At 47.5% G+C, this 60,948-nt stretch overlaps 3 protein-coding genes and 2 long non-coding RNA genes across 5 annotated transcripts; 2 read left to right on the top strand and 3 right to left on the bottom strand.

The window, feature by feature from the left end:
* Window positions 1-13,766: 13,766 nt before the first annotated feature.
* LOC120703362 (leucine-rich repeat receptor-like serine/threonine/tyrosine-protein kinase SOBIR1) lies at window positions 13,767-15,672 on the bottom strand. Its single transcript, XM_039987409.1, has one exon. It carries the CDS (start codon window positions 15,611-15,613, stop codon window positions 14,177-14,179), a length of 1,437 nt encoding a protein of 478 aa, XP_039843343.1. The 5' UTR covers window positions 15,614-15,672; the 3' UTR covers window positions 13,767-14,176.
* Window positions 15,673-18,874: 3,202 nt separating this feature from the next.
* LOC120703363 lies at window positions 18,875-20,729 on the bottom strand. Its single transcript, XR_005686915.1, has 4 exons — window positions 20,514-20,729; window positions 19,548-19,638; window positions 19,236-19,325; window positions 18,875-19,114 (listed from the first exon to the last, which is right to left on the bottom strand). It is a non-coding gene; the product is annotated as an uncharacterized LOC120703363 (long non-coding RNA).
* A 1,534-nt stretch (window positions 20,730-22,263) lies between these two features.
* LOC120703364 lies at window positions 22,264-22,947 on the top strand. The gene is made up of 2 exons (XR_005686916.1): window positions 22,264-22,460; window positions 22,574-22,947. It is a non-coding gene; the product is annotated as an uncharacterized LOC120703364 (long non-coding RNA).
* Window positions 22,948-25,504: 2,557 nt separating this feature from the next.
* On the bottom strand, window positions 25,505-27,623 carry LOC120701985 (leucine-rich repeat receptor-like serine/threonine/tyrosine-protein kinase SOBIR1). The gene is made up of 2 exons (XM_039985770.1): window positions 27,564-27,623; window positions 25,505-27,259 (listed from the first exon to the last, which is right to left on the bottom strand). Exons 1-2 carry the CDS (start codon window positions 27,621-27,623, stop codon window positions 25,781-25,783), a joined length of 1,539 nt encoding a protein of 512 aa, XP_039841704.1. The 3' UTR covers window positions 25,505-25,780.
* Window positions 27,624-57,671: 30,048 nt separating this feature from the next.
* LOC120703361 (UDP-glycosyltransferase CGT-like) lies at window positions 57,672-59,387 on the top strand. The gene has a single exon (XM_039987408.1). It carries the CDS (start codon window positions 57,802-57,804, stop codon window positions 59,278-59,280), a length of 1,479 nt encoding a protein of 492 aa, XP_039843342.1. The 5' UTR covers window positions 57,672-57,801; the 3' UTR covers window positions 59,281-59,387.
* Window positions 59,388-60,948: the final 1,561 nt, after the last annotated feature.

The following is a 60,948-nucleotide window of genomic DNA, read 5'->3' as shown; positions in this document are numbered from 1 at the left end:
ACTTAAGGAACAAAATTGAATTAAATGCCAGTCTAACACAATAAACCTTAGAAATTTAAATAAAGCCAATTAAATTTATTAATAAATGCTGAAATTTAAATTAGGGTGTTACAAATCCTACCCCCTTACAGGAATCTCGTCCCGAGATTCTGGGCTGGCTAGCATAGAGATTAGGATATGTCTTTATCAACTCCTCTTCCTTCTTGTAGCAAGTCCCCCTGGAGAGACATCCGGGAATTCAGACACCACGCGAATACCATCCGTGGGTCTAGCCTCCATCTGATGAAGAAAACCAGAAGGCTCTGTAGCACTGACTGTCATCTCTTGGCCATCAGATGCTGACAAGTGAACTGTCTGCTGAGCACAATCAATACGGACTCCCCATCTGGTAAGGGTCTCCATGCCCAGAATCACATCTATCCCCGAGGAATCAATGACGACCAAACCAGTGCGAAATTCCGCCCCCCTTAGGACAATACTGACTCTGGAGCATATAGAGCATGTGTGTATCTGGCCCCCAGGTGAGGTAACTACCATAGCTGTCTTCATACACGAAACTGGTATACGATGCTGCTCGGCAAATGACTTGGAAATGAAAGAATGAGTAGCACCGGTATCGAAAAGCACTGTAGCTGGATAAGAGTTGACCATGAATGTACCAATAACCACGTTAGAAGCCTCGGCTGCTGACTCGGCCGTCACGTGGTTCACCTTCCCCTGTCGTGGCGCCCTGGGTTGGGCTGGGCGCCCCTGCTGTCCTGCCTGCCGTGGAGCCTGAGGTGCTGGACAACTTTTAGCATAATGACCTTTCTGCCCGCATTTGTAGCACATGCGGTGGCGGTGAATGGCGCTTCTTCGTCGACCTCCCTGTGAACTTATCTTCACATCTTGCATTATTTCTGCTGCTTGCTCTTTGGACTCCTTGCGACCGCGTGGCTGGATCACATTCATAGTGATAGTCAACCCATCAACATAATCATGGAGAGCTTGATTCTCGACCTGTGTATCTCTAGAGCACTTAGGATCCTTTCTCTTTGGCATGGTCTGTAGCTCTCCGACCGATGGACCGTCAAGGAAAAGGGAATCCCTGCGGCGCGCGCGGGCTGAGAGGGCGGTGAAGTGGGCTGAGCCACGCGCGCGCGAGCGGAACGGGCCGAACGCGGAGAAAGCGGGTCCAGGGAAAAGAGAGAGAGCGCGGGCTGAGGGAAGGATAGGGAGTGGGCTGGGCCGAAGCGGGGTGAGGAAGTGGGCCGCGCGGGTTTGGGGCTGTTGGGCTGGGGTTTTTCCTTTGGGCTGGTTTGGGTTTCTAGGTTTGGGCTTTATTTCCTTTTCTATTTCTACTCCTCTCTCTCTATTTCTAATTCAAACAAAGTTTGAATTCAAATACAAATTTGAATTCAAACCACACTCAAATAAATAAAATAATGCACCAGCATGAATGCAACACCAAAATTTAAACCTATGATAAAATTTTAAATTACTTAAGGAACAAAATTGAATTAAATGCCAGTCTAACACAATAAACCTTAGAAATTTAAATAAAGCCAATTAAATTTATTAATAAATGCTGAAATTTAAATTAGGGTGTTACATCCACCGCGGAAGCGGAATATATAGCGGCCGGTGCATGTTGTGCCCAAATCCTATATATGAAGCAAACCCTTTTGGACTTTGGTGTGAAACTAGATAGGATACCACTCCTTTGTGACAATGAAAGCGCCGTAAAAATTGCCAAAAATCTGGTTCAATACTCTCGCACAAAGCACATTGATATTCACCATCACTTCTTGCGTGATCACGTAGCTAAAGGAGACATATCTCTTCAAGGTGTGAGATCCGAGGAGCAATTGGCGGATATTTTCACAAAACCTTTAGACGAGAGTACTTTTGTTAGGCTAAGGAATGAGCTTAATGTACTAGATGTGGCAAACGTCATGTAAGTTGCCATGTCATATAGAAGAATGCATACATATAGGACACTTGTCTAACCATGGTAAGATAGTGATGAGCATGGGGTTAGCTAGAGGTGGTGGTCCACTTGTTTTCCTCTAGGCTTGTAGAAAGGCTCATCATGAAGAAGCTTCCCGTGGGTTCAAACTTGACAAGTAGAACTTAAATTCTTGTTATGCATTTCTTGTCATATAGATGTGCACTTCATGTTTATTTTTCTTTCGCATGTGGTTATAGCTTGCACCATCATTGCATGCGTAAGGGTCACAAAGGAGATCACTTGATGAAAATGAGACTTGTTTCATATGCAAGATCTTAATTCATGAAAAGTGAAAAGAGCAAAGTGTTAGGTGCGTTATTGCCTAGTGAATCATGTCTTGATGAGTTTGAAGCTCTCTATCTTCAATATTCCTATGACATGGCTCATACATTTTATTTGACGCTTTGTCTCGCTTTGCGGCTTTTCCTTGTGTTTGAAAAGAAAATCTATTAAGCTAGTGTGCTATCCTAAGTATTTTGAGGGGTAAAGTCGCCTATTCAAGTCCATTAACTTGAGTTTAGTTGAATTTTATAAGTTTATTGGACTTAGCATAGAAGAGTGAGCTGAGTGAAGGTTTTTTGGGTTCACCGGTTAAACCGACGCTTAATGGATCTATACCCATCGGTTTAACCGGCATTACTAAGTTGTGTCTCAGCTCAGTCAAATTCAGACGTTCAACCGACGTATGCAAATGTCAGAACATCGGATCAACCGGTAAACGTAATGCAGTTCTAACCTAACAATCAACCGGTGTTAGCAGTGTTCAACCGGCGAGTTCAAAATACATATCGTCGGATCAACCGGCGTTCAGATAAATTTCTGCTAGAGTCTCGGGTGAACTGAACCGATGCAATTCACCGGCGTTCTAAACCTAAGCATCGGTTTAACCGGCGTTAAGAAAAATCGTGGGGCCCACTTGTCATATATGTTTCTTGCCCGCACCGTTGGCCTCTGTTTTCTCTTTGTCTCTTCATGCCGCCGCGCCCCCGCTCGCCCACGCTCACGCCGCCGCTTGCTCCACGCGGCACCTGCACGCCGCCGGACCAAGCCGCCCCCACCGCGCACCATCCACGCCACCACGCGCCATCTATGCTCCGCCCGCACGTGCCCGCGCCGCTCTCCTTGCACGCCGCTCGCCTGCGCCGCCCGCGTACGCCAACGCCTGCGCGTCGCCGACGTTGTGTGCCAACGCACCACTGCCTCGCTCTCAGAGCCGCCCACGCAGTAGCATCTTGCACGCCGTCTACTCGCCCGCTTAGTCCACACACTCAGTGCTCGCGGGGTGCTCGAGATATTGCCTGGCCGAGATGGGTCGCGAGAAAAGGAAGGGGAAGGAGGTCGTGGTCGAGAAGCCGGTCCGAAAGCGGACCCGTGTAGAGAGGGAGGCCGAGAAGGTGGCCAAGGCCGCCGAGGAGCAGGCGTCAGGCCGTGCTCGTCCATTTGCGATTCAGGAGCAGCCAGCCAGAGGCAGAGGCAGAGGCAGGGGTATGGGCAGGGTCCGAGGTGCCAGGGCCACCAGGGCCACTACACAGCAGACAGAGGGCGATTCATCTGAGGGGGAGCCAGCAGCTGCAGAGTCATATGCAGATTCAGATGCAGCGTAGTCAGAACAGTCTCAGGGAGAGAGTACTCAGGGGTCACCGACTCTACGACGGTCTGGCCGCACTCGGCAGACGTCCCCAGGAGCAGGTTCTTCGCCAGCAACCGAGTGTCGCACTGGACTGAGGACGCGAGGAGGTCACCAGCCACAAGAGCCTCGCAGGTCCACAGCTGCAGCAGCAGCAGCTCGCAGAGCCGAGGCCCTAGAGGCCGAGCGCGCAGTGTTTCGTATGGACACTGTTGTGCATCTGGAGCTAGGTGTGCTGCTCCAGAACTTGACCAAGGCCAATGCGGCAAAGGTCAAGAGGCTCAGGTGGAGTGTAGAAGAGGAGGACTAGTTCCCCGTGACCCGTGACAGCAGGGTCGACCGTAGGTTCTGGACACTTCTTCAGGCTAGCTTCTACGAGACCTACTAGAGGCGAGGGCACAGGATCTTCCCACACAGAGTGCTAGACTAGGTCTCTCTGAGGACAGCCACAGGGGGAGCAGACGTCAGAGAGCACTTTGCACACTTCATAGGTCTGCCCAGGCTACTTCAGATGGAGCAGAATAGATATATCGAGGACTGGGTCAGAGTGTTCTATGCCACAGCCTGGATAGCTCCCGACTGCAGAGCCGTGCACTTCGTGTTTGGAGGCCAGGTCTTTGGTTTGTCAAGGGCGACCATTGCAGGGATCTTTGGAGTCGACTTGGTCGACGTCACCCTGCACGAGAGGGTATACGGAGACGCAGATCCACCTCACAGGGCGATGATTGGCGGGATTGGACCTTCTCACGAGGCGATCTCTCAGTGCTTCCGCCAGCCGTTTCCAGCCTCATATGCCAGAGTCCCCAGCCTGCTGACCCCAGAGGCATACGTAGTTCACATGGCACTTCGGAGGACTTTGTTGCCGAGGAGTGGCTACCCATAGGGGTTCACAGGTCTGCAGCGGCTGCTGCTACTACACATCCTTACTCACGAGCCATTTGACTTAGTGGATTTTATTCTGGCTGAGATAGAGGATGTGATCACTGATGGGATGGGTGTTGTACGTCAGTTTCCTTATGCTCACTGTATCAGTTACATCTGTTCTATGATCGTGCCAGCTGAGTGACCCATCAGTGCACTTTACCGTCAGGATGAGGCCCCCAGATTTCTAGTCTACCATCACACAGCACCACAGGACAGGAGGAGGGGCAGACAGGCAGACAGAGCCGCTATGGCATGGCTATCACCTGAGGTGCAGGCCCGAGTGGCACAGGAGGACGAGGCACTACTAGCAGCCGAGGCACAGCTTCCCGGAGGAGATGATAAGATTCACTGGTCTTAGCTTGAGTCAGACTCCTCCGAGGATGACGAGTACTTTCCTGCAGCCCCAGCTAGTCATGACCACGAGGCAGGAGGGTCCAGAAAGCCAGCTCCTTCGTCACCAGCAGCTGCTACTGTCTCAGAGTCCCAGGTCACTCAGCCGTCCGAGCTCACCTCTCTCCTTCAACAGCTTGTCACTCAGCAGAGAGAGGATCGGATAGCACAGGAGGAGGCCAGGAGAGCCCATGAGGCTGAGCTTGCAGCTATTCAGAGGGAGGCTGCCCGAGAGCATGCTGCAGCCAAGGAGCGTTTTGTCGGGCTTATTGACCGATTTTCACAGAGGACAGACGCTCAGTTCCTGCAGATGCAGCAGGGCATCATGGCGATGTTCGGGATGATCACACAACTTTACACTCACACCGAACTCGCCCCGCAGCAGCCAAGACTTCAGGGTGTTGGAGCACCTCAGCTTGCAGTCACTCCAGCTCCAGCCCCTACTGCAGCCCCAGCTACTTCGGCGACACCGGAGACCACGTTCTCGATGTCCGCACTCTTTGGGTCTGCCGGTCATCCGCTCTTCTCGCCACTGCCAGCGACTACGCTCTTTCAGGACTCACCGTCAGCGGTTCAATCAGTCGCCCTCCCCATCATACCACAGGCACCAATTTCAGGGGGAGGAGGAGGAGAGGAGTCTATAGTTCCGCAGTCGATGCAGCCGGCAGCTTCAGCAGTCACGACTTTAGATATTGACACTTCTTCTGCTGACCCGGTTACCACTTCTACGGACCCTCTTCTAGGTAGTGCCAGCACGAGAGCCTCCACGATAGCTACACCTCCAGTCAGCTCAGACCCTCAGCTCCCATTCGTCACTGAGGGCTCTCCGTCCGACGACGACGACGTTGACTTGGACTGCTTCCTCGCCGCGCCACGACAGCCGGATCAGTAGCTCGCCTTTTTTGGTACTTTGATGCCAAAGGAGGAGAGAGTTAGGGGGGAGTTGGAGTCGGGGGGGTAGAGCTAGAGAGAGCTCGGAGTTACAGGACTTTGATGTTTTATATCTCATTTGATGTTAGTTCATGGATATGTACATTTGACTCTTGAGTATGCTGTGCTTTGAGACATATCTATGGATTCCGTTTGAGCCGTTGAGCTCTTTGGTTCTTTTTCGAGTTTGCTTGAGTTTATCCTGCTTACCTTTCTCGCTCTCTCGTTATATTTATATTTGTGTTGTCATCAATCACCAAAAAGGGGGAGATTGTAAGCATCTAGGCCCTCTAGGTATGTTTCGGTGATTAATGACAACCATTATTGTGACTAATGAGTTTGTGCAGCTTAATGAAACATTATCGCTCATTTGGTCATAAGTCAAAGAGGCCCCTAAATTTCATTATTCAAAAAGGCGATCTCGGTATTCAACTCAAATATTTAACAAGACTAAGGATCTTTCTAGTCCTAAGTGTCGTAAGGTTGTGAAGGACACTTAGGTTAGTATAGGTTTTATAGTTTTGTAGAGGTCGCACTATTAAGAGGGGTTAAGGCTAAAGTAACTTGAGCATGGACATGGTCAATCAAAATGGATGCACACTTTGGTCACTCAGGTTCCTAGAAGTTCAAATAAGTGGTTTTCAACTTATATCTCAAGAATATTTGGATTTCATTCAAGACTCAAATCAGAAAAGGCAAAATCAGAAAAAGTCTATACACCGGTTTAACCGACGACTCCATTTTTCTATACGTCGGTTAAACGCAGTTAGCAGAGTCTGGACAAGTACATACACCGGTTAAACCGACGATACTTGAAATTAACGTCGGTGCAGTTGTCCAGAACGTTGGTTTTTCAGGGTGTTTTCAAGATATATACACCGGTTAAACCGACGATGTTTGAAATTAACGTCGGTGCATTAGTCCAAAGAGTTGGTTTTTCCAGGGATTTCAGAAGTTATACTCACCGGTTAAACCGACGATGGATTTGAGTTAGCGTCGGTGCAGTTGTCCAGAGAGTTGGTTTTTCAGTTGATTAGTGGACAACTACACTCACCGGTTAAACCGATGATACGTCGGTTAATCTGCCCGAGTTGTAATGGCTAGTTTTCCAAATGGGCAGTTTACATTCATCGGTTAAACCGACGATGACTTATGGAGGACCGTCAGATTAACCGGCGTTGCGTACTTTTCTGGCAGCTTTTCTCCAACGGCTTTATTCGTGTGAGCTGCCTATATATACCCCTCCAATGGGTCATTTTGCTCTCTCTTGACACCAGGCAGCATTCATACACTCATACTATTGTTGAGAGCCACCTTGAGCTTCATCTTCCACACATTTGTTCATTCAATCATTCAAGAAGTAAGACTAAGGACTTGAGTAGAGAGAAGCTTGTGTGCATCCGTTCTTGGTGATCGGTTCTTGCTCAAGTGAAGGCCCTAGCTTGTTACTCTTGGTGATTGGCAGCACCTAGGCGATCTTGGTGATTGAGGTGTTTCTTCCGGAGCTTGCCAAGGATTGTGGGAGCCCGAAGAAGTTTGTACGTGGCTTGAGCTCCACCACGCCGGGATGGTGAACGGAGACTCTTAGTGAGCGCCCTCGTCTCGGTGATATGGGAGGTGACAAGACTCTTAGTGAGTGTCAGAACGTGGATTAGGGGTGTGTGCCAACACATCGACATCACGGAAAAAAAATCCGGTTGTCTCTTGCCCACTCTTTTCTTTCAAGCACTTACTTTTATGCAATTATTCATGTGCTTGACCTTAGAGATCATAACTTAGCTCTACCTTGCTTAGTTTCTTATCTTATTGTTTTATTTATAGCTTGTGTAGTTTGCTTAGTTAGCCGGTTGGTGAATTGAGCCTTACTAGCTTTTCATAGGTTAAGGTTGCTTTAATTTGTTTTAGAAATTTGAAAAAGGCACAATTCACCCCCCCCCCCCCGCTTGGTCCATCAATCCTTACAGCGATGCCACCAACCCCGCACACGGCCGCACCCAGTTCCGTCCCTGGACGCGAGCCCCGGCCTCGCCCCTCCCTCCACTCGCTTGTCTCCCTCCTCCCTCACCTTGAGCCGCCTATAAAAGGAACCTCGGAGCCCCTTGCGCGCGCGCCAGAGCTCACCGCGGCCTGCCATTAGCGCCGCCGCTCCTTCTCCCCGGCGTTCCCCTCCTCCACCCCACCTCGGCCCAAATAGACACCCCAGCCACCTTCCCCACCGCCCACTGAAGCTCCCCGGCCCGCTTGCCTCCGCCCAGGGCTGCCGGAGTATCGCCGGTGACCACCTCCACCTCGCCGCCACCTTTGCCGCTACCGGCGAACTCGAATCCGGTTGCCCCAACCCCGTCCAAGCCCACCAACGGGTATTGCTCAGTCTCCTATAGCTTTTCCCCCACTTCACCGTCGCCTCCGGCGACCGGAGCCACCGGATTTCAGCCGGCCATGTCCGCCCCCTCCCCTAAACTCTGGCTAGGGACCAATTTGCAATCACCCAAATCTTTCCAGGGGCCTAGATGCAAGATCTCGTTTTCTTTTCTTTTTGCTTTCCAAAAACAGAAAACTTGTAAAATCGATATAAATTCGTAGAAAAATCAGAAAAATTCAAACTCAACTGTTCTTTGTTTCTAGTAAATAGATCTACAACTTTTGTTACATGCACTTTTTCTTTTGCACAATATTTTTTGCTCTATTTAAAATACAACATTTTTATTGTATCGCAAGTTGTATCCGCTGCATGTCTACCATTTTTGTCAGTATGTTTAATTCTATGGGAGTAGACTTGTGTGAAAATTTGGTGGCCAGTTGACAATCCTAGCTATAGGTTTTATTTAGGACTTGATGTATGCCTAGGATAAATAGTTTTATTTATCCAAGTTGTTCTGTTACGATTCATGATCTAAAACTTTTACAGTTGCTCTATGGTGATGCATGTATTCTTCAGAAAAAGTTTAGAAATTTGTAGTTAAGTCAAACTGGTCCAAATAATTTATGGTAGGAAGAAATATACTAAATAAAAAAATAAAAATCTCATATTTTTACTAGAGCTTCTTTTTGAGCACCCAGTCATGCTGGTAAAGTTTGAGCCTCTAGAACTTGCTGTAACAGTCTGTGGAAATTAGTTTTGATCCATACAGTTATGTGTTTCTCTATTTTTCATGCCTGGTATATTGGTCTTTTAAATCTGAAACTTTTACAGTAGCTTCATAATAGAATCATAAACACTCAGTTAAATTTTCAGTACTAGTACTTGCATAGTTTGACTTGTACAAATTACTTTTGTTTCTAGCAGTAGCTGCCTATTTTATTTTTCATTATTAATCTGCTGCATGGAATTAGCTGAAATTTTTAACATAGATCACGGATTAAGTATTACATATTGTGTAAAAATTTCATGACCAGAGGAGTTGAGCAACTTTTCTTTATTATATAATTGATTAACTAGTACATGTTATATGGTGATGAACGAATTGGGAGAGTGTGAAAACTACCCCTAGTTCTTTATGAACTAATCAGGTTAAATAATACTCTATGAACGATTGCCCAATGTTTCTTCATAACTTAACTTGGGTTATGTTGGACTACAATTTTATAGTGAATTAATATAACTTAACTTGGGTCGTAGCTCTCCGCGGTGGAGACGAAGACGAGGAGCAGCGTGACGAGGGAGATGAGGACGAGAAGAGGCTTTCCCGGCGCGCCCGTCATCAGCTCGGTGGCGGCTCGAACGGAGGAGGCTTCCGTGGTGTGAGGGACCTGTGGGTCGGTGGGGGCGGAGCTATTTAATAGGGGCCGCTGGTTGTGGAATGCTGCGTGGAACGGATCGGACGGCTGCCAAGCGCTTCCTTGACCGGATGGACGGGTAAGATTCGTGAGAGGGACATGGGCGTCGGGTGGCCTCGCCCCCACCCACCCTCCCGGGTCCCGCACTCCAAGAGACGACTCATGGAAGTCAAGATGCCGCCTGTATATGTATAGCCCTTTACGGAAGCCCTCGGACAGCACGTTTGCTGGAGCGATGGGAACAAAAGGGCACTGGGAGATTTTTCCTTTTCTTTTTTACCTGTTACCTCGATATTAATGAAGAGGATTTGGATTTGTTTCCACTGTCGAATATCTTACACTACTGGAAAAAGAACGGTACCCACCACCTCTAGTTCGCGCCAGGCGCAGGTCATGTTAGGGGCCACCCCCTACAAATCCATGTTCAAAAAAAAAGTAAAAAAAATAAAAAACAGCAAAATAAAAAGGAAAAATAATTCTAGCCAACAAGCCACCACCACTAGTCCTCTAGGGTCGAGCTACAATTTGTTGGACGAAATATACACATTTGCATCACCTGTCATTCAAACCACCAACCTCAAGCCTGGCGTACCTTTAATTTCTTACCACCATACTATATAGTCACTTATGACTCTTTGGAGTATGCTATTCTTTTATATTAACTCGAAAACTGATTTTCTATTTGATCCAAAATTTCACTTAATTATTTACATATAGCAAAACAAATCAAAAAAGCAAAACTTCTACATTATGGTTATTGGGAACTATAGAAACAAAAAAATTATGCCAAGTATATTTCAGTGTATATAAAGATTAAGAGTGTGAAAATCTCAAAATATGACTTGAGTTATATGAGATAATATATAGTTATGCTATCAGAGAATATATATATATATATAATACTTTTTTGGACTATTAAATGACCTCAAATGAAAAAGTTATCAACTACAAAGTTTTAGATCTTGTCACTCTACAATTGTGATATAAAGTTTGAATTTATTCGAGATCATATAAAAAATTATGATTTTTTTTTGTATGCAATCATTTGTAGAGGTGGATCATGCCATCACCCGCCCTTAACATGCATTTTAGAGATAGGTGAGGCCATCACCCTGCCCTAGGATGAAAGCATCACCCGCCCCTAGAAATACTCTTTTTAGATGTGGGTGACGCCATCATCCACCCTTGAAAATGACACTAATTTTTAGGGGCGGTGATGTGGTAACCCACTACTAAAAATGCTTTTCTAGGGATGGGCCGGGTGCTATAATAACCCCACTCCATTTGTAGCAATGAGTAAAATTTTGATCCGCCGTAAATAAATCGAGATGTTCCTGCAAACCGTGCAAACCGTTTTTGTGTAGTGTTAGGTACTGTATCTTTTTTTTTTTGAAGTTGTACACCAAGAAATCTTCTGCCAATCTGCACAGTCCTTTTCTGCAACCTAACGAAGAAGCGGTGTGTGATCTACTAATAAATAGAATCAAGCTAGTCATACCGAGTACAAGAAATTGATTCCGCGAGCGAGGGTGGATGCAGTCTACATCTATGCCGAGAAATATGGTAATCGGTAAGCCTAAGTATCTGATTGGATCGGAGAGTGGACTTTTCCCTCACCCTCTTTGAACTTGTTCTCATGCACGCACATGCGGGTACAGAGTCTGCATACTCTGTAGTCGAGGATGGCGACCCTGATCCACGAGCCGGAAAGAAAGGGAAAATGTTGCGTGGGGACTCGGTTCCCATGCGTGTGTTTAGGTCTGTCTGGCTAGGTTAACAAATTCAATTCGAATCGTCCGTTTCTCGCGGTTATTGAGACTGCTTAACCCTTTTGCCACATAGAGTAAGAAGTGGAACAATGATGATGATGAATATGGTTGAATGATGAAAATAATTATTTTCCACCATGTATGCTAAAGGATAGATGCTCACTTAGAAGGGTTAATTAAACTAGAATTTTGAAGATAAAATTAGAAATTAAAGATTTATTTTTAGTTGCTTTTCGGCGAAACAAACCCCTCCAGCCAAAAGCCTTGCATGTCTAGGTAGTGGACTAAGTATACCCATAGTCGGGTAAGCCTCACTGAGTATTAGTATACTCAGCCTTGCTTGTGGCTCAACTTTATTTTCAGGTGATATGTTTGAAGATCAGATAGTTAGCTTGACTTGGCCGTGTACTTTATCTCTTGGTTGGTCGGTGGAGTGGGATCCGACTCCGACCAACGATGACAATGCCGAGTGATGTCATGTACATGCTTCATCATGACATCGTATTTCGTCGTTTAGAACTTGCTTTATTTCCGCTGTAGTTGAACTCTGAACTACTTTCAATTTGAATTTCAAGTACCTTTCTGAGACTTCAAATTTGGTTTGTAATATTTAAGTTAAGACTCTGTGATGTAAGAATTTGTGAAATGTTGTACTCTCTGGACTCACCTTCGTGTGAGTTGCATGTAAAACTTTGGGTTTCGATCGCAGCTCAGGTGGTTTCATCTGGACTTTACCCGACTGGACTGTCGGATTACTCCGTTTTAAGTGCGTGTTAGCCGGAATTACCTTTAGAGTGATGGTTAGCGCACTTGAGCCGGATTAATTCGGACGGTTCTGCCATAAGAAATTTGCAAAAAAAAAAAGCTCCACATTGGATGCTACGTCACTCAAATACGTATGGCAACAAAGGTAATGACCATTTCGATAGAGTCAAGCAACTTTAGTGGCCACCATTTGCAATTTTGAAAATACGATGCCCAAATTGAAACATGCTAACAAGTATAATGACTATTCATGCATTTTGCTCTTATTCGAGTGAGCGTGGACGTTCTAGTCATTCATCTTTTTGTCTGTAATTGTGCCACCTGTTCCCTACTGTTCGATGAGACACAAAGCCTCATTATTCAATATGTAACATGACATAAAGTGCTTCGAGTCCTCAGCAGTTGTACCCACTACCCATGTAGTTCTTGAAAGGATTTTTGGTCTTGGTGATGCTGAAAGAGGATGAATAGGTGAACCTGTAAATTCTGAAAAAAATCTTCACAACAGTTAAATAGGTCGGAACTTCTGACACTATGTAGGAAGTTCTGATTGATCGGAAATCCCGACACCGAGTGGGAACTTTCGAGAAGAGTAAGAATTTCAAGACAAACACAAAGTTTGAGTTGAATATGCATAATCTATATATTTGAATCAAAAGTTTAGCAATGAGTTCTAGAAGAACTTGCAAGTGAACTTTTATAAAGAAACAACACACAAGAGTAAATCGGGACAAAACAAGCTAAATCTCGAAATGAGGGTTACAAATATAAGAAAGAAGCTCTAAAATGAAAGAAGAAAGCCAGAAGACTACACTTTATTATCTTCTTTTTTGTTCACGTTTCGGTCTTGCAAACAAATCTTTACGCAGCATTAATTCAACACCTCATTTGCTTAGAAACTTAATTTCTGAATTGTCTATTGCTTTCTAAATCCTTTCATGTAGAAACCACGTAAATAAACTGCACTCAGACAATGAATTTAGGTGCACAGAATCTCCAGGGCGACCCACATGAAAAGTACTGGTACCGTGTGTGTCTATATATATATATATATATATATATATATATATATATATATATACACACACATATGTATATACATATATACATATGTATATATACATATATATATATATCCATTCGATTTTCAAAAAGTTGTAACTCGCAGTCATCACGATACAATGATAGATAGGACTAGGTGTGCCCCCATGAAAAGTACTGGTATGGTATATATATCCATTAAATTTTGAAAAGATCGTAACTCGCAAGCATCACGGCACACTGATAGATTGGGCTAGGTGCGCGTGTGCAGATTCCTTTCCATTTCTTTTCCAGATCTTTCATGCTAGGCTTGGGTTGCAGGCTAAGGATGGAGGGTAACTGAAGTAGAATCGTTCTTGTTGTTTCTGGAGTGCTTGTAACATTTGATTACGGATTGAGTTTAGATTTTACATTCTCCAAAATATTGTAACAAATTCGAATAAATTCAAGAAAATGCTCAAGTTAATTCATCATCTGTTTTACACAAACTTCAAAAGTGGAGGAATGTTTGAGAGAAAGCTTTAATGCTCATATTAATTGCTAAAATTCAAAAGAAAATCAAGAATTTTGTCGTGCTATATATTATATGATAGATTGTTGGAACATATGATACAAAGATACACGGGACCACGTGAGAATATTGAAGTATGTTTATCCATTCTAAAGCTCTAGTCTCCTCGAGCTTTCACACTACTGGTGCTAAGAGAAAGAAAAGCAAAATATACCCGGTTCCTGTCCAGCGCGTGCGCTGCCTTCCCTTTCAGAATTTTCTTTGTCCCGATTATATTCCAGAACTATCAGCGTGCTTTAAATGCCCAAGAAAACTACGTATCGTGCTTTAAACGGCCGGTCCTAGTCTGCCGGCCCCACCTGAAAGTTGACGCGACGACTTTGACCCAGCACTTCAATGTTCCACGCACAGGCACAGATGCACTGAATTATTGCTGGTCCTAATAATTTGGACTAGTTCTTGATCTGCGACAGCATGCAGCGGACGTCCTTGGCGGTGGGCCGGTCGTTGGGGTGGTCGTTGGTGCAGAAGACGGAGATGCGCAGCACCAGCACGATCTGCTCGTCGTGCCCGGCGCCGGCGATGGCCGGGTCGATAGCCTCGGCGTGGTCGCCCGACTGCATCACGCGGCGGAGCCACTTGACGATGCCCACCTCGTCCGTCTGCTTGAAGAAGTCGTCCGACGGCTCCTTCCCCGTCGCCAGCACCGCCAGGATCACCCCGAAGCTGTACACGTCGCACTTGGCCGTGAACTTGAGCGTCTGGTGGTACTCCGGCGCGATGTACCCCCACGTGCCGGCGAGGTTCGACGCCGTCACGTGCGTGTGCGCGTCGGGCATCGCCTTGGCCAGCCCGAAGTCGGCGATGCGCGGCTCCAGGTCGTCGTCGAGGAGGATGTTGGCCGGCTTCAGGTCGCGGTGGATGATCTGCGGCCGGTGCGAGACGTGGAGGTACTCGAGGCCCTCGGCGACGCCCACCGCCACGCGGAGACGAGCAGGCCACGACAGCCCCGCGGCGACGCCACCGCTGCTGCTGCTGGTGCCGTCGTCCCCGCCCTGGAGCGCGTGGTGCAGGCTGCCGTTCTTCATGTACTCGTACACCAGGTAGTGGCAGTCGGGGCGGGGGACGTGCGCCGCCAGCGGCAGGAGGTTGCGGTGCCGGATGTGGCCCACCGTCCTGATCTCCGACTGGATCTGCCGCGACCACTTGTCCAGCTGCCGGCTCTCCTCGTCGCTCAGGTTGTTGGGCGTGTCGCCGCCGTGCTTCTTGATCTTCTTGATGGCGATGAACCGGGGCTCCTCCCCCTCCCGCTCCACGGGGAGCTGCGCCTTGTACACCTCGCCGCACCCGCCGCGCCCGATCACGGCCAGCGACGCCAGCCCGTCGTCCTTCTCCAGGAACGCCAGGTGCTCGGCGCGCCTGATCAGCTTCGGGGTGAAGATCACCGTGCCGGACCGCGTCCTGTACCGCCCCCTGAAGTAGTTGAGCGCGAGGCGGAACAGTATCGACAGCACCAGCCCCGAGATGACGCCGGCGACGGACCCGACGACGAAGCCGATGATCCAGTTGCGGACGCGGTGCTTGTGGCTGCGGTGGTGCTTGCTCGGTCCGGCCGGGGGCGCCGGCGTCGGAGAGGTCGCCGGCGCGCTGCGGTTCCTGGGGCCGGCGCCCGTCGTGTTGCTCTTCTCCGCGAGGACGTACCGGTGCGGCGTCGCGGTCCGTCGGTGATGCACGTGCCGGGTCATCCCCAGGCTGGAGCGGCGCGCCGCCACATGGCGGCCGTCGTAGGTCTCCGCGGTGGAGACGAAGACGAGGAGCAGCGTGACGAGGGAGATGAGGACGAGAAGAGGCTTCCCCGGCGCGCTCGTCGTTGACGCCATGGCCGTCATCAGCTCGGTGGCGGCTCGAACGGAGGAGGCTTCCGTGGTATGAGGGACCTGTGGGTCGGTGGGGGCGGAGCTATTTAATAGGGGCCGCTGGTTGTGGAATGCTGCGTGGAACGGATCGGACGGCTGCCAAGCGCTTCCTTGACCGGATGGACGGGTAAGATTCGTGAGAGGGACATGGGCGTCGGGTAGCCTCGCCCCCACCCACCCTCCCGGGTCCCGCACTCCGAGAGACGACTGATGGAAGTCAAGATCCGGGGGCGTCTATGTATCGCGTTATGCCATTAGAAACAACTAGGTTGACGCGCGATGTGCGTCTATTTGAAAGATATTAACTTGAAAAGAATGATGAAACATAAATTTATATATTTTGTTGTACTCAATCCAATATTAAATTTAGATATTTTATGCTATCATAATGGTCATCTAAGCACAGTATAACTTTTTTTTAGAAATCCGTTGACTTTTAGGTGTGAGTAAAAATAGCTGACAGAGTAACATATAAAATTAGTGATGAAAGAATAATTGATCCTATTTTTTGAATTTATGTACGGGAAACAAACTATAAAAAGTATTAGAGCTATCGTAGATGAACGTGGTGTACAAAGTTATTATTTTCATATATATATGAAAAGTTAAATTTATTTTATATTTTGTATATGAAATCATCATCGATGTTTTTTTCAAATGATAGAGGCACCTAATAGTACCGTGAGTCCATTAAGTGGGCCACACTAAATGTGCATGGGTCGCAAATGGTGTGGGCCCCCACTTTGTAGTATACAAACAGTAGAGCTACTACATGTGAACGCAGTATACAAAATCATATTATTTTTATATAAAAAATAATTAAATATATTTTATACGCGGCCCACTTGAATAGTATGCGGGCCCCACTTAAGCAGTACATGTGGGCCCAACGAAGAGTACCGGGGCCCACGCGGGCCCACTTAAACAGTACACGTGGGCCATGAACAGTACCCGGACCCCATATGAACAGTACCCCCGGCCCCCACGTGGGGCCAGAACGACGGGAGCGCTCCAAATCTTGGAGCCTTAGTATAGTACTCAATCAATTGCATTGCAGAAACGCGGCGCGGACGGGCGCACGCGCGCGGGCAGGCGGGCGTGACACGCGCGCCGGCGCGCTGGAACGGACGCTGAAGCTGGTCCATTAAGGTTATTGGCTTAAATGTTCCCTTGCGCTATATGCAAAAGGTGAAGTCGTGATCTACAGGTTCTTTCTTACTTCTTCGTGTTTCTCTGCAAATATTCTAAAGAAAAAACTTTGCACTTTTTAGAATGTTAACCAAACATTCCAGGAATTATTTGTGAACATTTGAGGATTGTTTGGAAACATTTTAGAGTGTTCTGTAAAATTGTTTAACCCAAAAAATATTCGTCAAACATTACAAATTATTTCAAAAACGAATTCCAAATTTGTTCGAGAACAAGTCACAGTGTTCCAAATAAAATGCCAAAATGTTCCAAAAAAAGTTTGTCAAACATTTAAAATTCTCTTCAAAAAGTTTGTTTTGAAACAATTTGTTTTCGGAACAATTTCACAAATGTTCTGGAGAAATTTTCAAGATTGTTCTGAAAAACGGTTTGGTTTGTTCCGAAACTATTAATTTATTCCGAAAACATCCAGATTGTTCTGAAATATTATGATATTTTCAAAAGTGTTCCGAAACATTCTGACTTGTTTTAGTAGATTGTCCTGTATTGAGAATGTTCCGGAACATTCATTTTGTCCCTAAACATTTCACAAATTTGTTCGAGGGAACATTTCACAAATGTTCTAGCCAAATTTTCAAGATTGTTCTGAAAACATTCAAATTTGTTTCGAAACATTTAGATTATTCTAAATTATTAAAATTTATTTCGAAAACATTTCAAAAGTGTTATGGAACATTAAAGACGTTTTCATAAGTATTCTGGAACTTTAAGATTTGTTCTGGGAACATTTATTCCGAAAATATTAAGATTTATTCAGGGAACATTTCAAAAGTTTTCCGAAAACATTAAGGCCCTGTTTAGTTCCAAATTTTTTTTGGATTTTGATATTGTAGCACTTTCGTTGTTATTTGACAATTATTGTCCAATCATGAATTAATTATGCTTAAAAGATTCATCATGTGCTAATCAGTTAAACTGTGTAATTAGTTATTTTTTCAACTACATTTAATGCTCCATGCATATATCCAAAGATTCGATGTGATGGGTACTGTAGAAAAAATTTTGGGAACTAAACAGGGCCTGAGATTTGTTCTAGGGGGCATTTAAAATGTTTTCAGAAGTGTTCGGGAACTTCAAGATTTGTTTTGGGAACATTTGAAAAATGTTCTGAAACATTCTAACTTGTGCTATTTTGAGAATGTTCCGGAATTTTTATTTTGTTCCGAAAACGTTTTTAGAAGTGTTCGAGAACTTCAAGATTTGTTCTGGGAACATTTGAAAAGTGTTCCGAAACATTCTAATTTGTGCTGTTTTGAGAATGTTCTAGAACTTTTATTTTGTTCCAAAAACATTTTCAGAAGTGTTCGAGAACTTCAAGATTTGTTCTAGGAACATTTGAAAAGTGTTCCGAAACATTCTAACTTGTGCTATTTTGAGAATGTTCCGGAACTTTTATTTTGCCCCAAAACATTTCACAAATTTGTTCCGGGAACATTTCACAAATGTTCTAGCCAAATTTTCAAGATTTGTTTCGAAACATTTTGTTTATTCTAAAATATTAAGATTTATTTCTTGAAACATTTCAAAAGTGTTCTGGAACATTAAAGATGTTTTTAGAAGTGTTCTAGAACTTTAAAATTTCTTCTGGGAACATTTCAAAAGTGTTCCGAAAACATTTAGATTTGTTCTGGGGGGATTTAAAAAATTTTCAGAAGTGTTCTGGGGGCATTTAAAATGTTTTTAGAAGTGCTATGGAACATTTTCAAATGGACTGACAACACTTTTTAAAATGTTCTCCGAAGTAATTTCTGGAACTTCTTTTTTGGAACAATTTCAAATGGACTTACAGAACTTTTTCAAATGTTCCTCAGAAGTAATTCGTGAAACCTTTTTTTGGAACATTTGAAATCGAATGATAGAACTTTTTCAAATGTTCTCAAAAACAATTCCTGGAACCTTTTTGGAAAATTTTCAAATGTTCTCAGAAGTAATTCTTGAAACTTTATCTGGAACATTTCAAATGGAGTTACAGAACATTTCAAATGTTCTAAAGTAATTACTGGAACATTTTTTGAAATATTTACAAATGGAGTGACAGAACACTTTCAAATGTTCTCAGAATTCTGGTCCAGATGTTAAGAAAGATGGAACAAGAGAACAAGTTCTGTAACCAAATAGAGTAATAAACAGTACGCTTAGTTTTTCAGAGCTGCAGACATGTAAACTACTTGAACTGCAAAAAGTATCATCTCATAGAACCCAGTTACTTTGACATTCTTGAGGTGCCACAACATAAAAGCTTGGCTTCAGAATTCATGGTAGACCCTGCAACCAAAAAAAACCTGATGAATTAGACCACCCAAAATTGTAAAAATTAAGAAAATGATAATGCATGTACCCACATGTTTTGGCATCATGCATTATCATCATCAAATGTGATACCTACTCTCTTGAATGGATTATTCCTTTTCTTCTTGTCAATCGTACTAGAACCCATTCTTGCCTTCCTTTTGGAATTAACTGTAGATTGAATATTCTGAACAAGCAACAAGATGATCGTACTAATAAACTATGAGGCAGTACTTTATGAACTGAATAAGAGAAACAAACAAAGTATGAAAAACTATAAGAACAGGATAAAACCAAAATTTGGCTTTTATCTTGGCGAGCAATATCAACTGAATAAGCATATAGAACTAAGCAAAACGATGATAAACAAAACTTGAATAAAAAAGAAGCAAAATGAATTGATATATACCTCTGCAATCAATTTCTGTTGGGTCAATATTGGCTTCAGTATCATATCCCATTGCAATAGTTATTCCAGGAGTTATATTATCTTCCCAAATCTGATGAACCTAAAAAGATTGAATTAGATTGAACTCCTTGATCACATGATTTGATGGAACTATTGCGAAGATTAATTGGAATGTCTCCAGAAGGAATGCCTAGGATTTGTTGAACCATAAATCTGGTGAACCTGAAAGTCTATGCATAATAAACTGAGAAGGCTCGATGACAAGCAGACCCATTACCCATTCAAGAAAAGGCACCAGAATACTGAACTTGCGAATAGCCAAAAGAGTTTGAAACCATTCTTTACAACAAAACCTTTTTAATCTTCTAATAGAAAATCAATATTTTTTAACCATTTAGTGGAAAAGCAATTCTTCAAGCGATCCATAATTGTTAGCACAGTGCAAAGACAACTAATAAAAAAAACAAGAGCAATAAGTTAGAAACAACTTGAGGAGCAGGCTGGGGGATGGAAAAAAAATGAATGTGCTCGATAAAGCTATTCCACGGAGAGAATTTGCGGTACAGGTAGAACCATGTACCCTAGGAAGTAGGAACCGTGCAAGAAAAAATGAACGTACAAAGCTAAAGAATTTTGGAACAAATTCATGCGTCCAGGGAGCATAATAAAGAGATACATCTCTCAAACATAACAAAAAAGAATTTCACCCAAATAAGTAGATAGCTAACCACTAATTTAACTTGTATACAATTCAGAAATAAAAAAATAATGGTTCCAGATGAGTGTCTAGCTAACTGCACACTTGAATTGAGATAAATTTCGTACACAAAAAAGACCTGGATGCGTACACTAAAAGGAATTGGATCGAGAACAAAATCTAGATAAACGCTAAATACGAAACAGATGCAAAACAAAAAGGCGATGAAGTAGCACAAGGTAATAACAATGGAGGAACGAAAATCAAACCTTCACAGATGCTGGGACGGAGAATCGCCTCGGCGGCGCAAACCCTAACTGAGAAGCCGAAAATGAAGGAAATCCAGGAAAAAGGAAGGGCGAATCGGGAGATTAATATGGGCCGCCAGGCTGAATGGGCCTCTGAAAGCCAGACGGACCGACAATGAGCTCCGCGAAGAGCTTCTGCGACGAAATCGCGTGCAGTAGCGCGCGCGATAAATAGAATCGCCCTCAAGATCCGGCCTGTATATGCATAGCCCTTTACGGAAGCCCTCGGACAGCACGTTTGCTGGAGCGATGGGAACAAAAGGGCACTGGGAGATTTTTCCTTTTCTTTATTACCTGTTACCTCGATATTAATGAAGAGGATTTGGATTTGTTTCCACTGTCGAATATCTTACACTACTGGAAAAAGAACGGTACCCACCTCTAGTTTGCGCCAGGGGCAGGTCATGTTAGGGACCACCCCCTACAAATCCATGTTCAAAAAAAAGTAAAAACAGCAAAAACAGCAAAATAAAAAGGAAAAATAATTCTAGCCAACAAGCCGCCACCACTAGCCCTCTAGGGTCGAGCTACAATTTTTTGGACGAAATATACACATTTGCATCACCTGTTATTCAAACCACCAACCTCAATCCTGGCGTACCTTTAATTTCTTACCACCATACTATATAGTCACTTATGACTCTTTGGAGTATGCTATTCTTTTATATTAACTCGAAAACTGATTTTCTATTTGATTGAAAATTTCACTTAATTATTTACATATAGCAAAACAAATAAAAAAAGCAAAACTTCTACATTATGGTTATTGAGAACTATAGAAACAAAAAAATTATGCTAAGTATATTTCAGTGTATATAAAGATTAAGGGTGTGAAAATCTCAAAGTATGACTTGAGTTATATGAGATAATATATAGTTATGCTATCAGAGAATATATATATAATACTTTTTTGGACTATTAAATGACCTCAAATGAAAAAGTTATCAACTACAAAGTTTTAGATCTTGTCACTCTACAATTGTGATATAAAGTTTGACTTTATCCGAGATCATATAAAAAAAATTATGATTTTTTTTATATGCAATCATTTGTAGAGGTGGATCATGCCATCACCCGCCCCTAACATGCATTTTAGAGATGGGTGAGGCCATCACCCTGCCCTAGGATGATAGCATCACCCGCCCCTAGAAATACTCTTTTTAGATGTGGGTGACGCCATCATCCACCCTTGAAAATGACGCTAATTTTTTAGGGGCGGGTGAGGTGGTAACCCACTACTAAAAATGCTTTTCTTGGGATGGGTCGGGTGCTATAATAACCCCACTCTATTTGTAGCAATGAGTAAAATTTTGATCCGCCAGAAATAAATCGAGATGTTTCTGCAAACCGTTTTTGTGTAGTGTTAGGTACTGTATCTTTTTTTGAAGTTGTACACCAAGAAATCTTCTGCCAATCTGCACAGTCCTTTTCTGCAACCTAACGAAGAAGCGGTGTGTGATCTACTAATAAATAGAATCAAGCTAGTCATACCGAGTACAAGATATTGATTCCGCGAGCGAGGGTGGATGCAGCCTACATCTATGCCGATTCCATTTCCTCAAAGGGGGTATGGACCAGTCTGATCCTGTGGCAGCCGTAGTGTCATAACTCTGAAAGTACTAGTTATTAAGATCAGACACCAAACGGCTTAACTGCTGGACTGAATTGTTAAGACTCTCCCCTGTATATAAATCACAGCCTCACAGGCTCATACAACCAGAGAGCACATAAACTTTCTCAGCAGACAATTTGCGAGCAAAGGAAGAGTTGAGGAAAAAAGTATGGGTGCCTACAAGGTTATCCTTGCTTTGGCACTGACCGCTCTCCTCGCCGGGCATGTCTTTACCGGAGCTGTCGTTCGAGGTGACGAGCCCCAGAGCACACCCATCCTTGAGAGTGGAAGAAAGGGTAATCCTCCCGACCACGGTAGTAATATGAGTACACTTGTTTCTTTATGCAACCAAAATTTCTGGGACCAAAGTTTGACTTGGATTTTTGTTTTTGCATTCCCCCGTGAAAAGCATCGTCTGAAGCCCGTGCTGGCGGCATCATCGACGAGAAGGCTTTCAACGCTCCACAGGGTTATTTTCATCCACCACGCCTTGCGCCTTGCCGCGGCAAGATCTGTTGACGACCTCGTCGTTGAGATCTGCTGCTGCGTTTGGTTCCAATCAAGAATTTCATGGCCTTATACGGAGTATATCTACCCCTACTCGTGTTATATTCTTCGTCCCACACACATTGTAATAAGTTTAGCGTACTTCCACTGATGCTTGAGATGATCAATTAAGGTAGTACCCGCGATGTCTTAGATAATTTAAGATGGGAAAATATGTGATGCAAACTCAATGGTACGTGAAAATATGGAAACTTGCCTCTTGAAGCATCTGGTTAAGACACCATGCATAGAGCCAGAGCCCTGTGATAGTTCGGTTCCACGCCTGATTCGCTTCCTCCAATTTGCAAGTTTCAGCGACTTTAATTTGACGGGGCTAGTAGTTTCTGATAGATTTCTTGGCTGTGATTAGATTGGTTAGGCATAGCTGTCACAATACTAATCCTTTCATAATTAATTAAGAAATACCCGCAGCCACCAGCCCACCAACAAACACCTGCGGCACGGAGTCGCCCAGTCCCGTCTCCTAGGGTCGCGAAAGAAAGGAGCCGAGGGTCGACGCCGCCGCCGCCACCGTTTGCGGCCCCGTTCCCTCGCCTCCGGCCTCGCTGCCGTTAGAGCCACCGTTGTACCCGAGACTAAAGGGCCCTCCATTGGTTAGTTTAAAAGGAAGACATCCCATCCAAAGTTATACATATCGTGTAGGTGGGGTTGTAAGGAAGCTGCGCATAAGACACGAGGTCTTAGGTTTGATTCACATGGGGCACATAATTTTTTTTAGCGTCACGGACCTTTTAGTCCCAATTTGAAGCAAACAGGACTACGAATCTGGGACTAAAGGGTCCGTGACGCTAAGATCTCGAGTTTTAGTCCTGGTTGCTTCAATTGGGACTAAGGGGGGTTGGGGACCGTGACAAAATTGTGTTTCTGTAGTAGTCATCTAGTCACTGACATATATCTAAAAAAACTATAAAGCAGCTAGAAAAACTAAAACGGCTAGTAATTTGGGATGGAGTAGGTAACATGTTTATGTCACGGTACTGATGTTTCGATCAATGAGGCGTGCCGAAGTCCTGGCTGCCGGGGCCTTGCTCCCACACTAATATAAGGCCTCCAACAGCCAACGATACGGGCGGCTTCGACTGAGATGGAGGAAAAACCTGCGAATCTTGCTGCACGCACTAACGAACTTTTGTTTCCACACTAGCGCATGACGCGCACCGGAGAGCACGTTTGCTGGAGCGGTGGGCATCGGAGAGATTTTTCAATTTATTTACTACCTGTTATTACCTCCCATGTAGGCTGACGATTTCGAAAGCGTTCGAGTGTTCCAAGAGGCACGAGCAGAGACGGAGCCTCAGATTCTTAGTTCACATGCATGATCTCATCATTTTTTCACTAAATCTTGCATCTTTATATTTAATCTATTTAAGTCTTAAGTATTTTACAATTATGGACACTCGATCTCTACTTCTCTAGTGCCCTTATCGAGAATCAATGGCCTCTTTATACATTTCTTCTATCTCCCACAAGTCAAAAAATCATGTTCCTTTCGATGCATTGCTCGACAGCGGCCACTATGCTTTCCCCACCATATTTCGATTCTTTCGTCTCCCTCATCTCTTTTCCAATTGTTGCATAACTTCTTGCAAGTAATCCCAGCGAACTGTGCCAAAAGCTTTAGCTATGTTGTTTTAGGAACAGTGATGGCCTTTTTTTGCTTTGTGTAGCTCTCTGATCAGGTTCTGCGTGTAGAGAAAGTTGTCATGAATACTTTTTTTTTTAATAAACACACTCCGTGCTCTTGAGACCAATTTGTCAAGGTCACTCGACAATGTAACTGCCAACAGCTTGAAGCTGAGTTTTGTGATACTGTGTGCCAAGCTTATCGGCCTAAAGTCACCCACTTTCAAAGCATCTTCCTTTTTTGGCAGCAACACTATATGTGCACTATTGGAGCCTCAGATTCTTAGGACACATGCATGATCTCATCATTTTTTTCATTAAATCTTGCATCTTTATATTTATCTATTTAAGTCTTAAGTATTTCGCAGTTATAGAGTCTTGATCTCTAGTACCCTTATGGAGAATCATTGGCATCTATATTTCTTGTACCTCTCGCAAGTCAAAAAATCATGCTCCTTTCGATACATTGCTTGACGGCGATGCCTATGCTTTGCCCACCATCTTTCGATTCTTTCGTCTCCCTCATCTCTTTTCCACCACTGCACTCTATTCCAACTTCATCGCCCAATGTTGTGACACCATCCTACCAGTGTTCCCTCCACCTATGACATGGGGTGGCATTACTACCACCTCGCCAGGCCACCACTGCCAGGTCTCCTTCCACAGTGGTCTCGCCAGGCCACCACGACAATACCACAACACCAAATTATTAGCAGCACACATCAATCGGTAAAAGCTTCTCGACATGCGGTTAGTCGATGATTATTCTTATATTGCTGAGCAATCACCGATTTGTAAGATATTTATATTTACTAATGAACAATTATTCAGTGATTTTATATACTAAATCGAATCGTCTGTAGATGCATAATCTAGTATTTCTTAGTCACTTCATAGTTTCTCAAATTTAAGAATAGCAAAACTGAACTGTGATTTAGTATGCTTGTTTATAAAAATAATTAATTTTAGTTTTGGTGCAACAATATATCTTTTGGAGAATTTGGATGTATTTCACCTATTTACCAGAATTACTTCGTGCTTGAGCTAATGTTTGAGCTTGAGCCGGTCACAGAACACAGATCGGAAGCTGAAAATTTGTGTTGGGGGAGCACCGAACCCGAGCGCGTCGGGCTAAATTTTTCCACAAAACTTTGGAATCTCGGGAGCAAAGATTGAAATGACCACGTGAAAAATTACAGGTATATATCCATCCTAAAGCTCGCAACTCGCAAGCATCACGGCACACTGAAAGGTCTATCCTGATATCATACCCCGTCCTAGTCTGCCGGGCCCACCTGACAGTGTAGCACACTGACTTGACCCAGCACTAGCTAGCATAGTACCATCTACTACCAATATTCCACGATAACGTACGATACTTTCCACAAACAGCCTTATTGCTAGGTTTGCATTAGTACTAATTAATTCACACTAGCTCCTGATGAATCCTGATCTGCGACAGCATGCAGCGGACCTCATTGGCGCTGGGCCGCTCCTTGGGGTCGTCGGCGGTGCAGAACACGGCGATGCGCAGCACCAGCACGATCTGCTCCTCGTTCTCGGCGCCGGCGATGGCCGGGTCGATGGCCTTGGCGTGGCTCCCGGCCAGCATCACGCGGCGGAGCCACTTGACCAGCCCGACCACCTCGTCCATCTGCTTGAAGAAGTCGTCCGACGGCTCCTTCCCCGTCGCCAGCACCGCCAGGATCACCCCGAAGCTGTACACGTCGCACTTGGCCGTGAACTTGAGCGTCTGGTGGTACTCCGGCGCGATGTACCCCCACGTGCCGGCGAGGTTCGACGCCGTCACGTGCGTGTGCGCGTCGGGCATCGCCTTGGCCAGCCCGAAGTCGGCGATGCGCGGCTCCAGGTCGTCGTCGAGGAGGATGTTGGCCGGCTTCAGGTCGCGGTGGATGATCTGCGGCCGGTGCGAGACGTGGAGGTACTCGAGGCCCTCGGCGACGCCCACCGCCACGCGGAGACGAGCAGGCCACGACAGCCCCGCGGCGGCGCCACCGCTGCTGCTGCTGGTGCCGTCGTCCCCGCCGCCGCCGCCGCCCTGGAGCGCGTGGTGCAGGCTGCCGTTCTTCATGTACTCGTACACCAGGTAGTGGCAGTCGGGGCGGGGGACGTGCGCCGCCAGCGGCAGGAGGTTGCGGTGCCGGATGTGGCCCACCGTCCTGATCTCCGACTGGATCTGCCGCGACCACTTGTCCAGCTGCCGGCTCTCCTCGTCGCTCAGGTTGTTGGGCGTGTCGCCGCCGTGCTTCTTGATCTTCTTGATGGCGATGAACCGGGGCTCCTCCCCCTCCCGCTCCACGGGGAGCTGCGCCTTGTACACCTCGCCGCACCCGCCGCGCCCGATCACGGCCAGCGACGCCAGCCCGTCGTCCTTCTCCAGGAACGCCAGGTGCTCGGCGCGCCTGATCAGCTTCGGGGTGAAGATCGTGACGCCGGACCGCGTCCTGTACCGCCCGCGGACGTAGTTGAGGAACAGACGGAACAGCACGGACAGGACCAGCCCGGAGATGACGCCGGCGAGGGAGCCCACCACGAAGCCGATGATCCAGTTGCGGACGCGGTGCCTGTGGCTGCGGTGGCGCTTGCTCGGCTCAGCCGGAGGCGCCGGCGCCGGCGAGGTGGCGTTGTTTGACGCCGCCGGAGAGCTGCGGTTCTTGGCGCCGCCGCCGCCGGTCGCGTTGCTCTTCTCCGCGAGGACGTACCGGTGCGGCGTCGCGGTGTGGCGGTGGCGCACGCGCCGCGTTCCCATCCCAAGGCGGGCGCGGCGCGCCACCGCCGAGCGCGTTGCTGCAGCATGGCGGCCGTCGTAGCACTCCGCGGCGGAGACGAGGACGATGTCACGGTATCTTGCAGACTGGGCCAAGCGAAGGATGAGTGGGCTGGACTACTAATTCTGTATCGGCCCATGGAAGTCTATGAGGGGTGCAGTGTATACAAATACAGAATGGAGAAGCAACAAGAGGGTTGTCGATTGACCAGAAGCAGAACCGGGCAACCGGCGGCGGCGAGCTCACGCTCGAGGCGAGCACCTGCTCGAGGCTAGCTTAGGCTAGATTCCCATCCCTACCCTTCTTCCTCCTCCAATCTGTTACCCGGTTGTATCTAGAACCTTCTAGAAGCATCCAGAACCTAAATTCGCCTTCCTGTACTTCCATTTTCTGTATAAAGCAAGTGGGTTCGTGACAGACGAGGACCACCGTGACGACGGAGACGAGGACGAGGAGGGACCTGCCCGGCGTTGACGCCATGGCCGTCAACTGTCAGTACAGAGTGCGGCCGGTTCGATTGGTGGCTTGGCTTCTGTGAGGTGTAAGGGCACCCGCAGTGGGGTAAAAAAGTAGGCAATAGGCAATAAATGCAGTTTTATGATCAGATAGTAAATATTTTGAAAGCAGATAGTAACTGTTATCGTGTTGTAAGCTTGTGGCCTGGTAGTAAGAATAGAAAATGATTAAATTTTTCTCACTCCTCCATTTCTCTCTCCAAGACACGACAAGAGCAACTATTGTTGGCGCGATCAACATAAGGGAAGAAAGTAATTTTTTATTCGTCATATGTCCAGCTTCACAAAAACCTATTGCCTAAATCTGCTCCTTATTACCTGCTCGGTGAAGATACATTGCGCTTGCCGGACGACACACGCGGGATGGGTGGGAGCGGAGAGGTTTAATAATGGCGGGGATGGTGGAACGCCGCGTGGAACGCATCGACGGCTCCGGTGCGTTTGGTGACCGGATGGACGGGTTAGATTCGTGAGTGGGACAGCCGCGGGGGGGGGGGGGGGGGGGGGGGGGGGTTTGTGATTGGGACAGGCGTGGGGTTAGCCTCCCTGTCCCTGCTGGCTGCCCTGGTCCGTCCGGCGGGAGACGACTTGACTCTGACTGGATGGCAAGTCAGGAGCCGGCGTGCACGGCGAGTGTGGAAAAAATGGAGGGGACGGCGATGCATTGGAGACTCTGCATCGACGGCTTGCTTCCACAAAAATTTTCCCGCAAAATCAGTGTCACGCTATAAAATATAATTAAGTTAATATTCAATCTATCTTAAATTGTAGATGGTTTGAGATTTTATAGGGACACATAGATTTTACTATTCATCTTTAATATATAGTAAAAACTATATCTAAAAAACTAAAACTAATCTATAATTTGGAACAAAAAAAGTACACAACTTTTGAGATCCTTACATTCACGTGTTTGCCGGTTGCGCGTTGGTTCTAGTAGGAGTGCCATTACTCTTGACAATGTATGCACAGGTCTTCTCAATAATTTGGAACAGAAAAAGTACGCAACTTTTGGGATTCTTGCCGGTTGGCGGCTGCGCGTTGGTTATAGTAGGAACTAGGAAGTCGAAGTGCCGTCGAGCACTGGCACCCGTGCGCCATTATTCTGAGCAATGCAAAAAAAAAATGCACAGGTCTAATCAACAATGCAAATATAAGAAATGAGGCAGGAGAGGCTACACTATGTTAGAAATCAAGATAGGAGACATATCAATAGTGACACAAAAACTTCACACATCACTAATTTAAGATTAGTGACGGCTTTTTATCGCAAATGTCACCAATACACAACAATATCATTTGTCTTATCCTGGTGCGCACATATTAGTGACGGTAATGTTTACACGCATTACTAATTAATTAATGGTGACTAACATTGATATGTGTAACTAATGATGAAACAATATGATGTGTAGTTAGATCCGCGTCTTCAATATACTAGTAGGTGACACGTAATTGTACCACCGTTGTTAATTATTTGCTGTCAGCCCCCCACACTTATTAGCTTATCCATGTTAGGATTAATTAGATTAATTAGTTAATGATCAATTAGGATAATCATGTCATTAGCAACTGTAATGACTTGACACCCCTTCAGGAGTTACGTTAGACACAAGACACCCTTTGGGGCAATAGGCACCCCTTCGGTCATGGCAACTGCCCTCTGGCTTGTATATATACTATTTACTGTACACAATCAATTCATTCGATCATTCATTCGACAACCCACTTTCAACACGTTATCAGCACGCTCTCCACTGAGTTCAACACCGACTGGGGAAAAGAAAAAGCCGTGGATGCCGGGGACTGGAACGGATTGGTCTCGCCGGCCTCTACAAGGACGCTCGCCGGAGACGCTTGCCGGTGATCTCGTCGGTGAACTGCAAGGTAAAAGAACATGGCTAACCCCGTACCTTCAATGAACGCCATGGTGGATTCCATCACCGACGCCGTCGAGTCTGCACTCCATCGTGGCCAAACCGCCGGAGGTCTCCGCCGCCACATGCTGCAGAGCGCGATTCGTCGCATTCTTCGGGACATCCACGCTCAGCGCATCCCTCCTCGCCGTTTCAACGGCATCCGAACTGAGGGGAGTGGCGGTCGGCGGCCATCAACGCCGCCACAGCCACCACGCTGGACGCCGCACACCCCGTCCACACTGCCGCCGCCCACGGCACCGGCACTGCTTCCGCTGCCGCCTCCTCCACCATTGCCGTCCTCCAGGCTTACACGCCCTCGGAACGGAGGTGGCGGCCCTATGGCTACACGCCATGGCACCCCATCCATTCCCAACGTCGGGGTTGCTACGTGGCCACTCGGCTTCGCCTATGACTTCGACGCCGTCCTTCCACCCCCTACCCCACCGCCGGGACGCCCTTCCTACGCCGATGCGGCGGCCAATCGGCCGCGCAGGGGCGTCCTCCCGCCGGGAAGTTACATTAGACACAAGACACCCTTTGGGGGCAATAGGCACCCCTTTGGCCATGGCAACTGCCCTCTGGCTTGTATATATACTATTTACTGTACACAATCAATTCATTCGATCATTCATTCGACAACCCACTTTCAACAATCCACACACAGACACGCTCCGGCCGGGCAGCCACGCGCCGCCAGCCCCACTCCCTCCCCCCCCCCCCCCCCCCGCTCTCCGGCCTGACCGGAGTTCATTCTTGTCAAACATGAAAAAAAAAATGGCTCGTTCCTATCAGGTCTTATGTAATTTTGTTGCATATTGTCATTTCTTATTTGTTGATCAGTGTTCATATAATTGTTTATTTAATTTATTTATTCAGTTTTGACCACACATTTTTGAGAGTATTATTTGCCTTGGTCAGCTTACTACATATTTGAGCATTAATAAGCTGAGTCTGAATCAGTATATAGTACTCTCTCCGTTTCAAATTATAAGACGTTCTAAGAATCTTGGAAAGTCAAAGCAATCTCAAGTTTGACCAAGATTATAGAAAAAATATAAGAATTATGATATCAAATTGATGTACTATGAAAATATAACTAATAAAGAATCTAATGATACTTAGTTTATATAATAAATATTATTATTCTATTCTATAAATTTGGTCAAACATAAAAATTTTTGACTCTCTAAAATTGTTGAAATATCTTATAATTTGGAACGGAGGGAGTATGCAGTAAGGATGACGACTCGGATCCCTTTTGTGATTGTGAGATTCACATGTGGTAGTGTAGTACGTAGGCACGGAGCTTTATTTTTGCAGCATGCAACTGCAACTTCGCAGTAGAGAGTTGCATTAAAACTTCAGAAGAATGCATGGTCCATCTTCTTGGCGAGAGTGAGCTATCGAGCATTCGGAAATGACTTGTCGCCTTTTTATTATCCAAAGTCATCAACAAAAAGGGAGAGTTACATTGTGTAAATCCATCTTCTTTAAACTAATCAAGCTGCTATGTGAATCTGTCTATTTGTGAAACTGTGATATGACTTGTTTATCTAGCTATGTGAATTTATCCAAAGCCACAAATTAATTAAAGAACCTGGTGGCTAGGCAGGAGGCACGGCATACTATAGCAATCGGCCCCGCCTGATTGACTGCTAGCTCCCCCACTTGCGTATGCCTATCCTGTCAGTCCTGAAATTTTACCCGCAAAAAATAAAAATTACCATTGAAATTTGTTAATAAGCTGATCTGTTTCAGTACTTTTGGTACTGCGTATGCCTATCCTGTCAGTCCTGAAATCAGGTTCTGCCGTGAATAATTCCCATTAAAAATTTAAAATAAGCTGATTTGTTTCTTTATGTTTATCTGGTATAAGTCACACCGCTCCCTCATTGGAAATAAGCAGCAAGTTTGGTTTAAATCACACCACTCCTACGCTCACTTCCACGGGTCCTCAGTGTCCAACTCGGGATGCCGACAGGCCTTTGCCTTCCCTAGTGGGCTTTGCTTTGCTGCTCGGCCCCATGCTACAGTCAGGAAGCTTTTATTATATCCTTTTGTTAGCACGGACTTGGAATTTTTACATCTAAGCCAAGTTGATGGAGAGCGCTGATCCTCTGCTTTGATTAGGAGGTTAACTGCAGACAGGCAGTTCGACTCCATAATAGCCGGCATAGGTGACCATTCAGCATGTTCAAAGCATAACCTTTTTTTACAGAATTGGTTCAAGTGTGCTCGTGAAGTACTTTATGCATGGGTTAGATGATTTTATTTCCCATTTAAAAGTATTTTTAGATTACGAAGTACAACTCAGACACTCATAATGCACGCACACTCATATCTCTATAAACACATATATACAAACACTACCCTTATGAGTAGGGGTGCAAGTAGATAACCTTTAGGTGCACCTCCAACTCTCTTTAGTTTAAAATATTATATATTTTAGAAAATTAGTACAATATTTTGAACTAAAGAGAGTTGGAGGTGCCCCTTGTTAGATATTTTATGGTTTTGGACCATAATTTGTTTAATTAAATCTAATTAATCTAGGCTCATAATAAATGCTATGGTTATGAAATAGTTTAATCCTGTACGGCCAATTCAACTTAATGGGTGAACGTTGCGTATCTATTAGAGAAGTCGAGAGGGCTGCCACCGAGGCGTGGCGAGCGTGCTGTGCCGTGCATGCGTGAAGGGAAAGGTTGGAAGAAATTGATTGGCGTCAATTACTGGTCTCTCCATCAGGATTGATGGGCGTCAGTTTTTGTCTCCATGATGGGATTGATTCCGTTCATCAGTTACTAAAAACGATATAGCAGTTACCATTCGGAAAGTTAAAAATCTTTCTTCCCTGACGATCACGCGAGGGTGATAACACACAGAACCTTCCTGCTCTCTTTTAAGTTGCTTCTAAGTTCTTCCCGTTCCGTCTTCTGCGCGTGCACGAGATAAAAGAGTAGCCCTCCGGAACGTCTTCGTCCACTGGGTTCACCTGCTTCGGTGAGGACGACAATCACGTTTTTGGGGAGTGTCCGCGGCGGCACGACTACTCGCTGCTGTTCCCCGGCGACGGCGCGGCACGACTCCTTTCTGTTCCCGGCAACAAATTTGTCTTCTTCCCGGTGTGGCGTTGGCGCTAGGCGAACGAGCGTGGTCTTCACTGCAACATTTCTGCACCGCATCGAGCGGGATGACTATATCAACAAAGCCCCATGTCGCTTTCGGGTGCTTTCGGCTCTGCCACTGGGTATGCTAATCTTATTCTCAAAGTTGCAATCTTTATGATTAGCGAAAATAGTATGATCGGCATGTTTTATTTGAGAAATTCCACATGTCATGCTTTAGTATTAGTTTTATATTCATGATGACTTTGATATCGTATTCCTTTGATAAGCACATATATGATATCATGTTCATGCATTTCTTGCTTGCGTCATTTTTATGGAATAAATTAAATATGAATTTGTCTAAATTTCTAACACCCCTAAGGGTCACCCATTGGCAGTCCTACTAATGAGTATCTTCGAAGTGATCAGGTAAATTCTCGAGATTGATGAAGTCACCACAGACACCTTGCTGTCGAAGGAAACGCCTCCTACCATTGAACGCACATTGCCGTTAAAATTTATAATATTCGTTTTCACGGGAAGTCGAACCCAGAAGTTGTGGTGTTACTAAGACTCTTGTAAAAACATCTTCAAAAGACTAGCTGAACTTCACTTTTTATATTACCATCACTCCCCATATGTCTGTATTATGCAACAGACTCGTCATCACACTTTTCTTTTCCCGAACCCACAGCCCAACCCGCTGCCCATGTTCGTCGTGCTCAGCGTCGTTGGCGAGCTCCGCGCTTTCGGATTCTTCACTGGAGATCCCAGAGGCCCAGCTCACTCATCGTGCCGAGCTCCTTGTCCCCACCTGCTCGCCCCGGCGCCATGGAACCACATGCACGCTTGTGCGCCGCTTTCCGCGCGCTGCAGCACCGTGCGCACGCTCGCTCGCATGCTGCGGCGCACGCGCCGCACCACCGCGTGCGCTCCCAGCACGGACGCGGCGTGAGACAGTGGCATGAGACTCGGAAGTTTTTTTTAAGATTATACAGGACAACTAAAACACTTATAACGCACGCACACTCACAACTCTATGAATACACGTACACAAATTCTATTTCTATGAGCATCTTCAAAAATTGAGCCGACAAATTCTCAAAATTGACGAAGTCACCACAGATGTCTCGCCGTTGACGGGAACGACGTCTACCACTGAATGCAAAACGCAATTAAATCCCAGACTCCAGGTGAGAGGTGCAGATCTGCAACGGGAGGCGTGGACCATGGTAGAAGCAGGCCGGGCGCATGCTGGCGACTGGAATTGGAGGCACGAGGCCACGTGGAGGGAGGTGCGAGCTGGCGATGCGAGGCTAGGGGCAGGAGGCACGGGCCGCGGCAAACGCAGGCCGGGCGCGTGCTAGCGGCAAGAATAGGCGACGCGTCTATCGAAGCCGGCTCCAAAATTAGAACGAGCCACAACATCATCAGGGACCTCACGTCCTCATCTCATCAGGTAGCAGACTGACGTGTGTGAAAGACAAGCTGTAGCAAACCAACAATCTTTTTGGGCGAACATGCATACTAGTTAGCTTTGAACAACTACGTACATCATCAGTTGGAAGATCCTGAGGTACGATGGCTTGGTCATCATCTCTGAAGGTACCAGCGACTGGCTAATGGTGGGGTCCGAAATGATCCTGGCGATGAAACGCAATAAAATGAAATAGCAGCAGTAATGATGGATGCAACCACAGCGATGGTGTCAGCCTGGTCGGCCGTGGGAGTTGAGATGGCAGAAGGATACGGATCATGCTCCCCTCTGATCCTATTATCTGCATTTGCTCGGCGATAAAATCCTCCATTGATGAAAGCTGCGGACATAATATATATAGAAAACTAGAGCAATATGATTTTGTGCGATGGAGATTAAGGCGGCTCGATTTTACGGATCAGAGCGAGCCTCCAATCAACGGAAAGTCCAAAGAATTGGCCGGCTTAATCGCCGGGCTCGGCTCGGGCGATCGATCGGGGAAACAGCCTGCGGTGGCTGGGCTCCCTGAGCTGCAGCAAAGAGATGAGATCGTAGTGCCACGCGGCAGGAATCTAGGTGGTGTCGCACAGCAGGCGCGGTGCGGCCAGGGTTCACCAAACCATCGTTAACCGATCCGGTTTGACCGGTTACCGGTCAAACCGGTCCGGACCGGTTCCAGTTTGGTCCGGTATGAAATCGGTCCAAATTCAAAATTTAAATTTGAATTCAAAAAAATGAAAAATTCTCAAAAAATTCCTAAAAATACTTCAAGATGCGACTAATCTAATGGTATCAAATTTTCTCAAAAATTCGTTCATTTAGTATAGTTTGCGAGGATTTGAAGTTAAACAAAAAAAACGTGCATACAAATACAATGTAAAAGTAGTACAAAAGAGGGTTGGAGGGTTCATTTAGACTAAAATATGTTATACAAACATTTATTTAGTATACTTTGCGGGCATTTGAATTTAAACAAAAAAAGAAAAAATTGAATTTGACCGGTTACCAGTCAAACCAGCCGGTATACCGGTACGAGCCGGTTGAACTGGGAAGTTTGAATTTAAATTTGAATTTGTCCGGTTCCGACCGGTAACCGGCCAAACCGGACCGGTATACCGGAACCGGAGGCCGGCGGTTACCGGTCACCGGTCGGATTTTAAAACCCTGGGTGCGGCACCGCCGCAGAGAATTTTCATCCTGGGAAATAGGGGCGTGCGTGCATGCGAAGGAAGATGGCGAGGGGAGGGGGCTCAGAAAAAAATCTAGCGGAAAACCTAAGATGCCGAGCGGAATAGCGATGAGAGGAAGAAAGAGAGGCTATTGGATTAGATTTTTAGAGCATCTCTCCAAGCTCTTGTATATTTGGTGAGTTTTTTTAAAAAAAGAAAAAGAAGACAAAAAATCCATATCTAATAGAAACTCTATCTACCTCGTCTTCTATCCTCATTTTCTATCCAGGGGGTGTCGCTAGGCATCTTTGCCTAGCGCTGAGCGCTAGCCATTTCTTTTTGGATTTTGGAGAAACTGTTGGATTTCATCCTTTTCCGCTAGCTATTTCGTTTTACATAATAGCTATATTAGGATTTTAGCTATTCATAGATATAAAAGCTCTTGGAGATGCTCTTACCCTTGCTTTTCTAAATTTACCCAGTCAAATGGACTTATAGATACCGTTGGAGTTGCCCTTTTTGCATTTGAAGGCTCTTCCAGATCCACCGTTTTCTAGATTGACCATGAAAATCATGTACTGTTCGTTCTTTTGTCTGACTCTTCTCATCCGTAGATTTGACAAAAGCAGAAACCAAGATCAGATATGGGCACCTATACCAAGCTACAAGCTGACCAAGTCAATCGCCAAGTATCTGATGGCGCGCAAGTAGGAAGCACAAACTAATGAAGCGACAAATTCAAATATAGTTTTTGTTCCCCTGAAGCCCTAATTGGTAGCATGGATTTAGCATCAAAACTAGTGTAAATATATACCAGCCCCAAAATTCTTCTGACATGGACCGGAAATGGCTATACTCGGATGGGCTCTAAGCCCCTAACTCGCATTATAACAAGATCGGGCTAATCGGCCTGTAAAAAACACAAAGATTGTCTGTCTCGGAGCGCCTCACAACTTTCTAAGTGGTTTTAGAGGATGTTTGGTTGGTAGCCGTAATTTGCCACCAGAATGTGGCGCCCGCCACAGTTCCGTGGCGAAGGATTTGGCTGCCACAACCGTGGCAAGAAAATGAACTAGACAAACATGTGGGCGCCATCTTTTGCATGCAAATCAAACACTAACCCACCATCCGTGGCAGCCGCATGTGTGGCGTGGCGAACTTTGGCGTGCAACTGTGAGGAACCGCCCAAGTTAAACCCATTTAATCGGGTCATCATCCATTGATCCACCCAATTAAAAGAGAATAACTCTGGTAGTCCTTGAGATGCGTCCTGAACATGCCCAGGATGACACACCTCACTAAGCACAACTTGAGAATACCATCACATACAAGCATATACATACATAGAAGTCTCTTACATAAATAGATTCAAGTGACTACATTACAAGTTCAGAGTTTTGCAGCGAAATTATTTAATTATGTCTCTACGGATACAACCCAGAAGAGAACACTATATGGAGATAGTGCTCTACTTCAACCACCAGCCTTCAGCTCTCATCCGCTCCACCGTCCACGGGGTAGAAGTACCCAAAGACGGGCTCTTGCTGAGGCTCACCTGCATCAACTTAACGGCCGCACCGTGAGTACAAAGGGTACTCCGCAGGACTTATCCAACAAGGGTCTAAAACCCGACTCTCAAGGAGGATGCATTTGGCTAGTAGCAAGGAAATTGGCAAAGTAATTAATTTTGTATAAAAGCATTTGATAAAGTTATGATAAACAAAAAACTTCTATCCTATTAGCAATACACCAATCAAATTGCATAAAGTAAAGATGATCATCATGTGAGCAAGTCCAATCTTCCATGAACTTCAGTCGGTAACTCTACACCCGAAGTCAAAGTGCAAGAGCTTGCTCCTTAACCATGGAGCCCGGCTATTGCAATAGATGAAAATCCCTGCAGGGGGTACAACTTTTCCCACACGAGGCGCAAGCCCAACGCCCATACCCTTGGCCTAGGATAAGGGTTGAATCATGTCCTCAACTTTTCGCATAACCACACTCGACTATGAACGAACGGTCGGAATGGTTAGATGCACCGCACAACGGCCGATCACACCTCAACCAACCCCGCACCAAATCCGGTCGAGGCAAAGTGTGACTTATGGTAATTGGCTTACCATTCCCATAATTTGGTATGTGGTCTGTACGCATAAGTGCTCAAGTATCAAAGCGATGGGGTCACGGGCCTTAATCAACCCAAGCAAACACTAAGCCAAATGAGCTCCATCTCACTTGACCCTACCATTCATGCTCAAGTCCGTATAATATTACAAGTGGTTCAACTTTTAAGAATTAAGCAAGCAACCTATTGACCGCGGGTGGTGGTGACCTTGCCACCTCCCGACTTCTACAGGAACTAAGCATGAATAAGCAATTAAATCGGGATGCCTACACAAGCATACTCACCTAAAAGGATTTATTCTAAATCAAGGAAGGTAATGCATAAGATATGAGCTAAGCAAATATTTATACCATAAACTTATGCACAAATAAGACTCAAATATTTTAATTGATCCAAAACAGAGTAAAAAGATGCTTGGGTGCCTGCCTTGGTTCACCAAAGAAGTGTCGTCGACGACGGACTCCGGCTCGGTCTCAACCTCCACTTGAGTTGGCGCTTCGGTCTCTACACGAGTGCAATGATACTTGATAAATAAATATGCCATGAATGAGTTGCAAAAGACATGAGATGACACATTAATTATTTAGATAATTAATTTAATGTTCTTGGGGTAAAACATAATTTTAGTTGATTCTTGACATCATAGTGAAGCTAACAAAATTTATTTCACATTATTCTGAGCTATATGCAATTTTATATGAATTATACAAGATGAGGCATGCAAATGCATCAAAACAGAAAAGCTGGTTGGGCTGTTACTCTGCGTAGTGCTACAGTAACCGCGGACTGTCCGCCGGTGAAATTCGAGACAGGTTCCAGAAAAGGTTTGGTTCTGTGTAATTGTCAAAAAATGTACCACGGACCGTCCGGTACTGTACCGCGGACCGTCCGCCGTACAAAGGTAGATTGGGCTCCAGAAACGCACCGTTTCTGTGTGGGATTTGGAAATGAACTGCGGACCGTCCGCGGGTGAATGGCGGACCATCCGCCGTTCAACGGACTGGAAAACAACTTTCTGCGATGTTTCTAGTGGTTTGGATGTGCAAGTGGCGGACCGTCCGCCAGGTTCGGGCGGACCGTCCGCAAGAACTCAGAGACGCACCGGCGAGGCCGCCGGCGACAAGTCCGGCCACGGCTTTGGTCGGGGTTTGTTCCTAAAGGCTTCTAGGAGTGTCTAGGACTCATTCCAAGGGATGGATTTGATGGGAACCAATATTTGGAAGCTCTAGACCAATAATGGTGAAGAAATCCAAAATAAAACCCTAGAACTCAAACCCTAGAGAAGAGAGGATGATTCAGAAAGAAAGAGAGCTCACCGGTGATGGCTAGGGCTCCGGTGAGGTGCCACAAGTTAGAGTAAAGCGGCCTTGGGAAAACTTGAGCTCGGGCTTGACCTTGTCCTTGAAGAAGAGGAAGAAGAACTTGAGGAAACTTGGGGGAAACTTCGATCCCGGGGAAGAAGATGATGGCTAGGCGGTGGAGCTCGACGACGGCGACCTCCGACGAAGCTCCGGCGAGGGTGGAGGCTCCAAATGAGAAAGGAGCTATGGGGGCTCCCCATGGCGCCTAGGAGAGGAGAGGGGTCGGGTTGGGGAAGAAATGGATAAGGAGAGAGAAGAGAGGAGGCTCTGTTCGGGATAAAAATGAGTTGGATGAGCAGGGGCGGACCGGCCGCCCATGACTCACGGACAGTCCGTGAGAGCGGGCTGTTACAGCAACCAAACAGCCTCTTAGTGGGAAAAATACCATCCCCGCATTGCAGGATGCTGAAAATCCTTGCGCCTTGACATCAGTTAGGAAGAATCGGTGGTTATTGACTATTGGGAACAGGAATACTTAGATAATGCTATCTGTTCCTTTGGTAAGGGGGTCTCTTAGGAGAAAGATTTGCCAAAGCTAGCTCGGCTGATTGTTAAAGCACGTGTGCTGGACCTAGAATCTGTACCTCAGTTCATTGTGCTTTCTGACACAGAGGATTTTCATGGGGAATCTTGAACCGTACATTGTGAAGTGATAAGTGATGAGGTGCTACATGGCTTGGCACCTGATGAAGACCCACTCCCTAGGGATAATTGTAGCAGCACCGTCTAAATTAAACCGGCTTAAATGCACTAACCATCATCTTAATACTTAATCAAGTTATAGTGCACTTAAAACGGTGTAATCTGACAGGCTGTCGGGTAAATCCCGATTAAACTACTGTCCTCCAGAATCACAATTGCACTAGTAGACCCGTACGAAGACGAGCACATGTGATACAAGCATACAGAAAACCTCAAATTAATTTACAGCACAAATTTTACATAAAAGGTTTGAAAACAAAAGACAGAGTTTAAATACACAGCGGAAGTTTAAAAACCGAGTTCGAAATACAATACGGTAACCACGACGACGATACAAGGTGAGCTCCACATCTTGCCCACCGATGTGATGCCAACCTGCCCGATCTTCACGGGGAAGACGGGGCCCACCCGACAGTCCACCTAGGAGGAAGTGGTTGTCCAATCCAGGACGCACAGACCTCCTCGAAGTCAGCGGAGACACAACCTGCTCAAAGGGGTTACAACAACAACCCTGAGTATACTAATACTCAGCAAATCTTACCTGACTATGGTATAGACTTAGCCGACTCCTAGACATGCAAAGCTGTTTGGCTCTGGAGTTGTTTTGCTGAAAAGCTACTAATAGTAGATCCTTACTTTTAGTATTTTAGCTCAAGTTTATTATACAAATACCGACTAGATTTGCCTGAACCCCTAGAGCACGCATGGTTGATCACATTATCTTTTCAGAGTACCACAGCCATACCTTATATTCTCAACTTTCCATTTCCAATTCCATCATTTACTACGATGTGACAGAGAGATCTAGGTTCTCATATCCGCGAGTCACGGCAAATCGATTCGATTTAACCTTGCAAGGTAGACCTAACCAACACGACATAGGTAAACCCCGTCGGGCCACACGCATCAACTGTTTCTATCGTTACCACGACATCTGAATCGCGCCTACTAAAATCCAGGTGTTGGGCCCCTCACGGCGACTCCCAGAGAACCTGAAGGTGGCATCCATCCAACACCTGCCAACTCCCACGCCCAGCGTAGCAGGTAGGGATTCAAAGTATCGTTGTAAAGCGGTACACAGCTTACCGGTTTCGACTACCTCCTACTTCCGGCATGTGGTTAGTACTGTTCAATCCTCGATCAGTAGTGCCAACAACGGTACGGTCCTTAATCGACACAGGCGGAGACTCACTTTCCATACCTTCCATATCCATAACCAAATTCATCTCCGCCCGGTCTCCACTTTTTCCTTTCTTTCCCAAAGATTCATTCTCTAGCAACCCTTTCATAAGTAACAAGGACCTATATCTCGCGAGTGACAGGAATCACTCGACTTCTACCGAATCCTGATTAAGCATTGTAGTACTAACGACCTGTACACTAGTAGAGACTCATAGGTACCTAGGGAGAGACATGCATACTAGGGTTTCATTCAATTCCTAGAAAAATTAATGCACAATACTTAAATAATAACATTGAATACTGAAAGTAGGGGTTATGTTCCGGGGCTTGCCTTGCAGGTCAGCAGCGTTAGTGACTTCTTCGGGAGCTTGATCAACGACTTCTCCTGGCTGCTGTTCTCCTACGGAAGGCTCCTAGACCGGCTCGGCAATCAGCTCATAGGCGACTTCGGTTTCAGCGTCTATACGAATAAGAATATGCCATGCATGAGACTCATGAAATGATGCAATGAAATGCAACACACGCAACTGGAAGCATAGGCATGACCGATAAACAGCACCCTCAAAACTACGGTCCAAGGAATGGTGTAGTGCTGAGATGGGGTTTCGGTTGCTAATTCCTTTTAGCCTGAAGTGTCTCCCTCAAAGAAGACTGGAGTTGCCCTTGCTCAAATCAAGCTCAACTCTGAGGTAGATAATAAGTGTTCTAAACCTCAGCGACGATTAAACAAGCCTAAGCAAAACCACCTAGCAAAAGTAACAAAACTCTACATTTCATGGTTCTATCAGATAGAGCATGAAATTACGCAGATAATGCAACTGGTTTTGCCTTTTTAGCATTTTTCTAAGATTTTCTACGAATTTTGGAAGATTTCAGCCGAAATAAATAATAAAGAAAAACATTAAAAGGGGGGCTGACAGCCAGGCCCCACATGCCAGTGGACGCCGGCCCAGCTCCCGTTTCCCTCCCCTCCCCTGTTTTCGCCCGTGCCGGGGCCATGGCCGTGGCCACGGCGGCGGCGGCCGACCGGCGGCTCGCCGGCGGCGCGGCCTGGCCCACCCGCAGCCGGGACAGCCCGGCAGGGCCGGCAAAGGGCGGAGCAGGAGCGGTCGCGGGGAGGCGCAGAGAGGGGGGGCGCACGGCGGCACAAGGCAGGGCGCGCGGCGGCCCGCGGCGTTCCGGCCTAGCCACTGTCGCCCGGCGGCGGAGGCGTGGTGCACCGCGGCCAGGGGGCCTAGGCGGCCCTGGGGCGCGCGGAGGCAGCCCTGGGGCGCGCGGAGGCAGCCCGCGGCGGGCACAAGAAAAAGAGGAGGAAGGGCTCGGGGATGACGAGTAGGGTATAGAGAAGCTCGTTGCTACCTTCAATCGACTCGAGGAGAGGCGGAGGTGGTTCGTCGGCGAGAGGGCGAAGCTCCGGCGGTCGGCTTCGATTCCGGCCGGGTAACGGCCCAATCGAGGTCGGGGCGGTGCTGTAGGGGCGCGGGGTGAGGTGGAGCGGATTGAGGGCACGAAGGACGGCGGCGTGACGGCGGAGGATGGCCGGCGCAGAGGGTGACGGGGCTAGGGTTCGCTCGGCTCCGCTCGCGGCGCGAGGAAGGGGAACGGAATGGACTGGACTGGAAGCTTACCGGGCCTACGCGAGGAGAAGAGTGGCGCGCGGACGGCGAGGTTCGCCGGATGCTCGACGCGTGGAGGCTCGCCGGCGTCCAGACGCCGGTATGCGCGTCGGGCGTCACAGTGCCGAGCACAGTGAACCACTGTGTACTCGTTTGACTCGTGTTTGACCTCCCAAAACTCAAATTTTTACATAACAACTTGAGATTTGGCCAAAATAAAAGTTGTAGAGGAAAAGAAGATCTACAACTTCCGTTTTGGGCGAAAGTTGATTTGAGATTCGGATCATCGAGAAAAATGGGGTCAAACATGGCTAAAACGATGTTTACTATGCGAACACGATTAACGCTAATGACGCGTTTAAGTAACAATTAGCGATTAAACACGATATTAGCGTAAAAATTAACACCGGGATGTTACAATAATCCAGACCTCCCAGGCTCCTTTCGACTCTTTTGGCCATGGACAGCATGGTCCAGGACCAGTGGAGAATGACAATGGTGCAGAAGAGCAAGGTGATAACAATAATTTTGGGTCAGAATAACGACATTCCATTGCAGAATGCACCTCTAGCTGGTTGGGATGCCTAGCTAGAACAACAACAATTGCCTGACCTTAATGAAGCCCTTTACAGCAAGATGTTGACATGGCTGATCAGCCTCAGTTAAACAATGGAGGGGAAATTATAAATCCTTGAGTACCAGGAGCTGAACCAGGAGAAGCTGCCATCATTGGGTATGCTTTTTTTTTGAAGTTAATAATGAAATTGTAATGGAGGATGAGAACATTCAGCAACCTCCTATAGTGCCTGAAATTGAGCACCTACAGGAAGCACCAGTTGTTTTGGCCTTGCCAGCTATAGTACACCAACCAGAAAACTTCCTGGTTGAGGAATTTCTAGAAGATCAACAGATGAACGAGTTTGAAGGAGACTCTGACAGTCAAAACAATTCTGAAGGAAATAACCAAGACAACCTCCCTTCTCCACCAGTACAGATTTCTGAAAACTTACACGTGGGTTTTGTGGAAATTCATAACTCTCACTCAGCTGATTCAGGCTTCACGTGCTATCAATCCCAAAACTGCATTCCCTCTTCTAATGCAGAAGTTGTCCAAATTTGGGCCAATCACTTCTACAACGCCAACAGGTGCTTAGCCTCGGTTGACATTCCAGTAAAATGGAATAATTTCTTTACTACGGCTCTGATGTCCTCTTCACAGTTTAATTGGGCGACAAGTTTCCTACAATCAAAGACTTGGGACTTCTTTATTTCAAATAATGGTGAAATCAGATTCTCGCTAGCTACCTTTCACATGTCTTACAACTGAAGCAATCTCTTGTTCTTCTACTCAAGCAAAGAAAAACATAGCAGTCCTGGAAGAACTCATCACACCTCCTGTGATAGCTGAGGAACCAACAAGAACTCTTGTAAAAACTCCAAGAACAAGTACAAACAAGAAACCTGAGTCTGTAGTAGACACAATTGTCAGAAGAAGTCTGAGGGTCAAGAAAATGAACAAAGGCTTTAAGGGCGTCCGCAGTGGTCCGGCGAGTTGGGCCGGCGATTTGGAGGAGAGAGAGGAGGGCAGCAGGTGCTTGGGACGCGCGCGCGTGAGAGCGAGAGGCATCGGCGACTGTGCGAGCTAGCGACGAGTTCGTCCCTTGCGAGCAATGTGCTGTCACTGTTCATCAATTAAAAAAATCAAATCGCCGGCTAAACCGTTGACCACTGCGGACGCCCTAAGAATACAACTTGTTTCGACAGTTGGTAACGGGCTGCACCATAAGCCTTTTTTTTTAACGAACAACACTCGACGAGTGTGTTTCCATTGATATAGCAGAAAAAATACAAGGATATAGCCCTGGGAGGCCATAACTAGGAAAAAAAACACGCGATCACAACACCGGCGGGTTGGATTGGGTCATCAACATGCACCGAACACAACTCCACCAAAAACAACTTAGGCTAGTCGGATTGGGACATCGACACAAGCCACACAACACTTCTCCAAGAGACATGCATGCCCGGTCAGATTGGAACGTCGACACGGACGAGATCACTCCTCTGGGGCTGCGGCTGACAACCTTCACCTCTTGTAGCCACCATCGAGTACAGCCCCGCACTGATAGGGAATCAAGAAAAACAGACCGCACCACACCGAAGAAGGCCACCGCTATGCGGGACCCACTACCGGAGTGCTGCTGCAACACCACAACCACACACAAACTGACAGGGTGAAAACCACCGGAATAGGACCATACACAGGCTGTCTTGTAGTCATCACCATGACACACAACGCGCGGGGGCCTCGCCACATCCGCCGTTGGACTCCCACCTCACTCGTTGCCTCGCCTCACGCGGGGGCCTCGCCACGCCCGCCTCAGCACACCGAGTCACTAATCCGTCTACAAAGTCACTGCCAGGAAGAAGAATAGTGTTGCCCTGTTTCAAAGAACCCCATCAGAAACAGATGAGCCGCGCCCTTCAAAGGACAGCAACACGTTGCAGCACCCACGCATACAGCCGCCGCCATCATGCCAGCAAACCAAGTTGTCGTTCGCGCCGTCTTTCGACGATGTACCGCACCGGAGTCGCTGAGCGATGCAGAGCAACCCGCCGCAGTCCGCTGCAAACCTAGTCTTCCCACGGTGTCGATGCTGCGAGCGCCGTCCTCCGACGTAGTCCCACACCGCACTGGCAATTGCCAAGCAACACCAGCCGCCGTGGTCCGCTGCCAGCAGCAAGAGCAACACCCGTGCGAAGCCCCCTACCTGCCGGCGTAAATTTGTCCGCCGCCACGAAGGCACTGCAACCCCCTTCAAGCCAACCATCTGCATCCGCCGCCTTGCCGCACCACCGGCAGAAGCCACCCATAGCCACGACGACACCGGCATTACCACAGGCCGAGATGGGTCTCTGAAAATGACGCCTCCAAGGAGGTGATGACGCCGAAGGCGCCGCCGTCGCTCGTCCCAGGTGGACAGGGCTTTTACCCACAGAACCCGTGCAACAGGGATGGGGCTCCTAGATGGCACCCTCAACAAGGAGAACGACGCCCTCGGGCGTCATTGCCATCGCCGCCAGCAGGAATGCCGGCAAGGCATTCACCCCGAGAATCCCATCCACAGCACACACTCAGCTCGGCGTTCCGTAGTTGTAGCCATGGAGGACCTCCCGGGTGCAGCGCCGCCGCAGTGCCCCAGCCACAGCCACCAAACAGCCGCACATCCCGCGCGCGGCCAAGCCGCTGAGGCCGCAGACCCGCCGTCGCACAGCCGCTCCGACCCGAATCCGGCCGCCTCCTTGACACTAGCGCGTGGCTCCCGCGCGTAGATCCGGCGCACCGCGCACCGTAGGTCCTCTTGTGCACGGCCAGCCCCGCGCACCGTAGCTCTTCTGCACACAGTCAATGCCAGTGCACAGCCACCTCCCGCCGCGCGGCACCCGCCTCGTCTCCCACCGCCGAGCGCCACCGCACCAGCGCTCTGTAGATGTCCACCTCTGCGGCAACCGCAGACGCACCACACCCCGGCTAGTGGCTCCGTCAGTCACCCACTCAACGCACCCGCCGGACAGGAGGACCCTTGGTCTCTGCGGCAAACAAGGCGAGGAGGTCGCCCCCCCTATGTCAAACCCAGGATAGCAGGACTGCCCACGGGCAGGGAATATTATTGAGCAGGGAGTAGCACATGGATATGCCCTACCTCTTTTGTATCTACCCGAATAGGAGTAGAACTAGTCGACATACTCGGAAACTAGCCGAACTCCTGGGACTAGGATCCTAACAGAACTCGACTAGGACTTTCCATGTAACTCTGTTCCCCCAGATTATATAACGGCGAACAGGGACCCCCCTCAAAAGGGACGAGACCCATCGAACAACACCTAAGAGAATACAAACTATCACACAGGACGTAGGGTATTACGCTCCGGCGGCCTGAACCTGTCTAAATCCTTGTGTTCCTTGCACCATCGTGTTCTAATTTCGGCAAGTCCCTACTCATAACCACTCTCCTCGGAATACCCCTCGGAGAATACGATGGTAAAACACTGACAGCTGGCGCCCACCGTGGGGCCTCTCGCCAACGATCGTTGGAAGAATTCGATGGCTCTTCTCGACGACAACCCCGTGCCTTCGAAAGGCACTTCCTTCTGTGTGGGCTCCTGGATTTTCGTTGCCAATGGATCAGGCGGCTTCAAAAGTCATCCGATTGACCAAACCACTGTAGAAGTTCCAGAAGCTACCAACCACGACGAACTCGACGATTTCGTCGACCAACTCGAAGAAGTCAGATTCTTGGCCCTCAACGACGAAACCCGAATTCAACCCGAATTCGGTGCGATCAAAGCCAAAACACTCTCCGAACTAGAAGAAAACATGGAAAGGCTCCTAGAAAATACAAAGCAAGAAACTTCCACAGATGGAAAGACTCTACTTCCCAATTGCATCCGTTCCGCTGAACCAAGTCTTCGGAAGAAAAAGTCAAAGACTAGCTTCAAGAAAACTACTCGCAAAAAGAAGGCGTCGAAAGACACTTTTTCAAACATCGATAATATCGATGAAAAGATCGAGCACTGCCTTTAGTTAGCTGAAGACACATTCAACATCAACACTTCTCGCGAAGAATTCTCCAACAATTGGGCTCTCAACTCTACAGAGCTGGAACAAGATCAAGCTTTCATCAAATATCTCAAAGAATTGGATGAACCAATCTCTGAAGATGAACTAGCCAAATGGTCACACGACATTGACTTGTTTATGGAAGGATTAACCAACCCCAACAAGCTTGAAGCTCTCTGGGATCATTCCAAAGTGAAGAAACTGTGGGACGATTCACAAAATAAGTCATTGACGCAATTGGATCAATATCTATCACAATCCCACCTTGCAGAAGACTTTGTTTCAATCGAAGACTACATGAGTCGCTGGTGCAATGTCATCCAAACTCCAAATTCACCTACACCACAAGAAGATCACCGCATGCTGCGGCTATTTCCGCCGGAAGAACGTGACAATGTGAACCAGTACAATAAATTCATAAACGAATTTTCAGTCCGAATTGAAAGCGGATGGTCTCCAGCAGACACCCGACCATACGATGAAAACCTTCTTTGACACACTCTCGGACTCTCCCTCCGAGTCAACTCAAACACAGAATTCTACCCGGATTCGGTTCAAGTCATCAAAAGAAACCAATTCGCGCTACAACTCGATTCGGACAAGAAGACTGAATCCGATAAGGAGTCGACTTCTACAGTCACTACAAAAGGAGAACTGCAGTCCTCAAATCAAAGAGAGAAGCAGCAACTCTCAGAAGATGAAGAACTACCGTTCCAACAGGGCCTTCCGCTCAAGGAAGACAACATCAATTTGAAAAATTCGCGGCCACAATGGCGAAATTTTCATGGCCTTTCTTTCGGATGCTACAAACCAAAAAGGTAATTCTACAGCGATAGAAGACCTGAACTATGATGAATTCCTCTCTGAAACGGAGATGAGTGAAGCAGCAGCAACTAGCTACGAAATTCCTCCACCTCCACCAAGAATCACAGTCACTGTCCACCTAGACAACAACCCGAAGATGATTCCCAAGATAGAGCACCATCAACAACTTGGCGACACGTTCGACTACTCCAACAGCGACTTACACAATATTATCAACATTGGTCGCAACGCGAAAATAGTCATCATCAACAAAAGGGAAGATCATGAGGAAGTCGAAGCTTACAGTCCGACATCTAATTACCGGATACCTGATAACTACGGATACAACTCGCGAAAGCGGCACCGCGACAAGGCAGCACCACCTTCCCAACCAAAGCAGTCGACGATTGATTCTACTCACCAGAAAATTCATTCAAAATGCTTCCTGCACCCCAAAGGAAAGCACTCGAGTTTCCAATGCATCATCTTTCGCAAAGCACAAGGAGCACCTCCACCTTCTGCCAACAAGAACAACAAAAAAGAGAGTCACATGAGCAAAATCCTTTCTAACAACCAAATGAGAAGGAGTTAAGTGTGCTAGTTACTCAATCGAGTCATCTATAGGGCTTACCCCCATTCTTACACCCAATAAAGGCTAGGACGGGTTCGCCCGAGCTCTGACTCGATGTAAGGAAAATGGCCCCTTTTAGGGAAATGGCCTCTCATGCCATGGTTGCCATATTTCCTCAATATGTGTTTTGGTGATTTGATGACAACCTACACTTGGACTAACGTGTGTGTTAAATACGATTATATACAGCCCTTAGGTCCAAGGGATGAAAACATGAAGAAAAAGTTGAAGAAACCGACGAAGACTCAATGCAAGAAGCCATCAAGAGATAAACAGAAACATTTCTATACACCGGTTAAACCGACGCTAAAGAGAATACATATGTCAGTGCATTGGCAGATGAAGACCAAAGGAAAAACTATACACCGGTTAAACCGACGATAAAGAAAATACATACGTCGGTGCATTGGCAGATGAAGACCAAAGGAAAAACTATACACCGGTTAAACCGACGATAAAGAAAAGACATACGTCGGTGCATTGGCAGATGAAGACCAAGGAAAAACATACACCGGTTGAACCGATAAATCACCGGTCAATTACATCGGTGTAGTTGTCCAGAGAGTTGGTTTTTCGGGAATTCTGGGATAACTACATTCACCAGTTAAACCGGCGATGAAGTTACATTCACCGGTCAATTATATCGGTTGATTAAGGTAGCCGTTGAAGTATAACGGCTAGTTGGAAAAAGGTGTTCACCGGTTAAACTGGTGATGACGCAAAGTGAATCATCGGATTAACCGGTGTTTGCGCTTTTGGTCAGCCACTTTTCCAACAGCTCTTTTGGGGTGTGTGGGCTATATATACCCCCCAAGGCCGGTTGCAGCATATGGTTGGAAGCCTCAAGAGCTGAAGAAAGTGCTACCCAAGCAAAGATCAATCACCAACCATCCTAGAAGTGCTTAGTGCTATATCTAGCTTGTGAGAAGCTTTGAGAGAGTGCTTTGTGCACCTGTATAGGCTTAGTTCTTGAGAGAGCTAGCTTAAGAAAAGTCTTGCCGAGGCAAGCAAAGCATTCTCATCGATGACCCTCCGACTTGGTGTGGAGCGGTGCCGACACTTTGTACGGGGGAAGAGGAGACCCCCTCCTTGGTGGAGAAGCTCCGTAGTGGATTTTGGCCGGGTGACCGAGAGAGACGGTGGCGGTGCACGAGACTCCGTGTCTTGTGGGCACTTGCCTTTGCTTGCCGGTGCGCCTTGGTGGCCTAGTGCAAGACGGTGATCGGAAGAGCCTCGGTGTCCCGTGGACGTTGGCGTTTGAACCGAACCACATTACATGACCGTGTCTACTCGAGAGTTTGCATCCCTCTTGCACTTACCTCTTTACTTACCGCATTACGTTTCCGCACTTACTCTATCTTGCGTGCCTTTACTTTACTAGTTACTTTTATTAGGATCGGCTATAGGTTGCAAGTCTTTTGGGGTAAGTAGAGAATAGCATAGATAAACCTTAGTCATAACTAGCATGTGTAGGACGTGTTAGGTTTATCTTATGCAAGTAGATTGAGCCCTAGGTTAGAAAGCGAATTAGCGACCCTATTCACCCCTCCCCCTCTAGGGTCGGACACCCCGGTGATCCTTACACTCGAGTCATCTATAGGGCTTACCCCCGGTCTTACACCCAATAAAGGCTAGGATGGGTTCGCCCGAGCTCTGACTTAGCTTCAAAACTACTCGTACTGGCAATCGAGTCATCTATAGGGCTTACCCCGGTCTTATACCCAATAAAGGCTAGGATGTGTTTTCTCAAGCTTTGACTCAGTTTACTACTCGTGTTGACAGAAGGCAAATACTCAAACGAGTCATCTATAGGGCTTACCCCCGGTCTTACACCCAATAAAGGCTAGGATGGGTTCGCCCGAGCTCTGACTCGAGTCATCTATAGGGCTTACCCTGGTCATACACCCAATAAAGGCTAGGATGGGTTCGCCCGAGCTCTGACTCAGTTCCCAAACTACTCCTATTGGCAGAAGACAAATACTCAAGTCGAATCCCTCAGGGCCAACCCCCGGTCTTACACCCAATAAAGGCTAGGATGGGTCCTCCCGAGCAAGATTCCAATATAAAGAAGAAATCGAGTGCTTCAGAATTGGATGAAAGAGAAAATTTCATCAACAAAGACCCTAGAGACAAGTTCTCTACTTTCTTCAGGAGTCGTTACTCCATCAGTTACTACGAATACCAACCTTTCTTTGTTTACTCAAGGTAAAAGGCACAGCGAATCGAGTAACTGGGGCTAGGAGACATGAGCTTCGCGGCCCTAGAGACAAGTTCTCTACCTTCTTCAGGAGTTGGTACTCCATCAGTTACTCCAAATACCAGCCTTTCCTTGTTCACTCAAGGTAAAAGGCACGGCAAATTGGGTAGCTGGGGCTAAGGGGCATGAGCTCTGCGGCCCTAAGGGACAAGTTCCCTATTTCCCAAGAGGATTTTCTCGTCCATGAGACGACGACTTATTCGACTACTTCAGTACTCGACCTTCGGCGGGACAAGTTCCCTGTCTCCCAAGAGGATTTTCTCATCCATGAGATGACGACTAATTCGACTACTTCGGTACTCGACCTTCGGAGGGACAAGTTCCCTATCTCCCAAGAGGATTTTCTCGTCCATGAGACGATGACTTATTCGACTACTTCAGTACTCGACCTTCGGAGGGACAAGTTTCCTATCTCCCAAGAGGATTTTCTCATCCATGAGACAACGACTAATTCGGCTACTTCGGTACTTGACCTTCGGAGGGACAAATTTCCTATCTCCCAAAGGATTTCTTCGTCCATGAGACGACAACTAATCGACTACTTTGGTACTCGGCCTTTGGAGGGACAAGTTTCCCTATCTCCAAGAAGGACTTAATCATCCATGAGGTGACAATTCATCGACTGCTACACACTCAACTTCGAGAAGATACAAGACTTCTAATTCCCAAAAGGAATTCCTCATCCACAAGATGACAACCCGTCAATTGCCACAGTACTCGACCTATGAAGAGACATAATCTCCATCTCCCAAGACGGGATTATCATTCACGAAGACAGAGACTAATTGACTACTATGGTACTCGAACAATCTCTCCATTTCCTAAGAAGGAACTACTGGTTCACGAGATGACAAGCAAATTGACTACTACAGTACTCGAAGAAACAACTCAAGACAGCCAATGACAAGTTTCAACAAAAGGCTACCAGCCGATCGGCTGCCAACTAAAAGAAAAAAGTACTATACATCAGAATGTCAAAAGTACTCTAGTGGTCACACATCCACACAAAAGCCAAGAGAATATTACAAACAACTGTTCAAGACTCTGGCGCCGGCTCCAAGCCACTGATAACCCAATCAGCGATGGGTTTCATCTCCGCGACATACTCAGAGAACTGCTCCTATGAATAGCCAACGGCAACCCCATCACCAATAGGGGACAAGTTCGCGGAGGGGAGAAAGGACTTGACTAATCCTAAGGCATGAGCTAAGTACTCTCTAGGGGTGTCGGAGAAGAAACTACTAAGTCGCTGGGGAGCTTCACGAAGACGCTCCAGCAGGCTCTTCTCACCAGCTCCTTCATCCTCCACCATGTCGACGACTACTTTAGCCGCCACCTCAAGATCAGCCAGCTGCTGAGATAACTCCCTGATCTGCTTCATATCGCCGATCATTTGCTTTTCAGCGTCAGCCTTGATCTTGGTCAGCTTCTCCACAGCATCTGCGTGACGATACATAATATTGTTTAGATCAGTCACCAGTTCATCCCTTTGCAACAACAAGTGCTTAAGCTCTGCCAAAGCAAGGAAAATATGAGCACAGAAGAAAACTACTCGAAGGACACAAAAGAAGGAAAAAATACCTTTCTTCTCCTTGGTAGCAGCCTTGGCCTTCTCTTGCAGCTTGGAGGCTTTATCTTTCAGAGCAGAATTGTCCTGCTCCAAGGTTTCAACCCGAGCCTCCAGAAGCCTAACCTTTTCCGACTGCTCCCGAGAAGACTTCTCAAGAGCAGCCATCTTCTCAAGCTGCAGCGCTTGGTCAGCCATCAACTGGAGATCCTCCCCAGTCCGCCGAAAGAACTCGGCCTGCTCAGCGACTTGCTTAGCCAGATTCTATCAACAAAACAAAGTCAAGACAGAGTACTCGACAAACTCAACTACTCGAGTACAAAAAGATACTTACAACAAGAGAAGAATGGCAGCCCAAGATCCCCTTGGCGACGGCAGTCGATCCCTCGACCGACTTCTCCACCTCCTGCCGCGGCACCTCCTGTAAGGATGGATCAACATTGGCGACAACCGAAGAACTCTTCGGTTGATCCTCGTTCTGCTTATCTGAAAAACACAAGAATATCAGCAAAAGAATGAAAGAAAACCACTCGATCGCACCTCATAAAGACACTCACCAGTGCCAGCGGCAGGAGATTCCTTGCCCGCCTCCCCGATGGCCAGGTCCCCCGCCGTGCCACCAGCAGAGTCGCCCAACCGATCGTCTTCCTTCGACGGGCTAGGAGGCAACTGGGCAATGTTCTTAAGGGAATCAAAAATTCCCTTCTCTGACTCATCAATCCCAAGAGCGTCTGGATTGCTACAAAAAAAGAAGTACTTGACACTTCAACACAAAAACAAAGAAAGCAGAGATAAGCAGCCGATCAATAGTTGCACTTGCACCGAATTTCTTTGGCTTGGTAAACTTCGGGACCACACTTAGCCCCGAAGCACTCTGCCCCTTAGTAGAGCCACTCCCGCCGGATTCAGCCGGAGCAGAGGGAGTCATGATGACGTGGCTCACAATAGAGCTCACCGCCTGCCTCTTGGAAGGAGAAGGAGGCCTAAGAAGAAGAAAATCCATCAAAAACAAACGCAAGACCTTAGAAAAGCAACAGCTCCAACTCACCTGTCAATGCTACCAGCGGAGGTAGCCCTCCACTTCCGAGTCCTTCCCGAATTAACGGCCGGCTTGTCCGCCGCCCCGTCACGGACGTCCGATGCCGTCCGACTAGCCGAAGGACCTGCAAACAAGAAATAACTGCGATCAATCGAGGATTCAACAGTCCAATTGAACCAAGATGCAAGACAAAAGAAGTCAAATGTACACTTGAAACGGTATGCGCCAGAGGCACATCTCCAGGCAGCGGAGGCCTACTTTGATAATTTTTAGGATTAATCTGGATGAAAGACACCAGATCAACTCGACCACTCGACAAAAATTACTCGACTTAAAACTACAATCTACTACTCGAAGCAGTACCTCCCGAGGACGCCTGTCAGCTCTAAAGGCCCCAGAAAGACTAGGCCTCCAGTTTATGTTCTTCAAGAGTGTGGCCACTCGATTCTCCAGATCGTCCTCGGAAATCTTCTCCCGAGCATATTGAGTGGGATCCTCCTCGCCCATATACTCGAAGGCAAGGTGAACCCGCCGTTGAAGAGGTAGTTCGCCACCACAGATGCACCAGTAATCTGGTGTTCCGCCTTCAAAACTTCAATCTCCCCGAGGAGAAAATTAACTTGATCCACCCTGCCACTCTTGGAGTTCCAACTTGGCTTCTTCACAGGGGGACCAGGAGTGCGAAGAGGAAGAGAAGAAGAAAGATTCCTAACATAAAACCACATCTCCTTCTAGTCGATGACTTTATCACTCATCTCATAGGGGATGTACTCAGGTTTCTTCCCCTGTCGGAACTGTAACCCAGCACCCCCGACTACGTCTATCTTAGACTCGCTGGGATAGGGTTTCAGATGAAAGAAGTACTGGAACAAATCAAAGTGGGGCTCAATCCCCAAGAATGCTTCACAAAGATGAACAAAAATCGAGATGTGGAGAATGGAATTAGGGGTCAAGTGATGCACTTGAACCCCCAATGGAAAAGGAGGCCCCGAAAGAAATCTGAAATGGGAAAACCGAGGCCCCAAAGAACATAAGGAAGGAAAACAACAGATTCGTTTTCCTCCTCATGAGGAAAAGACTCCCCCTCGGATCTACGCCAATGGATCACGCTCCGAGGTTGAAGAAGAAGACTCTCTACCAGATTCAGAAGATGAGAGTCGGTACACTTACTCGACTTCCACCCGTGGACTTCTGCATCATCCCCGGCAGCTTCGCCCGCTTTCCCCCTTCCGGTAGACCTCTTGGGAGCCATGGAAACGAGGAAAGAATGATTCTCTCTTGCTTCATGCTCGGGGGTAGCAGTGGCTAGTTTCTCGCGGCACTCGGAGGCAAGAGCAGGTGAGTTTGCGGCGGCGGAGCTGGCAAAGGAAGCGTGCTAAACCTAGATTTACCCGAACAGTTAAATAAGCAAAAGCTAATGGCAGTATGGTAAATAACGGGAAGTTTAAAGGTCACAAACCAAGTTTCCAGAGTTATTTCAGCCAGCAACTTTGGGATTCGCTCCAAAGGAAATGAAATCAACTCAGAAACAGAAATCTGACTCCAAAGGATTACATTCCAAACAGAGGAGAACACACAGATCTGAGCAAATTCACAACTCGATCTGAGTTACAAAGGAGCCAGCCCTAGGGCTGATACAAAGATACAAAGCTTGTTACTCCCAAAAGAGAGTAATCCAGATACTTTCAGGGAGGAAAAGGATTGTTGTAAGAAGATATGCATAATCAAGAACATCGCAAATCCTCTTCTTGCATCTGCTCTTCTCCCTGATAGGTTTTGCAATAAAAACAATGACATCTCTCTAGAAGCCATCGAGGGGGAAATAACTACAGTTCCCACCCGAAAAAGCTTCCGACACAGCTTCCACCATCAGCCCACCAAGACAACCAGGATGGCTGCGATGTGAGAAGCAAAGGTGGCGGCCTGAGAGATAACAAGTGTTTGTGCTGCTCGCAAACACTCTTCTATCACCTACAAGGATGAATCGAGTACTCTCATCAGGAGGTCGAGTACTCTCCAGTGAAGAACTCCAATTGGAACCCATGACTACAACTGCAAGAATGAAGATTCAAGTGCAACAGACCCTGCTTAAATAGAAGAAGCAGTAGAGCCACAGCTCAACCCATGACATCCAAGGACAGGGAGACTCACGGGCGAAACAGACAAGATTCTACAGCAGTACTCGCCACGTAAACCCACGGGCAAATAGTACACCGCATTGTCACCTTTTCAAAAGATTCGCTGCAATACTGATGATCTAAGAAAGATCACAGAGGACGTAACACGATCCCCTGGACCCTTAACCCTAAATCACGGATTTGAATTCAAGGCTCGAGGGCTGCGGGATACGTGTCATAAATGGCAACTTTTTTCGAAAAAGTTTCAAACTTCAAACGGAAGATCGAAGGATCCGGAAGACTGAGTTGATCCTCAGCCTGATTCATCAAATCAAACTAAGGCTCGGGGGCTATTCCATATGGAGCGCGAGTACATCACGCACCATATATCAAGACAGATTCGGGGCTTGAGCGCCTCATAGCCTCGATGCAGCCGAAGAAGCCCTCGGAAGACTACTCGAAACACTCGATGGACTCCAAGGATGGACAACCTGCTCCAGAAGCACCCGAAGCGCTCGATTACACAGACATAAGTCCAGAAGCTCTCAAAGTATCGAACGGACGACTTCCGAAGCGCTCGACGCCTGCAGGACTCGACTACGAAGAGCTCGGGGGCTTGTCAGACCCGGGACAGCGGGACTGCCCACGGGCAGAGAATATTCCAGAGTAGGGAGTAGCACATGGATATGTCCTACCTCTTTTGTATCTACCCGAATAGGAGTGGAACTAGTCGACATACTCGGAAACTAGCCGAACTCCTCGGACTAAGATCCTAACAGAACTCGACTAGGACTTTCCATGTAACTCTATTCCCCCGGATTATATAAGGGCGAACAGGGACCCCTCTAAAGAGACAAGACACATCGAACAACACCTAAGGGAATACAAACCACCACATAGGACGTAGGATATTACGCTCCGGCGGCCTGAACCTGTCTAAATCCTTGTGTTCCTTGCACTATCGCGTTCTGATCTCGATGAGTCACTACTCATAACTACTCTTCTCGGGATACCCCTCGGAGAACCCGACGATAAAACACCGACCCCCCGCTCTCATGCAAACGACAAGGTGAGCACAAGCTCCTAGGCAAGTAGGAGTAAATGTGAGAGTGAATAGAAAAGAGAATGTAAGGTAAGAATTAAATAATATCTTGTAGATAAATTTTTTTTATTGTGGGTATGATTGGTTACTTGGTCTATTTTCTAGCCTGGCTAGTTATGCAGGCTAATCTGAGCTAACATTATGAAGTATTTTGTGGATTATTTAGTCGGATGCATATCTTGTCTTGGTTTGCATTAAATTTTGTTTGAAAAGCTGTATTATAGCACTATTATAATAAAGGTCTCAAACTTAAGCTCCCCGGAATGCACTATTATAGCTAGGCTGGGACCAAAACTTGGTTAGTCTAGTGCTACGCAGCCTACACAACAAGAGATGGGACTCATTTACGTTTCCCATTATGCAACCCGTACAGCGTTATTTGCAGAACCGGAGCCTGGCTAACGAGTCTATTCAGACTACCAAACATCCAAACCTGTATAATGTAAGCCTGGGTAGGCTCTTACGCAGCCTAGCTACCAATTACAACCTATATATATAACTTAGCTTTTGTATTTTAACTTGGCTTTATTATTAGAGCAACTCCAGCCGGGCCTTTAAATGGGACTCTATCTCTTGTTTTAGTCTCCTAGTAGAAAAAACATCTCCAACCGGACCCTATACGAGCCCCCATTTTGGGGAGGCCACTAAATTTTGGTCCAGAGTCCCTAGAACTGGAGGCCCTCTAAATTTAGTCACCCTGCTGGAGTTTGAAGCCCCTAATTTTTTATAGGCTGGCTCCTAAAAGCAATATAGGGGCTCAAATTTAGTCTCTCCGCTGGAGTTGCTCTTAAGTCGTGCTCTTAGTGGAAAGCCACCTACTAAAGCATTTTAGGCCGTGTTTAGTTACGCGACGGTGTAAATGCAAAAAAATTTTGCGACGGAATTTTGCTAATTTAAAGTACTAAATGAAGTTTATTTGCAAAATTTTTTACACAGATGCGTTGTAAATCGCGAGCCGAATCTAATGATGCTAATTAATCTATGATTAATCAATAATTAGCGGATAATTACTGTAGCATCACTGTTGCAAATCATGGATTAAGTAGGCTCATTAGATTCGTCTCGCGATTTACAGCACATCCATGCAAAAAGTTTTGTAAATAGACTTTATTTAATACTTCAAATTAGTAAGATTCCTTCATAAAATTTTGTGTTTTTGTGTTTTTGCGTTTACAGGGTGGGAACTAAATAGGGCCTTAGTCATAAAAGAAGCTAAAAATGTCCTGTTTGGTAGCAAAGTTCAAGCGTGACACCTCGACTGTCCACCAGTCAAGTAGTCAATGAACTCCAAATCACACCTACCTGCACCTCGCCCCACACTTCACGGAACCCGAGTGTTCGACGATGTCCTCACCGTCACCGCCGAACTCCGCCTTCGGCGAGTGCCCGGTAGCAGCCACGCCGCACATCGTCCTCTTCCCCAGCGCCGGCATGGGCCACCTGGTCCCGTTTACCCGCCTGGCCGTTGCGCTGTCCGCCGGCCACTGCTGCGACGTCTCCCTCGTGACGGCCCTGCCCACCGTGTCGTCCGCCGAGTCCCGCCACATCGCCGCGCTCTCCGCCGCCTTCCCCACCGTCCGGCGGACGGACATGGACCTCCGCCTCGCTCCGTTCGACGCGTCGGCCGAGTTCCCCGCCGCCGACCCGTTCTACGTCCGCTACGAGGCCCTGCGCCGCTCCGCGCCCCTGCTGCTCGGCCCGCTGCTCGCCGGCGCGTCGGCGCTCGTCGCGGACATCGCGCTGGCCTCCGTGGCCATACCCGTAGCCAGGGAGCTCCACGTCCCGTGCTACGTCTTCTTCACCGCGTCGGCCACGATGCTCTCCCTCAAAGCCTACTTCCCCACCTACCTCGACGCCAGCGGCGCCGGACATGGACGTGGCGTCGGCGACGTCGACGTCCCAGGCGTGTACCGCGTCCCGAGTTCGTCGGTCCCGCAGGCGCTGCATGATCCGGACAACATCTTCACCCGGCAGTTCGTCGCGAATGGCCGCGCGCTCGTGGCGGCCGACGGCCTACTGGTCAACGCCTTCGAGGCCATGGAGCCGGAGGCCGTCGCGGCTCTGCGTGGCGGCGCCGTGGTCGCCGGCCTCCCGCCGGTGTTCGCCGTGGGGCCGCTTACGCCTGTGAAACTTGGGGAGGCAGGGCAAGAACAGGGGAATTACAGGACGTGGCTCGACGCGCAGCCGCGGCGGTCGGTGGTGTACGTCAGCTTCGGCAGCCGCAAGGCCCTGGCCCGGCAGCAGATCAGAGAGCTCGCCGCGGGGCTGGAAGCGTGTGGCCACCGGTTCTTGTGGGTGGTGAAGGGCGCCGTCGTGGACAGGGACGACGCCGGCGAGCTCAGCGACCTGCTCGGCGACGGCGAGGGCTTCTTTCTGCGGCGCGTGAAGGGCCGGGGCCTGGTGACCAAGTCGTGGGTCGAGCAGGACGAGGTGCTGCGACACCCGGCCGTGGGGCTGTTCGTGAGCCACTGCGGGTGGAACTCGGTGACGGAGGCGGCGAGCAGCGGCGTGCCGGTGCTGGCGTGGCCGAGGTTCGCCGACCAGCGGGTGAACGCCCGCGTGGCGGTGCGCGCTGGGCTCGGCGTGTGGGTGGAGCGGTGGAGCTGGGAGGGGGAGGAGGCGGTGGTGACGGCGGAGGAGATCGCGGAGCAGGTGGTGGCAGCGATGGGAGACGAGGCGGTGGCAGAGAAGGCGGCGAGCGTCCGTGAGTCGGCGGCACGAGCAGTGGCGGACGGCGGCACAAGCCACCGGAGCCTGGCCGAGTTCGTGCGTCGTTGCCGGGCGGAACCCCGCCATAAATGCGCCGCGGGTGAAGCTAGCTAACTCGATCTCTTCCCCGATCTCACTGATTGCGGTACAATAGTTGCCCCAAGAAACCAGAGTACTATAGTAATGAAAAAGAGAAAAATCCCTATTTGACGTTGAGAAAATGAGCTGTTATTTTTTTTGGGTAAAGTCCATTTTTGACCATCCAACTCTTGCCTCGGTCTGGTTTTAGCCATTGAACTCTAAAACCGAGTATCTTCGGCCACTTAACTATGAAAACCGTTCATTTTTTACCATCGGGCTGTTTTGGGGGCCGGTTTCGCTGACGTGGACGCCACATGGCAGTGGGGCCCACTTGTCAGCACTATCTCCCTCTCCTCTCTATTTTCTCCTCTGCTCCCTCCCGCCGGCGCTCCGCACCCTCCCCTACTCGCTCCCACCGGCGAGCCGCGGGGCCACGCCGCCCCCTCCCCTGCTCCCTCCTGCCGACGCTGGCTGCGCCGCCCCCCTCCCTGCTTCCTCCACGCACGACATGGCGTGCGGCGGCCATGGAGCTTGGGCTCACCGGCGACGGCGAGGGCGGTGGCTGGGTGGCTAAGGGCGCCAGCTAGGGAGCTTCAGCAAGGCTGGGCGCATCATGTGCGCCCCGTCGGCGTCCAGCCACACGGTCTGCAGGTGGCCGGCAACGAGCTCGGCGGCTCATCCATGGCGGTGTAGGGTCGAGATGGCGGACTAGAGGGGGGGTGAATAGTCCTTTGTAAAATTAATTACGCCGGCTAACCGAAACTTATGCGGAATTGAAACTATTCGCTTAGCCAAGACTTCACCCCTCTAACTATGACTCTAAGGCACCTCCAAAAAAGATCCTACACAAAGCAAATGGAGTGCCAAGCTAGTAAGAGCTCTCCTAACAATTCTAATGCCAAGACACACAAGCTTAAGCACTAGTACTTCACAAACCGGGGGAGCTCCTAAACAAATCTAATGAGCAAAAGCACAAAGCCAAACCTAAGCTCACTAGATGCTCAAGGACAAGGATACACAATCCAAATCCAAATGCTCAACTTGCTTAGCTACACAATCTAAGCAAGAGCAACTAATTAAGCTACACAAGCTAACTAGTTACACTAGGATCTCTACTTCTAGCTACACAAGCAAGAAGTTGATTAGCAAGCTACACAAGCTAACTAATCACTAGAGAGCAACTACACAAGCACAAGATATAGAAGAATGTAAATACAATGCTTGTGATTTGGAGAACGCAAACCACCGAGAAGAGTAGACAAAGTTGACACGGTGATTTTTATCCCGAGGTTCACTTGGTTGCCACCAAGCTAATCCCCGTTGAGACAAGCTCCAAGGTTGCCGCCGATCCTCTTGCTAGTGGTGACTCTCAAGTCACACTCTCCCACGTGGAGTGCTCACACCGAGCTCTAGCACATGATCCGGCCGAACCACTTGTTGCTCTTCAAGTCTCGCTCAACTAGAGTTACTCTTCGCGGCTCCCGCGGGGTGAGCACAAAACCCCTCACAAACTCTTCTCCGGAGCACCGCACAAACTTCTTGCGGGCTTCAACGGAGCCTCTTGCCACCAAGCCGTCTAGGAGGTGGCAACCTCCAAGAGTAACAAGCGCACCGGCTTGCAACACAATCACCTAGTGCCACTCGATGCAATCTCTCAACGCAAACGCACTAGAATCGCTCTCTCACTCAATCGGATGATCA

Source organism: Panicum virgatum, chromosome 4K (assembly GCF_016808335.1).
Source record: "Panicum virgatum strain AP13 chromosome 4K, P.virgatum_v5, whole genome shotgun sequence".
Taxonomy (NCBI): Eukaryota; Viridiplantae; Streptophyta; class Magnoliopsida; order Poales; family Poaceae; genus Panicum; species Panicum virgatum.
Note: the sequence above shows the minus strand (reverse complement) of the source record. Positions and strands in the feature narration are given on the sequence as shown.

What these genes read in the sequence shown, in the direction of transcription:
- LOC120703361 (XM_039987408.1), top strand. Translation starts at nt 57,802, where the DNA reads ATGTCCTCACCGTCACCGCCGAACTCCGCCTTCGGCGAGTGCCCGGTA.
- LOC120703362 (XM_039987409.1), bottom strand. Translation starts at nt 15,613, where the DNA reads ATGACGGCCATGGCGTCAACGACGAGCGCGCCGGGGAAGCCTCTTCTC.
- LOC120701985 (XM_039985770.1), bottom strand. Translation starts at nt 27,623, where the DNA reads ATGGCGTCAACGCCGGGCAGGTCCCTCCTCGTCCTCGTCTCCGTCGTC. An exon ending in CCGTCGTCACGGTGGTCCTC is followed by an intron (nt 27,260 to 27,563) that starts GTCTGTCACGAA and finishes CAGAATTAGTAG; the next exon opens with TCCAGCCCACTCATCCTTCG.